Below are 71,674 nucleotides of genomic sequence, written 5' to 3' on the forward strand. Positions count from 1 at the left end.
TTTACATCTTGCTCAAATACCATGAGACTGCTAAAGAACTTCACTAATTTGACAAGACTTATCCTTGGTGAGTCCATACCTAGTTCTGATTGCATTGTCCTCTTTCTCAGAAACAAACCCCGGGAGCCACAAGCCCTTAAAATGTCTTCCACAGAGAAATGTCGCCCTTCTTATCACCAGAACCCATGTTGTGACCGTAAGTTTTAATCAGCCTGACATGTTCTAGAGTCATCTGCAGAAGGGGACCCTCAATTGAGAAAATGTCTCCATCAGACTGGCCCATAGGTAAGTCTGTCAGGGCTTTTATTTGATTAATGGCTGATATGGGTGGGACCCCTGGGCAGGTGGTCCTTGTTATATAACAAAACAGGCCAGGCAAGCAAAGAGGAGCAGGCCAGTAAACAGCATCAGCTATGGCCTCTGCTTCAATTCCTGCCTCCAGGTTCCTGCCCTGGGTGAGTTCCTGCCCTACTTCTCTGAGTAACATAATAGAACCTGGACATGTAAACCAAATAAACCCTTCCTTCCTCAGCTTGCTTTGAGTCATGGTGGTCACCACAGTAGCAGAAGCTCTAACTTGGACAATATTCTTCATCTCTGAGAGGGGACTAGCCCACATCCAGCCTATCTTCAGGGACGATCAGTACACCACCACCTCTCAAAGACAAGGACATGGGCTTAGCCATTCATCCCATTCAGTCTGCAGCTCAGAGGTCACTCTGGGCAACAGGGAAGCACAAGACACTCCCTTTCTCTTTCTTTCCTCCTTTTTTCTTTTTGTGCTGGTGCTCAAGCTCAGGGCTTTGTACAGACTAGACAAGAGCTTTATGTTTGAGACATACACCCGGGCCTTCATTGGTGGTCTGTATACAGAGAGTCTACCACAGAGCTCAGCCCCTCACTGGTAGAGTCTCAGCAAGCACTCTACTACTAACAGACACCTCCAACCCTAAGGCATTTCCTTCTCCTTCATGCCTCCCCTTCGTTCTCCTCCGTGGTGCTAGGGATCAAACCAAGGACACTGTACATGTTCAAAGTCACTCTATTTCTTCTTTGTCCATTTTCCCCTGCTGCCTTTCCACGCCTGTACTTCACTGATCCCAAAAGAAGGCACAGGAGTAAAAAGGAGATGAATAATTCTGTTCTGTCCGCCTAGAAGGTGTTCTGCAGTCTTCCACAAGTACTGTCGAATCTACATCTACAGATGAGTGGAGAAATGAGAAGCCAAGAGTACAGAACCTGCTCCATAATGGGCAGCAGAAAAGTTGAATTAAATGCACTAAATAGAACAGATAGTCGTTCGACATGTATAAAAGTTATGGCCAGTAATGAAGTCGTTGTCAGGGCCATGAACTTTAATGTGCCAGAGACAAGAGCACGGAATATATTAAGCACAGACTCTCAGATATGTGAGCAGCACTGGCAGAACTTCAAAGACAGTGGGAGACTCTATCCCACCGTCTTCATTCATGTAAGACCAAGAAAGCAAACTTCAATAAAAGTGATTCAAGTCTCATGACCAAAGGGTAGTTTAGAAGATACTGAACTCGTAGTTCCCAGACAACTAAGTCTTTATTTTGTTTAGCCTTGTTTTTGTTTTTGTGTTTGTTTGTTTGAGACAGAATCTCACTATGTAGCCCTGGCTGTCCTGAAGGACATGTAGACACAGTTGACCTACGACAGGCTGAGATCTGCTTACCTTCTCCTGCCCTCTTATACAATCCAGGACCATACACCCAAGGATGGCACCACTTCCAATGACCTGAACCCTCCTGCATCAATCACTAATTAAGAAAATGCCCTATAGGCCTACCTTCATTGAGGCATTTTCTCAGTTGAAGTTCCCTCCTCTCCAGGGACTCTAATTTGTGTCAAGATGACATAAAGCTAGCCAGCCAGCACAGGTGTTAACTTGACTTCACTCTCCTGGAAAATGGTGTCACTGGATTTACCCAGTGCCCTAACTCTACTGGCCTCTCTTCCAAAGGACCCAGGTTCAGTTCCCAAAACACCCATGGTAGTTCACAACCATCTGAGTTTAAATAGAGTTTTGATGATTAAAAAAAAAATAAAACAAGGAAGTGTCCCACAACTAGAACACATGAGTTTCTATCGAGGAGCTGCACAGACTGTGGCTGAAGTTAATGATTAAGAAAAACAACTGAATCCCAGTAGCCCAACTATCTTAAATTCTAATCTTAGGAGCCAGCAACCTGATCCAGAGTCAGCGTTCTCCACTGGAACAGGTACAGGGAAGTATCCACTGAGCGAGTGAGCCAGAGTCTGCTGAGGGTCCGAAAATGAATCTGGGACCTTCAAGGGAGTAGACCTAAGCCAGGACTCCTGTGGGTCTGGGTGTGAGTCTAGGACCTCCCAGGAACTAGGCCTGAGTCAGGACTTCTGCCAGTCTGGGCATGAATCGGAGACCACCAAAGGAGTAGGCAGGAACCAGAGATCTATGCAGGGCTTGGGACCTCAGAGGGAGTAGGCCTGAACTAGGACCTCTGTGGGTCTGGGCATTGGTCTGGGACATCAAAGGGAATAGGCAGGAACCTAGAACCTCTGCAGGTCCCAGCATGAGTCTGGGACCTCTGAGGGAGTAAGCTAAGCCAGGTCCTCTGCGGTTCTGGGCGCACCCGAGCCTGGGACCTCTGAGGCAGAAGACTGGAGCCAGAAACCTTTCCAGGTCCAACTCCAAGCCAGAGACTTCTGCAGGAGGGAATCCAGACCAGGATTTACAGATACATGTCAAAGCCGGTGACCTAGGCCAAAGTAGGCCTGAGACAACAAACTTCAAGGGAGCAGAGCAAAGCACAGGAGCACTGAGCTATCTCCAGGAACACAGAGTAACCAACAGGTTAAATAAAACTGTGACACTGACTGTACCACGAGGAACAACCATCTGAGCTTTGGATTCACTGGCACCTAGAAGATTATTCAACAGAATCTCAGACAACCCCAACCACATCTATTAGAGGAAAAGATGAGTAGAAAAGGTAAGAACACACACAACACCATAAAGAACAACACAACACCAGTAAAACCTAAAGACCCTACAACAACAAGACCTGAACAACCAAATATAGATGAAGCAGAAGAAAATGACCTAAAAAATAATTTCAAAAGAATGTTTGAAACTTTTAAAGAGGAAAATAGAAATTCCCTTAAAGAAATGGAGGAAAAGACAAACAAAAAATCTGAAGATATCAGCAAATCCCTCAAAAAAAAAAACAAGAAAAAGAAATCAAACATATGAAAGAAACTGTTCAAGACTTGAAAACTGAAATAGAGACAATAAAGAAAACACAAGCCGAGGGAATTATAGAAATATAAATCATGAGAAAACTATCAGGAACCACAAATGCAAGCATGAACAGCAGAATACAAGAGATGGAAGAGAGAATCTCAAGTGCTGAAGATACAATAGAGGAAATAGACTCATCAGTTAAAGAAACATTAAATCTAACAAAACCCAAAATATCCAGGAAATATGGGACACCATGAAAAGGCCAAATCTAAGAATAAGAGGTGTAGAAGAAGGAGAAGAAGTTCAACTCAAAAGCACAGAAAATATATTTAACAAAATCATAGAAGAAAGCTTTCTCAACCACAAGAAAGATATGCCTATGAAGATACAAGAAGCTTACAGAATACCAAATAGACTGGATCAAAAAAAAAAGTCCCTTTGCCACATAATAATCAAAACACTAAACATACAGAGTAAAGAAAGAATATTAAGAGCTGCAAAGGAAAAAGGCCAAGTAACATATAAAGGTAGACATATCAGAATTACACTTGACTTCTCATTGGACACAATGAAAGCCAGAAGGTTGTGGTCAAGCTTTATGCAGACATTAAGAGACCACGGACACCAGCCCAAACTTCTATACCCTGCAAAACTTTCAATCACCATAGAAGGACAAAACAAGATATTCCATGACAAAACTAGAATACACTAATACCTAGCCACAAACCCAGCCCTACACAAAATACTAGAAGGAAAACTCCAACCCAAGAAAGTTGGCTGCACCAACAAAAACACAGACAATTGATGATCTCATAGCAGCAAATCCCAAAGAAGGGAAAAATGCACAAATTAGCAACACCAACAATGAAAACTAAATTAATAGGAGATAGCAATCACTGGTCATTAATATCCCTTAATGTAAATGGACTCAACTCACCTATTGAAAGGCTCAGGCAAACAGACTGGATATGAAAACAGAATCCATCCTTCTTCTGCATACAAGAAACACATCTCAACTTCAAAGACAGACATCGTCTCAGAGTAAAGGGTTGGTGTAGGTACCCAGGTTTCTTCCCCTTTTGTTCGTGGCGCTATGCAGGGCCGTTTTACCTCTGGCTTCCTGGCTTCTCTGTTATTGCATCGGCCTGAGGGTTTAGTTTAGAAAGAACTTGGTCCTCTTTTGTTATGGTAATTCCACCTGCAAGCAAGGATCCCGCTGTAGCCCTATACGCCTGCCACCTGCAGCTGCTCCTGGCCTTGGGCGCCTGACACCTGACAACCTCTTCCACTGCTCCTGATGGGAGGGGGCTTTGCCCCTTTGCCCCCTACTATATATACCCGACTTGTGTTTAATAAAGTTGCCATTTACTCTTTGGTGAATGAGCATGGTCCTTTGTGTCTGTGTGTTTCAACCCTTAGGATATTCATCCATTCTTGTGGGCTCAATTCGGGAAAGCGCGCACCTGTTTCGGGTTTGGGAATTCACAGAAAAGTGCAGACAACAGGTTGGGAAAATCTATACCAATCAAATGGACCTAAGAAACAAGAAGGTGTAGCTTTGCTAATATCTAACAAAATAAACTTCAAACTAAAATCAGTCAAAAGAGACAAAGAAGGTCATTTCATATTAGTCACAGGAAAAATCCATCAAGAGAACATTTCAATACTGAAATTCGTGCCCCAAATACAAGTGCACCCTCATATGTGAAAGAAACACTTCTAAAGCTTAAATCATACATTAAGCCCCACACACTAGTAGTGAAAGACTTCAACACTCTCACCACTGGACAGGACAATCAGACAAAAAATGAACAGAGAAATAAGAAAACTAACAGATGTTATGACTTAAATGGACTTAACAGACATCTATAGAATATTCCATCCAAACAGAAAAGAATATGCCTTCTTCTCAGTACCTCATGGAACCTTCTCAAAAATTGACCACATATTCGGTAACAAAACAAATCTCAACAAATAAAAAAAAATTGGAATAACCCAGTGTACCTTAAAAGATCATCATGGTTTAAAACTAGAAGAAAACAGCAATACTAATTCCAGAAAACCCATAAATACATAGAAATTAAGCAATGCTCACCTGAATCATCAATAGATCAAGGAAGAAATAAAGGGAGAAATTAAAGACTTCCTAAAATTCAATGAAAATGACCACACAACATACCCAAATTTATGGGACACAATGAAAGTAGTATTAAGAGGAAAATTCAAAGCACTAAATGCCTACATAAACAAGCTTGGAAAATCCCACACTAGTGAATTAACAGAACATTTGAAATCTTTAGAACAAAAAGAAACAAACTCACCTAAGAGAACTAGACTGCAGGAAATAATCAACAAAATAGAAACACAAAAAAAAAACAATACAAAGAATCAATGAGACAAAGAGTTGGTTCTTTGAGAAAATCAACAAAATAGACAAACCTTTATCAAAACTAGCCAAAAGGCAGAGAGAGAATATCCAAATTAACAAAATCAGAAATGAAAAGGGGGACATAACAACAGACACGGAGGAAATACAGAGAATCATCAGGTCATATTTTGAAAACCTGTACTCCACAAAATTGGAAAACTTAAAGGAAATGGACAACTTTCTAGATAAATATCACTTATCAAAATTAAATCAAGACCAGATAAGCAAATTAAACAGACCTATAACTGCTGAAGAAATAGACACAGTCATCAAAAGTCTCCCAACCCAAAAAATCCCTGGACCAGATGACTTCAGCTCAGAATTCTACAAGACTTTCAAAGAAGAACTAATACCAATACTCCTCAAATTATTCCACACAATAGAAACAGAAAGAACAATGTCAAACTCTTTTTATGAGGCTACAATTACCCTAATACCTAAACCACAGAAAGACATTACTAAGAAGGAGAATTACAGACCAATCTCACTCATGAACATTGATGCAAAAATACTCAGTAAAATACTGCAAATCGATTCGAGATTTGCAAGAACACATCAGAACCATCATCCACCATGATAAAGATAGCTTCATCCCACAGATGCAGGGATGATTCAATATACAAAAATCTGTCAACATAATCCACCATATAAACAAGCTGAAAAATAATAAACACATGATCATCTCATTAGATGCCAAAAAAGCATTTGACAAAATACAACATTCCTTCATGATAAAGGTCTTGGAGAGAGCAGAGATACAAGGAACATACCTAAACATAATTAAGGCTCTATATACAGCAAGCCAACAGTCAATATCAAACTAAATGGAAACTCCCAGTGATCCCACTGAAATCAGGAACAAGAGAAGGTTGCCCACTCTCTCCATATCTATTCAATATAGTTCTTGAGGTCCTAGCTAGAGCAATAAGACACCAAAAGGAGATCAAGGGGATACAAATTGGAAAAGAAGTCAAACTTTAACTATTTGCTGATGATATGATAGTTAACATCAGCAATCGCAAAAATTCTAAGGAACTTCTACAACTCATAAACAGTTTCAGTAATGTAGCAGGATACAAGATTAACTCAAAAAAATCAGTAGCCCTCCTGTACACATATGATAAAAGGGTTGGGGAAGAAATTAGAGAAACAACAGCCTTCACAATAGCCACAAATAGCATAAAATGTCTTGGAGTAACTCTAACCAGACAAGTGGAAGACTTGTATGACAAGAACTTTAAATCTTTGAAGAAAGACATTGAAGAGACACCAGAAGGTGGAAAGATCTTCCATGTTCTTGGGTAGGCAGAATTAACATAGTAAAAATGGTAGTCTTACAGATTCAATGCAATGCCCATCAAAATACTAGCAAAATTTTCAAAGACCTCAAAAGAATGGAAAAGCAAAACATCCAGGATAACCAAAACAATCCTATACAAAAAAAAAAAAAAAAACTTCTTGAGGCTTCACAATCCCTGACTTGAAACTTGAAACTCTACTACAGAGCTACAGTACTGAAAACAGCCTGGTATTAGCATGAGAACAGACAGGAGGACCAATAAAACCGAAGAGAAGTCCCAGATATTAATCCACACACCTTCAAACACCTGATTCTTGACAAAGAAGCAAAAAAATATCAAATGGAAAAAGGAAAGCATATTTAACAAATGGTGTTGGCATAACTGGATATCAACATGTAGAAGAATGAAAATAGAACCTTATCTATCAACATGCACAAAACTCAAATCCAAATGGATCAAGGACCTCAACATAAAGCCAGCCACACTGGGCGTTATAGAAGAGAAAGTGGGAAGTACACTTGAACGCATTGGCACAGGAGACCACTTCCTAAATAGAACCCCAGCAGCACAGACACTGAGAGAAACAATTAATAAATGGGACCTCCTGAAACTGAGAAGCTTCTGTAAAGAAAAGGAGATGGTTAACAAGACAAAGCAACACCCACTAAATGGGAAAAGATCTTCACCAACCCCACATCAGACAGAGGGCTGATCTCCAAAATATACAAAGAACTCAAGAAATTGGTCATCAAAAGAACACATAATCCAATAAAAAAAAAATGGAATACAGACCTAAAGAGTTAACTTTCCACAGATGAATCTAAAATGGGGAAAGACACATAAGGAAATGTTCAATATCCTTAGCCATCAGAGAAGTGCAAATCAAAACAACTCTGAGATTCCATCTTACACCTGTAAGAATGGCCAAGATCAAAAACACTATTGACAACTCGTGCTGGAAAGGTTGTGGAGAAAAGGGAACACTCGTGCATTGCTGGTGGGAATGCAAGCTGGTACAGCCCCTTTGGATGTCAGTGTGGCAATTTCTCAGAAAATTAGGGAAAAAATCTTCCTCAAGACCCAGTAATGCCACTTTTGGGTATATATCCAAAGGATGCTCAATCGTGCCACAAGGACATGTGCTCAGCTATATTCATAGCTGCTTTGTTTGTCATAGTCAGAACCTGGAAACAACCCAAATGCCCCTTGACCTAAGAATGGATAAGGAAAATGTGGTACATTTACACAATGGAGTACTACACAGCAAAAAAAAAAAAAAAAGACATCTTGAATTTTGCAGGAAAACGGATGGAGCTACAAAACATTATTTTGAGTAAGGTAACCCAGACATAGAAAGACAATTATTACATGGACTCACTCATAGGTGGTTTTTAAACATAAAACAAAAAAAAAGTCAGCCTACAAACCCAATCCCCGAGAATTTAGACCACAATGAGCCCCCTAAAAGAGACTTACATAGATCTAATCTTCATTGGAAGTAGAAAAAGACAAGATCTCCTGAGTAAATTGGGAGCATGGGGACCTTTGGGGAGGGTTGAAGTGGGGAGGAGAGAGTCAGGGAGGGGAGCAGAAAAAATGTAGAGCTCAATAAAAATCAATAATAAAAGAAGAAAGAAAAATAAAAAAAATCTAATGTCAGTGTTGGGAGAGCAGCTCATAATAGCACTCAATCAAAGTACTTTGTTCCCTTCTCACAACATTAGCTCAAGAAGAATCAAGAGTTGGGGACACAGCTCAGTGGGAATATTATTTACTACACTGTAAAGACCTGTACTAGATCCCCAGTATCCACATGAAAAAGTCATAATCCTAGCACTGGGAAGGTAGAGTCAGGAGGATCCCTGGGGATTCTTGCCAGCCAGTCTAGCTGAACTGATGAGCTCCAGGTTTAGTGAGAGACCCTGTCTCCAAAAGCAAAGCAGGGAGTGACTGAGGAAGATAAACCTCTGGCCTTCACACCCACACACACTTGTGTGTTCACCTACATGCACATGAATACATACACATGCATGCACAAACACAGAGAAATAAGTAAATAATTGCACAGCCCATTTCTGTCAGTAACATGTTTTCCAGAACCTCCAGGTTGGGTATCCTGCTGGACTTGAACTTGGAAACCTATGAATTTTGGAATAGCTGCCAGCAGCTTGGCTGTGACAAAATGAATGTCCAGGGACTGGAAATATGGCACAGTGCTTAAAAGCACTGACTGTTCTTCTAGAGGAGCCAGGTTCAATTACCAACACACCCATGGTAGTTCACAACTACCTGAAATTCCAGTTCTAGGACATACAACACTCTTTCTGGCCTCTATAGGAACCAGGCAAACAAGAATTGCAGAGACACACAAGAACATAAAATACCCATACACACAAAATAAACTGATTTTAAGAAAGAGAGAGAGAGAGAGAGAGAGAGAGAGAGAGAGAGGAATGTCCATGTAAGAAAGGGACCCTCATGGCTTCTCACGATGCCATTTGAGCTCCTAATCCATTCTTTCAGTTTAATCCAGCTGGAATGAAGTTTGATTTTGCTTAAAGGAAATTTCTGGCCAGCTTCAAACTCTCCTTCTCTTTGAGCCTGCCCTTTCAGGCTCCGGGTCACGTAACACACTTCTCTTTTTGATTCCTTGTTCATTTGTTTAGGATTCCACGTCACAAATTTCTGGGATTTTCTTTCCTAGAACTTCCCAACCCTTTTATGAGCAATCTTGCCCTCTAGAGGGCTATACCATGAATCATTTGTATCATCATCTATTCATGGAAGCCCTTCTTTCTTTCAGGATGTTTAAAAATCTGTCCTTTAAAGCTTTCTACCTGTCAGTCAATTCATGTTGACTCTTTCATGAGCTTGTGTGTATGCACATGTGTGTGTGCATGCATGGGTGAGTGTATATGTGTGTACACATGTTTATGTGTGCACATGATGGGTACATGTGTACGTACCTGTATGTAGAGTCTAGAAAACAACTTTGGTGTTATTCCTAGGGAGCTGTCCATTCTGTTTTACTGAGACAGGGTTCCATTGGCCTAGAGTTTGATGGCCGGATTGGCTGGCCAGCCAGCCCCAGGGATCCACTTGACTCTGTCTCTTTAGCAATGGGGTACACATCATCATATCTAGCTCTATATTGTGGAGTTTGAACTTAAGTTATGAGCCATTTTCCTCGCACCCATGATGATGTTTTACAGTGGGAATCAGGGTACAAGAGGGAGGAGAGGGGTGGTAGTTGCCACACAGATGTTTATCAGCTTACAATGAGGCTGTATGATGCCTACTCTGTAGCTGAGGACAACGAAAAGTCCTCAGAGAAGAGAAGAGGTAGACCAGATGTCAAAAGTAAGCCCACGTGCCTGTAAAGCCATTCCCTTCTTTTTCCTCACTACAATGCCACCCTCTGGGCTGTTGTTTCTTCTGAAGGGGACCCTGAAGGTTTGAGAAGGTCATGTGACCATGTAGAAGCTTAGAGAAAGTGAACACAGTTGACTGTTTCCCCAGGAAGAAGCGAATAGAAGGCCCTCTGGGAACCTGACTATATGACAAGCTGCCCACCCTGAATGGATGCCACTCCCTAATCCCTGTCCACACCTAGGGAGTTGGAGCTAGCAACAGGACATCCATGGCCACAGGCTGGAGCATCTTCCAGTCATGGTCCCCAACCCAACTTTGCTGCTCTGCACGAACAGGGACTATAGTCTAGAGGTACCTGCTGCAGGGAAGACATGTTGCCTTGTTTAGAGACAGGGTTCTCTGGGTGTGTTTTGTGTTCCGAGTTGCTCACTACCTTCCTTCTACTCCTACTGGACATCTGGTATACCAGACCATGTATTACCCAATGTGAACAGCAGCTATGAGATAGGTGCTATTGTCCCATCATATAGATGAAGGAAAAAGGCTATGAAGAACAGACTGGATCCCCACCCTTTCCAGTCTTTCATCACTCCCAAAGAGAAGGCATGGTGTTGTATGCTCCTACCAGCTGGCCACAGGAATCACACTGCATTAGTTACTTGTCTGTTGCTGTAATAAACTACCATAACCTGAAACAACTTAGAGGAGAAAGGGGTTGATTTTGGCTTACAGTTCATCATGGCAGGAAAGGCTTGCCAAAAGAAGTCTCAAGCTGGTCTAGCAGTTGGGAAGCAGAGAGGTCATACAGAAAGTGGGGCCAAATTATATAAATATTCAAAGTCTACCCCTAATGACATACTTCTTCCAGCAAGACTCTACCTCCTAAAGGTTCCATAACTTCCTCAAACAGAACCACCAGCTGGAGACCAAATGTTCAAATACTTGAGACTGTGTAAACAGTTCTGATTCAAACCAACACACACACACTCAGTGGGTGGGGATGGCTCATGTTTTGGTAAATCCCTATGCTCACCAGCAACCCCTATCGCACCATTTGTTTACCCCACTGAATGGGTACATCTTTAAGTGCTTGGTCTGACCCCACAAATCCCTGCATGGTGTTTTCAGTACAGATCTAGGGACATGTGTATATGGTAACACATTATCCACTGGGAGCTTTTCGTGTGGGAAATCCCCTCTCACCACACTTTGCTGAAGCAGAGTCTTACTGTGTCACTCGGGCTTGCTTCAAGCTCCGGATCCTCCCTCCTCAGGCCTCTGAGTGCTAGAATTATGGGCATGTGCCACCACACTCAGTTCAGGAAGCCCCTTCCTAGCAGAGAGTTCTAAACTTGGTTCCCAGGCTTCCTTGCCCCTAGAATACAGGCACATGACTTGGGTCTGCCAATCACACCCTTCCCTGACAGTCACTGACGCAGAGCTGAGCCCATCCAGAAACAGACAGTCATCACAAGATCGACTTCCAAAGACAGAGTCACCCTAGCAGCAGGTCCCTGACATATAGCCCAGTGGCAAAAACCCTTTCCCTGTGGGGCCAACTATTTGGTGTGTGGCTCTGGTGTCTCTTCTGGAAGCCTCTCTCAGATCTGAGTCTCTGGTATCCCAAGGATTCTACTTGAGCTAGTTCTTGATTCTAGTTTCTACAGTTGACAAATAAACACTTACTTCTTGGAGCTAGAGATAAGGTTCAACTTCGAAGGATCTCTTGTCTTTGGCCCCCATGGGTATCCATACTCATGTATACATACCCCTATACACACACACACACACACACACACACACACACACACACAAGAGGAGACTCCAGCACAACAGCTCTAGCCTGCCCTTCCTTACTGACTCCTCACTGGGTCCCAAAGCCCATCAGCAGCCTCCATCTGCATAAGCAGGACACAACCCAAAACACTTTGGTCCCTGGCTCTCAACCAGGATCATGGTGGACCTAGGAAAACACAGATTCTCGACTGTTTCATCACACTGCTTTTTGCAATCCCCACCTTGGGCTAACAAGAAACTCAGTGCTGAAAGAACTTGCCACCAAGTCTGATGACCTGAGCTCAATCCCCAAGACCCACACGGTCAAGGGAGAGAACCTACTCCAGCATGTTGTAGCACATGTGCGCCCCTGCAATAAACAAACAAACAAACAAACAGAAACTGTTTTTAAGAGGGAGGGAGGGAGAAGGAGGGAGGGGGGAGGAGGGATGGAGGGAGGGGGAGGGAGGAAGAAAAAAAGAAAAGAAATTCCCACTGACTGAATTATTTTTGTGGCCCAGTCATTGAGCATACCAGTTACCGGCTTGCTCACGCTCAGTGTGTTTTGTAAGGCGGGTGATGCCACTATCAGCTTGCGGTGAGGAAACTGAGGCTTGTGGGCATGGCCATGAAGAAGCAGAGTCTGGCTGTTTGGTTTCTTCCAGAGCTGGTCAGTGGGGAGTGGGGCTGCTGGTTTAGGGCGCTCAGAACCACCCACCCCCAACACCTGGCTGACTAGAGAACCCAAGAGCCGTGAGTGGAGCAGGAGCCCCAGCTGCTCCGCTTCGAAGCAGGGAGACTTAAAGCTATTATTTTTTTTTCCTCTCAAAAATGCTCTCTGGACACCTGTGGCCATTGTCTAAGGCCACACAATGGCCTGGGCTTTTCCCACTGCTGGATGCTCTCAGGTCCATAACAATATAAACATTCACTGTTCCCATCCTGTTTGCTTGTTTGTTTGGTCTGGGTCTGCCATAGAACCTCACAATGTGGCCCAGGTTGGCCTTGAATTTAGGATCCTCTAACCTCTGCCTCCCAAGTGCTAAGATCACAGGAATGTGACCCTCTTTCAGCTTTTGGGCCTTAAGCCACCACTGCCCCTATTACAGACTGGATGTCTGTATATTTGCAAAATGCATAGGCTGAAAATGAATCCCCAGTGTGACACTATTTGGAGGCAGGTCTTTTGAGGTGTGATTGACTAGGTTGCAAAGGTGAATACCCCAGATGGGGATTGACACCTGATAAAATAAATTTTTTTTTTAAAAAAAAAGGCCCAGAGACCTCTCTTGACCTGTTTTTGCTTCACAAGGATACAATGAAGACGGCCTTCACACTGCATAAGGGCCCTCACCAAAGCCTAATTGTGCCACCATCCTGGCCTTGGACTGTCAACCTCCTGCACTGTAAGAAACAAGGTTCTGTGGCTTGGAAACCGTCTGATTTCGAGACATCTTGTTACAGTAGAAAAAACTAAGATGGTTTTCATCCCCAGGCGTTTACCCTGTCTTCCCTCAGCTTCTTCAGAATGCTTTAGGCTGCAGGGGCTGTCTTGGTGAACACAAGTAGGGAGCACCTCTGGCCCAGAGAATCTCAATCTGCTTCGCTAGTGGTTGGCTTGAAAGACTGGGAGAGGCATGAGAGGTTAAGGCAGCTGGGGGCTCGTGCCTTTCTCATTTGGCATAGAACTCAACTCGGGGCTCTGCTGAGGAACTGTGGGAGAAGTGACTGAACTTTGCTGGCGTCTTAGTCTGACACTGTCTCTGCCCTGGAGAAACACAAACAAGAAACTCAATATTAGGTGTACGCTAGCCCAAACCTCCATCTTGGAGTTTGTCAGTCGGAGACAGTGGGCCAAATCCATTCTCTGTGTTTAGCTTGGCAGCCACTGTTTAAGTGGTTTTCTTTGTTCTGTTTTTGAGATAGGGTCTTGTTGGTTCAAGCTGGCCTCCACACCCAGAGCTGGGATCACAGGTACGAGCCTCCACACCCAGAGTATGCAGTGCTGGAAATCGAACCCAGGACTTGGTGCACTCAAGGCAAGCGCTCCACCACCTGAACGACACTCCCAGTGCTATTTTTAGCAGCGACCATTTCCCAGCATCCTAGAACTGGGAGCGGTGGTGTACTATCGTGGTGTACTACAGACGTAGAGCGTGCAAGTATATTCCGTTGAATTAAGTACGTGTTATGTGTAACTTTACTGAAAATTCCCTTCAGAATACAGATTCTGGATCTTTACAGAAATTATGAGACGGGTGGGAAGAACAGAGGGGAGTGGCTTGGAAGCTTCTGGATCTTCACTGCCAGGGGAATGGGTAGACACAGGGATTAGATGCCACAGACTACAGATGAAGGCAGACCTGGCTAGTTCTATCTTTAGAAGCACAACCCAAAAGAAAGAAAAAGACTAGAATTAGACTTTCATCACCATGCCAGTTAGAGAGATTGGAGTACTGTGTGTGGCTGAGCTTGGTTGGTAAGGCCCACCGGAAGTTCTGGCACTTGGGAACTGAAGGCAGGGGTGAGGAGTTCAGGAACAACCTTGACTGCATAGGGAGTTTGAGAATAGCCCCGGCAGCATGAAATCCATTTCCAAAAAGACTCAGCAGTCAAGGCAATTCACCCCAGCACATTGGGTACAAAGAGAGGAGCCAGGAAGTAGAGTAGGGACCAAAGAAGAAAACCATTGGCTCATCCCTGCAGGGACCAATGAGGAGGAGGAAACGGAACCCCACATTCCTGCAGGGACCGATGATGTGAGGAGGAAGGGTCCGGCGGTGTAAGTAATGTTGAGTTTCCCAAAGCGGGACATAGAAAGATCTAAAGCTAGGAGAGGGGTCGAGGAGTAAGCAGGAGAGGTGTTCTATGGTGGGGCCCACCCTCCATGGGCCAGTCTGCCAGGGACTCTAAGGAAGTCTCACTCCTTCATTTACTTGCCTTGGTTTGCTACTCGATAAAAGAAAATTGGTCTTGTTAAGCTAGGGTGTCTATGCTAAACTTGGAGGGTTCATGAGTGTGCTTAGGAGTTACTATATTATCTAGAGCAAACATGAAAAGTTCCAGCCCTTGTTCCCTCCTTGATTTACCTTTCATGATAAATACTTTCCCAGGATAGGCTTGGTGCTTCTGCTGGAAGTTCTCCTTTGGTGCTCACAACCAGGGCAGCACATCTCCTTACCAACTGGAGAGGTGGGCGGGAGGCTCTGGCAGACCAGTGAAAGCTGCAGACACCCCCTGGAGGTAGTCCGAACTGCCAACAAACTAGCACCCCAACTCGACTTTCCATCTCCCCTGCTTCCTCATCCTACCCCATCACCCTTCTTTGATGAGTACCTCTAACTTCCTGGAAAACCCAGCTCCAAATGTGATTACACATGAGAAGCTTAGCTCAGAAAAGAGCAAAAACAGAACCACAGTGGCATTTGTGATCAGCAAGTTGTTCCTTGATAGTCTACTCTCGAGTTTACAGACTTCTAAGCGGTCGTACTCCAGGCCCTTCCAGACACACTTGTGAGTAGTGGTCAGACAGTCAATCCTCAATCACGCTGACCGCCAGAACTGTTCCAAACCCTGAGTCGAGCACCTGCAGTCTGGGCTAGTATCTACGTGTCTGTGCCATTTTTGTCTAGGCGTAGAACAGAACAGTCTCTCTGGGGTACTTCCTGCTCGTTTCTTCTATTAATTACTCTCCCAAGAATCACAATTGCTGGTCTATTTGCTCAGCATTCCAGGGTTTTTTTCCCTCTGTCTTCCGGCATTATTTCTTAGGGAGTCAGATGTGTGTGTGTGTGTGTGTGTGTGTGTGTGTGTGTGTGTGTGGAGTGCTCACATCTGTGTGTACATGTGAAAGTCAGAGGTCAACTCTGAGCATCTTACTCCACTGTTCCCCACTTTTTTTGAGGCCGGGTCTCTCCCTGAACCTGAAGCTTGTCATCATCAGCTAGACTGTCCGACTCTCAAGCCGGTGAGATCTGCCTGTCTCCACCCTCCCACCAGCACTGGGTTACATGTGCGTGGACCGTCACTCCTGGCTTTTTACAAGCGTCCTGGGGGTCACAGGTTTTCATGGGGCTTTTTGTTTGGTTGGTTGGTTGGTTGTTGGTTTGTTTGGTTTGGCTTGGGGTTTGTTTGTTTGTTTGCTTGCTTGTTTGTTTGTTTTTCTGTGTTTTTAGCTTTTCAAGACAGAATTCTCTGTGTTACAGTCCTAGCTGTACTGGAACTATGGAACTAGCTCTTGTAGACCAGGCTGGCCTCGAACTCACAGAGATCTGCCTGCCTCTGCCTCCCGAGTGCTGAGAAGAAGGGCATGCGCCACCACTGCCTGGCAGGTCTTCATGTTTTAACAACAAACACTGCACCCACTGAGCCATCTCCCAGGCCCAGAGTCAGGTTTTCATAAAGAACTAAACTGATCCCTAGCCACCCAGATCCCAGAAAGCATTTGGTTGTGAAAATTTTAAAGAAATAAAATAAAAAGAACAGCTCAAGATGAAGGAACTGTAATAAAGTCAATCCTCATTAATAGCAGTGGTACCCACAAACTTGTGGGGTACTGGCCTAGGAACCTGACAGGTGCTGACTGACAGGTGACATCATATGTGACCTAGACCAGCGTAAATGACTCTCTAAAGAGGCAGAGAGGAGAACTTCAGTCTGTATGCGCTGACCCCAGAGATCAAGCACAAACCTCATGCCACCAACCTGCAAGCTGTACTGTAAATCCTGGAGGCACAAGCCAGGTGGGGACCACTGATAGTGTAAGGGGAGCGCAGGATCCTGAGGCTGTATGTGATGCCTAGGTGCCAGCTGTCCAGGGGACCCCAGCCAGGGCATCTCAGGGAGACCGGTCCTGCCCAGGAGTGCTCTGCCGCACAATCCCTCCTCTCCTGTAGTTGACCTAGAAACCAGTAGCTTCCCCTGTGGGCCCATAGGTAAGTCAGGGCAGCCTGCTCCTCCCCACCTGTAGTTTCCATAGCAACAATTTTAGGTGGCTGAGATTTTCACTGAAGAAGAGATCCCTCTCAGAGAAAAAAGGAGATGAGGGCAGGGTGTTGGTGACTTGAGCGCAGGGAGATCTCCATTGGTTCAGAGAAGTGGGGCGCTCAGTAGGGCAGAGCAAGACATCTCAGGGACCTGCTGCTGTGCCACACAGGGCAAAGGACAGTATCAGTGCAGTAAGCGGGAATGAGCTGGAGGCGGTGCGCGAGCAGCTACAGGGAGCCAGGGGAAAGCATTGTCTTTCTACAATTCTAAGAAAAATAGCTAAGAAATAGGGCAAATGCTAAATATGGACAAACCTTTCCAGTGAAATCTCTTCAAAGAATTTAGTGAGGAGCCTGAAGAGCAGCCCAGGGACATGTGCAAGCAGACAGGTCAGGGCCTCTGTGTAAACTCCCTCTGTTTGTCTGGTGTCGTTTGGTCTTTCGAGACAGGGTTTCTCTGTGTAGCCCTGGCTGTCATGGAACTTGTTCTGAGATCAGGCTGGCCTTGAACTCAGAGATCCACCTGGCTCTGCCTCCTGGGTGCTGGGATTAAAGGCGAACGCCCCATGACCACCAGCACCTGCACCATGCTTAATCGAGACTTTATAACAATGACAAAGTCTCTTCAAATTCTTGAGAGTCACCATTGTCAAAATATTTTCAGGCATACATGATAAAAAATGTAAAACCACTTCATAACCGTTCAAAAATGTCTATTCCTTGAATGATATTAAAGGAGCCTACCCGCCTCCCTTCTCTGCCCTTGGTGAATATACTGTTGAAGTGATGTGAGCTAACATGGATGGATTACCATTTTATAACAGAATCTCAAAATAAGGATGAAGTTTTAATTTCCAGGATATATTGAAGATCTCTCCCTGTAGCTATCATGGATGTCACCAAAAGGGCACACGGTCTACAGTGACCTTTGACTGCCACTGTATGCAAAGACAGGGAAGCTGGACCTGGAGGTATGTAGGCCTGTCATTTGATTGCTGGGGAGATTGAGGCAAGAAGATGCAAGTTCAAGGTATAACTGGTGAGAGCCTGTATCAAAGTAATAACAATCAAAGTAATTCATTTTTACCCTAAAAAGTGTGGTGCTCAGGACATGGCTCAGCGGGTAAGTTGTTTGACATGAAATCATGAAGACCTAAGTTTGGATCCCCAGTACCCATGTAAAAGCCAGGCACTGTGGCACAGCACACAACTGCAACCCCGGTGCTGGAAGAGGGCAGAACGATGGGTTCCTAAGCTCTCTAGACAGCCAATCTCGTCAAATCAGTGAACTCAGGCTCAACAAAAGGCTGTCTCAAAGTATAAGGTGTGGAGCACCTGAGAAAAAGACCCAGTGTCAACCTCTAGTCTCACACAGTAGCGAGTCTGAAGATGTAGCTAGTGGTAGGGTACTTACCTGCCATGTGCAAGGCCCTAGCTTCAACACCTAGATTTAAGAAAGAAAGAAAGAAAGAAAGAAAGAAAGAAAGAAAGAGAGAGAGAGAGAGAGAGAGAGAGAGAGAGAGAAAGAGAGAAAGAGAGAAAGAGAGAAAGAGAGAGAAAGAGAGAGAGAGAGAAAGAAGGAAGGAAGGGGAAGGGAGGGGGAGGGAGGGGGAAGGAAGGAAGGAAGGAAGGAAGGAAGGAAGGAAGGAAGGAAGGAAGGAAGGAAGGAAGGAAGGAAGGAAGGAAGAGAAAGGAAAGAAAGAGAGGGAGGAAGAGAGGGAGGGATGGTGAGAGGGACAGAGGGAGGCAGGGATGGAGGGAGGGAGGGAGGGAGGGAGGGAGGGAGACAGAGGGAGAGAGGGAGGGATTTAAACCCTGGTTCTGGAGCCACACTGGCAAGAGGTCCCATCCCATTTCCTGTCACTCTCAGATGTGCGCCTGCCCACCACAGATGAACACCATACTTCATGAACCGCTGTGGCAGCTGCAGGGACCTTGTGGCCAGCTGCTAGACAGATGTTGCTACGGTTTGAACATTCTCACTAAAACTTGTGTTGAGTATATCCATGGTTGAGTTAAAGTTGGGGTCTAAAGAGACCTTTAAGAGGTACGTGGGTTCTGAGATCTCTCCTCTCCTGGTGGGTTGGTCCATTCATGAATTGTGGGTTTGCTTGAGCCCCGTCTTTTGTATGGCACCCCTCTTATCCCATGATGTCCTTATTAACCCTGCACAGTCCCCAGCAGATGTGACCTCCCAGCCTTCAGAAACATGCGCCAAATCACCCTTCATTCTTCCTGCATTACCCAGACTTGTGTATTTTATGGAAGTCACAAAAACTGGGCTAAAACAGGTACTCAAGTGCTAAACTCTTCAGATGTGACTCCTCCTCGCAAAGCCCCCTGAGATCACAGGATGTGCTCCACTTCCCAGAAAGAGCAGGAAGCTCGGGACCCCTCTGGAAAGGGGACAACCATTCCATCCTGGGGTTTGGAGGTTTCCAGAAATGTGGTCCTTCCAGGGCAACCCAAATGAGTGGGCCACCCTATGTGGCCACCTGAGGGCTGCCAGAATCACGTCCTCACAGCTCTCCTGTAAGTCTTTACTGCACACTTAGCTCCTCCTGGCACACACTGCTGAACACTCTGGAAAGGAGGAGTCCCTAGGACCTTCCTGATCACACCTGGGAATCTCATTAAAATGAAGGGGTTCGCAAATGGCTACTGAGTTTCCTTTAGTGGAGAAAGAGGTTCCAGGGTACAGCCACACAAGAGGATGTCCACGCAGAAATCATATCATCAGGAGAGAACAGTGCTGTCAAAGTTTGGCCACGCAGAACTGCTTTTGCCTGTTTAAAGGTTATCCAGTGAGTGCCTGGCTCAATACATCACGTGGCACCTTGCATATGTGTGGGGGTTTTTTTTGTTTTTTTTTGTTTTTTTTTTTTTGGGTTATTTAAGACAGGGTTTCTCTGTGTAACAGCCCTGGGTCTCCTAGAACTAGCTCTGTAGACCAGACTGGCCTTGAAATCACAGAGATTTGCCTACCTCTGCCTTCCAAGTGCTAGGATCAAAGACATGGGCCACCACCACCTGATCAATTTTGTATTCTTACCTATTGGTTAAAAATAAATTCAATTTTTAGAAAGAAAGGTTCTAAAGTTGGGTTGTGGAGAGTTGTTGTTTTCATGTTGTTTTGTTTGGGGTCAGGGTCTCATGTATCCCAGGCTAGTCTTAAGCTCGATGTGTAACTAAGGGTGACTTTGAATTTTCCACCCGTCCATGTGCACCACTATGTCAAGTTTGTGCGGTGCTGAGGGTTAAAGCCAGGGCTTTATGCATGCTAAGCAGGTGCTCAACCAGAAGAGCTATGGCCCCTGCTTTTCTTTACTCTAACAGTACTAGGGTGGAGCCCAGGGCCTCTCACACGCAAGGCAGGTCCTGAACCTCTGAGTGACATCCCAGCCCTGAATCCATAAGATTTTCAGGTGGGGCAACTCCACTAGTAAGTGCCTGGTCCATCTGTGCTTCCATGCTGGCGAGCATCCCTGCATCCCACACTGAGCACAAGCATGTACTCTCGTATTTGCACATTTATTTGCTGATATCCAAGAACCTGTTGGGTAATGGGGAAAAACTTGGTGTGGCCTCTGTCCTCAAATATTGTTAATATACTGTATGTGAAATAGCCCTTATTGGAAAATAACTGAAAAGTCAGGGGAGAATAGTAAAAATCTTCATGAGGGTAAAATGAGCCTTCCAGAAGGTAACTAACATACAAGTCAAAACCTGGGGTAAGAGTGGGATCCAGGAAGGGAAAGGGAAGCAGTGGCGCCCAGCCAGAGCTGGTCATTCACCCCCGAGGGCAGAGCTCTGGCTTCCCTGCTGTCTTGGGGCAGAGGCAAGAGCTCACAAAGTATGTCTGCCTCCCACCAAAGGGCTAAAAAGTCCAAGAGTTTCGTGGTAAGGCCAAGGACTAATGGAAACACCTGAAGCCCTCCGCTGGGGAAAGCGATTGACTCCGAATGAAGTGCTAAGTTGAAAATGGAAAAAGTGACTGCTGAAACTCTGTAGCCATCAGCCTCATTACACAGTACTTAGCCGGAGCTCACACCTCCTGTGTGGCGCAAATGCTCCCCAACCCAAAGCTTCAAGTTCTCACTGCCAGTTAGTGCTCCCCAGACACCTGGCAGAAGCAAGAGTGTGTGTGCACGCGTGTGTGTGTGCACATGCACTTACATCTGTCTGTATCTGTGTGTGTGTGTGTCTGTATTCTGTCTGTCTGTGTAGGTGTATATGTGTATGTGTCTTTAGGTGCCTTACTTATCTATGTGTATCTATGTGTGCACGTGTCTGTCTGTCTGTCTGTGCATGTATGTATACACTTGGGAAGGACCCTTAGCAGCCTTAGCTCTTTTAAATTTAGGAATCTAGGGAAAGCAGTCTACTCCTGCTACAAAGCAACCAAACCCGCAAGGAAATAAGGCCTCCAGGCACCAGAGCAGAGAGGAAGCAGAGACAACTGACAAGAAATAGATCAACAAGAATTCCAAGGGCATTAGTTTACCAAATACGTTGCAAGGTAAGTATGTCCGCTACGTTAAAGAAGAAAGTCTGAAAACACCTGCAGGGAATAAGAGACAGCAGAGAACGGCTAAGCAGATGTGAAAATAAGGAAACTTCAAGAAATGAAGAACTGAGCACTGAGTAGATGCTTAATAACAGGTTAGACACAGCCAAAAGGACGTGGGTGAAACTGGAGGGCAGCTGAAGCTAAGTTCTCAGCACAAGGGGACACAGGACTGCCTCTGCATAGAGAGGAGACAGACAGAGCCCATAGGCAAAGGGCAGTTTATAAAGGGAAAAGGACACGCACGCACGCACGCACGCACACACAGACACACACACGTGCACACACACGGCGCTACAATGAGGGGGTTAGTTTTGGTTGAGCACATTAGTTAGGGCAGCCAAAAGAGAGCTTCTAATTGCTGGATTTCAATGCTTTGGTAGCTGGACCTTGGTGGTCAGCCTCAGGAGGAGGAAGTGACCAGATAAGGTGGTGGCTAGCTTTAGGAATGTAATCTAACAGGCTAGCAAGGGAAAGGAAATGGGGGGAGGACAAGGCCTGCCAGAGCCATGTTTGCCATGCTCAGGCCTGCTAGAGCCCTTCAATAGTTGTGAAGAAATTATCCAGAACTGAGCAGAAAGAGCAAGGAGACAGGGAAAGTTAAAGGAATTTTTCCATGGGCAGAGGGCCCTGACGACATAAGGAGAGAAAGCAGACCGCGCTCTGGCATGCAGCTGTGTCTTAGTTACTGCGCTATTGCTCTTTCATTGCTTTTCTTGACACTATGATCAGGACAACTTAAATAAGAAAATATTAATAAATTAATAAAATAAAAATAAAATAAAGTAAAAAAATAAAATAAATTAGGGGCTTGCTTACAACTTCCAAGGGCGAGCCTATGGCCATCGAGGCAGGCAGGCGTGGCACTGGGGCAGTAGCTGGGGCAGTAGCTTACATACTGAGGCAACCACACCCATGAGGCAGAGAAGGAGATAACCGGGAACGGTGTGATGTCACCCCAGTAACACGCCTCATCCAACAGGCCACAACAATTCTACCAACTAGCGACCCAACACTCAAATATATGAACCTATAGGGAGCCATCTCATTCAAACTACCACCATCTATCACTCAGCTTTTCAACTGTGAATGTGATATGACCATAATCCTTTTGTGTCCCTCTGGTTTTGCCATTTAGTTTAAAGATTCATTGATTTCATCTTATGTGTACAAGTGTATGGAGGTTTGAAAGAAAATGGCCTATAGGCTCATAGGGAATGGCACTATTAGGAGGCCTTGTTGGAATAGGTGTGGCATTGTTGGAGGAAGTGTGTCACTGGGATGCAGGCTTTGAGGTCTCAGATGCTCAAGTCAAGCCCAGTGACTCCCTCCCTCTCTCTCTCTCTCTCTCTCTCTCTCTCTCTCTCTCTCTCTCTCTCTCTCTTTCTCTCCTGCTTGCTGATCCAGATATAGAACTCTCATCTTAGCTCCTTCTCCAGCACCATGTCTACCTTCCCACTGCCATGCATCCCACCATGATGATAATGGACTAAACCTCTAAAACTGTAAGTGAGCTACCCCCAATTAAATGTTGTCCTTTCTAAGAGATGCTATGCTCATTCATGGTGTCTCTTCACAACAATAGAAACCCTAACTAAGACAAAGTTGTGTGTGTGTGTGTGTGTGTGTGTGTGTGTGTGTGTGTGTGTGTGTGTGTGTGCAAGGTCCGTGGAAGCCTGAGAAGAGCATTGGATCCCTGGAACTAGGTGGTTATGAGCCACCGTGTGGATGGTGGGACCTGAGTCCTCTACAAGAGAAATAGTATTTTTAACCACTGAGTCACCTCCCCAGTCCTGTCTTTGGCTGCGGTGTGTTTATTTTTATTCTATTTGGAATTCACTAAATGGTCTGCATGTGTGGGTTTATCATTTTCATTTGGAGAAGTGTTGAGCACCTCATCTCATCTCTTCCCTACCATGATGGACCACACCTTGAACTGTGAGCAGAAACAAACACTTACTTACTTAATAAGTTTCTTTCAGGGTGTTTTTCCTCCAGGAATAAGAAAAAAACCAAGAACATGGTGTAGTGCTTGCCTGGCATGTGCAGGGTCTTAGATTAAATTTACTGTGTCACTGGAAAAACAAAACCAAACGCACAAGACAGTGGAGCAGAAATCTGAAAAGCATTGAAAAAATAACTATCCACTTGAATTCTTAGTGTCTTAGGTAGGGTTTCTATTGCTGTGAAGAGACACCGTGACCGTGACAATATTTAATTGGGGGACTTGCTTACAATTTCAGGTGGCGCTCAGTGTGGTAGCAGCAGTCGGATGCTGGAGCAGTAGCTGAGAGCTTTACATTCTGATCCACAGACAACAGAAGAGGCAGTGACAGTGGGCCTGGCATAAGCTTTCGAAGCTCCAAAGCCACCCCAATCCCTGTGGCACACCTACTCCAACAAGGCCACACCTCCTAATCCTTCTGGGAAACAAGTATTCAAATATATGAGCCTATGGGAACATTTTCATTCAAACTACCATATTCCAATCTCAGGCCCCTAAAGGCTTGTAGCCATATCACACTGCAAAATGGACTTATTCTAACTTCAAAAATCTGCATAGTCTATAACAGTCTCAACAATGTGTAAAAGTCCAAAGTCTCTTCTGAGATTCATGGTAATCTCTTAACTGTCATCCCTGTAAAAATCAAAATCAAAAAGCAGATCAGCTACTTCCAACATAAAATGGCACAGAATACACAATACTGTTCCTAAAGGGAAGAGAGCATAGTGAGAAACTACGGGACCAAAGCAAGACCAAAAACCGGCAGGGCAAACTCTGCATTCTGGGTATTGATTCCTGATGGCTGGTCCAGTAAAACAGCTTTTAGAAAATGAAGGAAATAATAGACCCTGGGACATACAGAACCTGAGAGCAGTTATAAGGTGACCTGTACATCAAGAAATACTAAATAACAGAATGGGACAAGATCTTCACCAACCCACATCAGACAGAGGGCTGATCTCCAAAATATACAAAGAACTCAAGAAATTGGTCATCAAAAGAACAACAAATACTCCAATTTAAAAAGTGGAGTACAGACCTAAACAGAGAATTCTCAACAGAGGAATCTAAAATGGCTGAAAGACACTTAAGGCTCAACATCCTTAGCCATCAGAGAAATGCAAATCAAAACAACACTGAGATTCCATCTTACACCTGTAAGAATGGCCAAGATCAAAAACACTGATGACAACTTATGCTGGAGAGGTTGTGGGGTAAAGGGAACACTTATGCATTGCTGGTGGGAGTGCAAGCTGGTACAACCCCTTTGGATGTCAGTGTGGCAATTTCTCAGAAAATTAGGAAAAAAACCTTCCTCAAGACCCAGTAATACCACTTTTGGGTATATACCCAAAGGATGATCAATTGTGCCACAAGGACATGTGCTCAACTATGCTTATAGCAGCTTTGTCATAGCCAGAACCTGAAAACAACCTAAATGAACCTTGACTGAAGAATGGGTAAGGAAAATGTGATACACTTACACAATGGAGTACTACACAGCAGAAAAAAAATAATGACATCTTGAATTTTGCAGGAAAATGGATGGAGCTAGAAAACATTATTTTGAGTAAGGTAACCCAGACACAAAAAGACAATTATCACATGTACTCACTCATAAGTGGTTTTTAAACATAAAGCAAAAAAAGCCAGCCTAGGAATCACAATCCCAGAGAACCAAGACAACAATGAGGCCCCTAAGAGAGCCATACATAGATCTAATCTACATGGGAAGTAGAAAAGGACAAGATCTCCTGAGTAAATTGGGAGCATGGGGACCCTGGGAGAGGGTTTATGGGGAGGGAAGAGAGAGGGAGGGGAGCAGAAAAAAGTGTAGAGCTCAGTAAAAAACAATAAAAAAAAGGAAATGCTAAATAATGTCCATCGGACAGGAGGAAAATGGCACAAGGGGCATCTGTGTGGACACAAAAGATGAAGAGTGCTGCATACAAAGAGCCCACAGACAGTCATCATGATGGGCTCAAGTCTCCAGAGTTTCATCCATACAAAAGTCTGAAGAGATTTTTAGTGATGACAGAGAGTGGGGACCATATGTGACTGGTTGGTAGAGGAAGAGGGTTGGCCACCATGTGTGGTGATTCAAGCCTAAAACTCCAGCACTGAAAGTTCGAAGCGGAGGGGCTCAGGTCAAAGTCATCCTCTGCTATGCAGAGTCTGACACCTGCCTGGGCTGCAGAAGACCCTGTCTCGCAAATGTAAACAGCAGAAACAGTGATCCAGTGGGTGCCACGGGCCTGAGGATGGGAAAGATCTACAGACTTTTATTTTAAGACAGGAGAGATATTTAGGGGATGTGGCCAGCCGGCTTCATGCTCGCCTGTCATCCTGCCTTCCTGCAGAGCACGTTCTCCTTAGAGGTCATGTGTCTGTGTGTATGTGTCCATGTGTTTGCGGGGTGTGTGTGTGAGATTCTGTGCAGATATCAGAGGTCCACCTCAGATATCTTCCTCAGTTTCTCTCTACCCTGATGTTTGAGATTGGGTCTCAGTTTTACCTGTCTCTTCCAGGGGTGGAAGTACACACACGGCACAGCGCCCAGCTATTATACATAGATGTGGGAGATCAACCTGATGTCGTCATGCTTGCAAAACAAGCACTTTATCAACTGGGCCATTTCCCTGGTCCAGAAAGCATACTGTTTGCCCTCCTTGTCCCCAGACTACCACTGGGACATAGATGTCTTATAAGATCCCTCATTTCTCCAGTCATATGCAATAGGACAAGATCTCAGTTTGAGATTCCTGCCACCTAACCCACAGATTATTCTCTCTAACAAGGTCTAAATGCCTTCTGCAGCCCCAGCAGTACGTCGGCTCTGCCTCTGAAGTTACACCCAGCCCAAAGTCAGCCTCTGAGTGACTGAAGGCTGATATAGGCCAGCAGAGAAGAAGGCAGGAGGGCATGTAGGTGAACCGTGGCTACATCCAGTGTCCTGGAATGTAACAGAAGGAAGTCCCAGCAGGGCCGTGTGTGACTGACTGGCTAGATTTTTCCAAGGAGAAGCAGACTTCAGGAAACTCTGCCACCTTCCTCAGTGGAAGTAATAGACCCCGGTCTCCCCTAGATCTTGGGGAAGAGAGTCTTGGCTGGTCACAAGTTGTGATGATTGGTTTTGTGTCTTCTGAGAAGAAAGATCCACAGTTGAGAACATACCTCACCTTTATCTGTAGGCGAGTCTGTTGGAGATTTTTCTTGATTAATAACTGATGTGAGAGAGTTCAGACTGCTGCAGACAGTACGACCACTGGGAAAGTGGTCCTGGGTTGTGTGAAATAGCAGACTGGAAGCCGGGCAGTGGTGGTGTATGCCTTTAATTCCAGCACTTGGAAGGCAGAGGCAGGCAGATCTCTGTGAGTTTGAGGCCAGCCTGGTCTATAAGAGCTAGTTCCAGGACAGGTTCCAAAGCTACAAAGAAACCCTATCTTGAAAAACCAAAAAAAAAAAAAAAGGAAGGAAGGAAAGAAGGAAGGAAGGAAAGAAAGGAAGGAAGGAAGGAAGGAAGGAAGGAAGGAAGGAAGGAAGGAAGGAAGGAAGGAAGGAAGAGAGAAAAAGCAGCAACCCAATAAGTAGCACTCCTCCCTGGCTTCTGCTGCAGTTCCTGCCTCCAGGTTCCTACCTTAGTTTCTGCCCTGATGTCCCTTCATGATGCACTGTGATGAAAAGTGTGAGCCTAATAAACCCTTCCTTTATCAAATTGTTTTTGGTCAGTGTTTTTTGACAGCAACAGGGGGCCTAACTTGGGCGTTGCTGGGAGAGCAGCATGGACCCAGCGATCTTGCAGGGACAGAAATCTGCCAGCTAGCTTAGGACTCTCAGACACCATTTCAGTCAGAATCCAGACAGCCTCGGGAACACAGGGGAAGGAAGGTTTATTCAGTGTGATCGGTAGTGTTGTCAACTTGACACAACCTAAAATAAGACCTGGAATCTCAATGAAGGGTTGTCTAGATCAGGCTAGCCTGAGAGCATGTCTGTGGGCGACTGTCTCGGTTGCTGTAAGTGATTCTAGAAGATCCAGCCTCAAAGGCACTTACATTGCTGACTTTTTGGTCCTAGATCAGGTAAGGGAAGAGAAGGCTGAGCACTCGTGTGTGTGTGTGTGTGTGTGTGTGTGTGCGCGCGCGCACGCGCGCGCGCGCACGCGCACACATTTCCCCTGCTCTTGACACTGCGAATAAACAAGGCCATCTCTTGACTAACTGCTCAGTCCTGCCACCCTGACTTCCCTGTAGTAAGGGGCCGCAGCCTGGAACAGTAAGCTAAAATAAACCCTTTCTCCCCTCGATGGTTTTCTGTCGCGGTGTATTATCACAGCAACAAGAACGAAGTTAAAACTAGGCCAGCATCTATCCTCTGCTGAAGCCTGGAGTCTCTGAGCATCACACTGTGAGTGAGCCAGATTGTCCCTGTGCATGGCCACCATTCTGTGGGAACCACAAACTTACCCCATTTCCTTTCTCTGGCATCAGCTGTCATCACTGGCCATCTTAGAGAGGTGTAGCATTGGCCACTAATAACAATTCACATGAGAAAACCCCCAAATGGACTTTTTCAGCAAAATTTCACTGAATGACTGTCATGTTCCAGGCATCTGAGGCAATTTTCCAACCAGGAGAGGTATTCTGGCCTAGAGAGATCCTTCCCCAGACAGAAGTTTCTCTGAGGAGGGGATTATCAGGAAGTTGGGCAATACTCTGTTCACTTGTAGGAAGAGGGGTCTCCAGTGGGCTCCCCAGGATTCCATGCAATGTGTTTGTGACTGACAGGGAGAGGGGCCAGGTGAGCAGGTGGGAACACACAAACAGGAAGTGTTTGCTGCAAGAAAATACAGGATGCAGGCAGTGTTAGCCCCACAGTGTGAGACCAGCCCGGAGTCTGGGAACAAGACCAGGAAGTGACTCCTACATGCCTCAGGATCTAAGTTTTCTGGAATAATACACAGACGTGGGTTCAGGGCCAGTCCTGCGTCGTGGCACTGTGAACACCATTTCCTGGCTAGAAAGAGGAACCTCCATGGTCAGCAGGAAACCACTGCTAGAAAGGGTTGACTGACAGGAGAGGAAGATTTGCAAACTGTAATCCAGGCTGTGTGGAGCTCACTGTTACTCAGAGTGACATCCCAGCAAATGATAATGAGTATCAAGGCCGGTGCTGCCATCACAGGGGAACTGGAACACTGATTTTGGTGTGCAGACTCGGGATGTCAGGGAAGGATGTGGAACAAAACCTAGCTCGGCCTCCTAGAATAAGCCAGCATCCTTCCGGCAGGGCACGAGTTGTTCAGTCCCTTGAGCCTCGGGAAGCTTTGCCTGCTCTGTGAAGGCCCTGGACAGGCAAGCCCTTCTATCAGCTGGGGGACACCTGTTTCATTCATTCTTGTTTATTGGACACCTATTGTACGCCGGGCCCTGCAGTAAAGGTGTGGTTACAGCTGCAGTAAACACTACAAAAGAGATGTACACGGTGCTGTAAGGGCCAACAGCTGGGATCTGTGCGATAGAGAAGCAGCTATGTAAGGACCTGTGATCAAGATAAATGAACTGGGAAAATTTAGAAAGTGCTGATAATTAAGTTGGGATTGAAAGAATGAACAAACTTTAACTAAAGAAAGGAACAGGAACAGAGGTTCAGGCACAATGAGCGATCTGTAAAGACTCCGGCAGGGACAACAAAGAGTCTGTGTATCTGTCAGAATTGGCCGTGTAGTAAGTTGTTCTGAAATTCAGTATCTTCAAACAACAGACATGCTTTTAATCCCCACTGCCAAGTCAGAAATCCGGCTAGACTCAGCCAGGTGACCATAACTATCCAGACCAGACTGTGGGTGCCATTAACTAGGGCCCCTGTATTTCCCAGCTTGTGCCCTTAAACCCTCTGCAAGTCAGCCTGGACCTACCTCATACAATAGATGAGGCAGCCTCTCTCCTACCCCTGCAATTGCTCTCCTTCTGTTGACTGAAGCAAGTCACTTGGCTAAGCCCAAAGTGGGTGTAAGCAGACATAGCTCACCCCCAGGTTACAGGGAGACATGAGTAAATGAGGGGCCGTGGCTGTAGAAGTCTACCCCGGTGTGTTCAAGGTCTGAGATAAACTGATGGAGACCAGAGGGTGGAGGGCAAGGAGGGCAGAGTCTGCAGAGAGCCGAGTGAGAACCCGGATCTGTCCTAGAAGCAAGGACGTTCTCATTTTCGTGTCACGTGATCATCTGAAGGGAATCTGTGGGGCTGAGTTAGTAGTGTGCTTGCCTAACAGGCTTGAAGTTGGAGTCTCAGCACCTGTAATACCAAGTGTGGTAGCACGTGCCCATAATCCTACTACCCAGGAGGTGGAAGATCAGAAATCAATGTCATCCTTGGCAACCTACTGACTTTGAGGTCATCCTGGGCCACATGAGATTGGGGCAATTGGAAGCTCCCTCTTAGGTTAAACACCCCTAGAGGCATGGCAAAGTTTGCTAGTTTGAGAAGATGAGGGTTGGGGCTAGTCCAGCCCACACATCACTGGTGCAGCCTCTCCCAGCACAACACCTTAGGCATCCACACTGTGGCACATAATTCTCCCAGGTTGGGAGCAGCCTTCTCTTTCTTGAAAGGCCAATTCCTCCCTCCCTAAGACCCAATTCAGATGCCACCCCTAAAGTGACCCTGACTTGTCTAATCTCCAAGAGTGTGAGGAATGAGATCCTAAGGTCAAAGGGCAAGCCTATGGTCATCACAAATGACATTTCTAACATCAAGAGGATGTGTGGCCCAGCTCTGTCTGTGGTTCGACCTATGGGTTGCATTTACTGCAGCCATGTTTCCACTCGCTCACCTTCACTAGGCAGTTTTTCTTGAAAGAATGCCCCACTCATAGAGCCTGCACGTAAAAGAATCAAAATGCATGAATATATTGAATACATGTATAAGTGAATGGTCCCATCAGCAAAGAGCTTTCTCCCAAAGACCCCAGGCGTAGGGGTGGCAGTGATTCCTTCCAACTGAAGGAATCTCTGGTGTCTCCCAATTCAAACAGAAAGTCACTCCCTAAAGGAGAGGGAACACTGGCTCAGGTTGGTCATAGGGGAGCTGCCTGAGGGGCTAGGAAAATGTGTGGGTCTATAAGATGTTTGCTGTGCAACCACAAGGACTGAACTCAACTCCCAGAACTCTCATTTTAAAAAGCCAGGCAGACTGGTGTGAACTTGCAATCCCAGCACTGGAGCTTACTGGCCAGCCAGCCTAGTCTAAGTAAGCCCCAGATCCCAGTAAGAGACCCTGTATCGGAAAACAAGATGGACAGCTCCTGAGGAAGCAGTGGGCTCCACACACAAGTGCACACGGCGCACACGTAACACGTGCAGCTAGTCTACTTTGTCGGAAGGACCACCTAGCCGAGGTCGTGGCTAAAGTCCGCCTTCTCTGATGTTACAGGGGCCAAGCAGCGACCACAAATGATGTCATGCCATGAAGTCAATTGGCCTCTTGACACCTTTCCCACAGCCTGGGTGTAACTCCTACAAGCCAGAAAGCAGTGACAAGCCCCGCCCCGCCCACCACTCTTGGCAGGCTTTTCAGACCAGCTTTTGGTTCTGATAGTGTTGCCTCCTCTTCTACAGGAGAGGACCCTGAATCTCAGGGAGATCCACCTGAGTCCTTCAGCTACCTTCACAGCACAGGCCACTGAGATGAAAGCCCCAGGTCCTCTTGCGCCTGTCTATGTCACGTGATCAGGAATGGAAGGGAGGCCTGTAACTTTGGGACCGCACTCATGCAAGCAGAGGCATGTCTCTACCTTCCTTTCCCATTCTCTCCCCTTCTCGCAGCTTGTGAAGTCATCATACAATCAAGGGCACCACCTTAGGAAGATGGAACTTGGCAACAAAGTTAGAGCCAGAGCCTGTGCTATCTGGGCACATGACCTGAGACACCACTCAGACCTCCCTGGTGAGTGAGACTGGAAGAAAATAGGCTAGCTCATCACACAAATATTAGGGATGAGGAAAGGAGAAGTTGAAAAGGATGCGGGGTGGTGGAAACCCTGTGTGGTACAGCAATATGAAGCAGCACAGAGGCTGGAGAGAGGGCTCAGTTGGTCAAATGTCTGCTATGCAAGCATGAGGACCTGAGTTCAAATCCCATGTAACAAGTCAGGTGCAGCTGCAGATGCAGCTCCAACCCCAGTGCTGTGAGCAGAGGAGAGTGAAGGCTTGATGTGGCTTTCTGACTCCTGTCTCAAAGAAATAGGACGGAGTGACGGAGGACCCCTGGTGCCTTCCTTTGGCCACCTTGCACACCTGCACAAAGGTACACAACCCACACACAGAAATTCATGCACACCCCAAAAAATGATAATAAAACAGCCTAACCACTAGAGAAAACAGAGCAGGTCTAACAAAAACTAGAAATAATTGCCAGAGGGTCCAGCAATTACACTTCCGAGTATACTCTCTGTTCACAGCTGTTGAAACATGGGTGAGACCCAAGGCCCATTGAAGGATTGATAGATAAACAAACTGTGGGCTATGCTGGCCCTGAAAAGGAAGGATAAGCTGATGTAGTATACAAGGTGATGAACTGTAAGGACATTGTGCTCAGGGAAATAAACCAGGCACCAAAAGACAAATGTTGCATAATTCCATTTAGATGTGGTACTCACAGTAGTGAGAAACACACAGACAGAAAGTGGGATGGTTGCTAGGAGCTGTGGGAGAGAAAGGGACAAGTTGTTTTGAAGGAACAGACTTTGAGTTTTACAAGATGAAAAGTTATGGAGGAGGATGGTGCTAAAGCTTGCATACTATAGAAGTATTTAATGAGATGTGCACTTAAAAACAGTGAGGACGGAGGCTGGAGAGATGGCTCAGCGGTTAAAAGCACTGGTTTTTCTTCCAGAGGACTGAAGTTTAACTCCCAGCATGCACATGCTCATAACCAACCATAACTCTAGTTCTAGGGCATCCAATGACCTCGTCTGTTTTCCACAGGTACCAGGCACGCACACAGTGCACAGACAGTGGATGCAACCAGAACCTCACACACACAAAATAATGAAGATGGTGGTGATTACTGAAGCTCCAGATTTATTTTTTTATGGTAAATTCCATGTTATGTAGTTGGGGGCTTAGAGAGAAGGGATTAGAGAGAGTTGGGGGCTTGGGAGAAGGGATTCTTCTGCTGGGAGAAGGGATTCGCTCCTGGGCTACCTGATCTAACCAGTTAGACGAATGGGCCAGCTGCTTTTTGGCTCTTAAATCATGGTAAAGCATACCATTTCTATTTTCTATTAAATGTAATGTTATGTATGTTTCTTGAAGTGAGGACTGGGGAGCTTCTTAGAAGAGCCTGCTAGATTGCCCAGGAAAGACGGGGCGTGAGCACAGCGGATCCCCAGCTGGCCTGCACACCAGGAAACTCCTCCCCAGCTTCCTTAGCCCCGATCTCCTAACTAAAGGAGGGACGTCTGGTACAGGATAGGCATTTCAAGACTCATTCTTACCTCATGCACTCTGAATCCCAACCTGTTAAATACTTTGGGCATCCTGGTTAGAAGATGCTGCCCATCTCGGTTGACAAGAAGGTAATAAGATTGAAAGTCCCAGGCCAGCATGGAGGGTGGTAAGAGATCTGAAAGGTGGAGTGAAGTGGAAGGGGGGATGGAGGTTCATATGATCATGATAGGTTGTTTGTATGTATGTAATCGTTAAAGAATTTAAAAGGAATACTCTAGTTCTTTAAAAAAAAAATTTAAAGTTCCGAATGACAGGTTTGTCATTTAATTCTCACTTTTCTCCCTCCATCCCATCTCCAAAGACAGGGCTATTCAGAGCCCATTGATTAACACTCATAAGGCCCCCAAATCACACTCAGACAGTACTGCACACTTTTATTTACAGAAAACACAAATAAAGCATTTCAATTTTCATTTAGCAAACTGATCCACATTTTTTGTCTTTTTTCTTTTTGGCACAAAGAAATATCACAGAGAGACCCCAAGATCAATCAGAAACTTCTAAGATTCATTAGCCATTACTGGCCCAGGGGTAGCCACAAGACTCAGACAGACAAGCTCATCACAAACCAGATAGAAAGGAAGTAGTCCCGGTTCACCTCACAGTAAAACCCTGCTCTCCACCAGGCAAAGGTGTGCAGGAGGGGCAGGTGCCCCATGAGAGGGAGTAGGAATCTGGGGCAGGAAGCAGAGATGGGGGAGGGGTGGTCGCTTTTCCTAAACTGGGAGAGCTGGTCCCTTTGTATCCATCCCTTCCATTGAGAAGACAGCTGCAGAAGGTGGAAGTTGTGTTCTGGGGCGCCTCCCCTTGTATGCCTGTGCCTACATGTGACTGTGTGAGTGGGTGCCTGTAAACACCGTCCCCATCCACAGAGAAATTCAACATCCTCTGCCCCAGTGAGTCCCCTCTAAGACATAGTGCAAATTTCAGGGTCAAAGAGGCAGGAGGGAGGAGAGTGGGCAGAGGTGGGAAGGACACACAGACAGGATGGGAAAGGCTGGAGGGAGGAGAGTGGACAGAGGTGGGAAGGACACACAGACAGGGTGAGAAAGGCTGGAGGGAGGGGAGTGGGCAGAGGTGGGAAGGACACAAAGACAGGGTGGGAGAGGGAGGAGGGAGATAAGGCAACAGTTTAAAAAGCCGTCCATAGCAGGTCCACATCAGCAAAACCAGAGCCACCTGCCTCCCACTCCCACCACACTCGGGTCACAAGAATGGTCGGAAATCACGCTCCTCCACTAAGCTGATGGCCGGGTTCTTCAGCTCCTCCTCCGAATTGGCCATTTTGTAGCCCAGCTGGGCCAGCACCTGCTGGCAGGCATTCTGGGCGAAGGCCACAATGTCATAGGAGAGGCGGAAGCGCCACTTCTCAGCCGTGGCCGCAGAGTTGCGCACTGTGCCATACTTGTGCTTGCCCAAAGTGGGGTCGCCCCGTGTATTGTTCTGGATCCAGCGCGCCACGTGACCGTCCAGCGGGATACCCAGGAATTCGTAAATCTCCTCTGTCTTCTTCATGGGGTTTCTGGCCAGGTCCTCATAGCGCACTAGCATGTACTTGCCCTTGAGCCAGGAGGGCCGCATCAGGCCGGTGGACACAGAGCTGGAGAAATCCTCGCACACCGTGGTGAGCTGTGTCACATCCAGGTTGTAGGGTTTCCTTCCCGTGCCGTACCAAAGCCGCCAGAGTCGGTAGGTGTCCCGGAAGGTCTCACTCCGGGAAGCTAAGATGCCACGAGGGTCTCGTACCAGCTGGATGACCTTGAGGTTCAGCCTGGGGTCTTCCACCAGGGCTCGAAGGTCATTCACCTCAGGCACCCGTACAGTCTTGATGGCCACATGGCTGCGCTCACGACAAGCTTCAGCTGCCAAGGTCAAGTTCAGCAGGCCGCACTTGCGCACACAATCCCCCTCTTCCAAAACCAGATCAGGGGACCCTGGAGGGTCACACACTGGACGGGAGCAAAGGACCCTGCTGGCTCCTCGGCGGAACACCCTGTCGGTGGTGTGATTTACCGGAGGTGGCTTGATGTAATTCTCTAGAAAATAGAGATCACAGTCATAAAGGCTCCTCAGCAGGTCCCGGCTGGCCCCAAGCATGACCCTACGATCTGCAGGGCTCTTGCCCTGGGTGAAGCGGGGAATGAGAGTGTTCTGGACGTGATAGAGAGGTTCAAACAGGTAGAAGACATCCATGTGCTGGTTGAAGAGCTGGCCCACAAAGGATGAGCCACTGCGTGTGGTGGCCAGGATGAGGACGTGAGTCTTCCTGGAGAGGTTATAGGAGAAGGTGGGGCCCTCCTCACACAGCCGCTCTGCCAATCCAGTCTCTGTCAGTCCAGGGCAGGTGTGGAAAGACTTGGCAGTGAACGTGCGGATGGCTGTGTATTGGATGGCAATGGAGGCCAGGGCAAGGAGGAGGACAGCCTTCCAGGAACATTGCATGGCTGGGCACCGTCATGGGGCTGCTGCTCCAAGGCACAGGGTCTGTGAACAGAGGACAGCCAAGGGTTAATTGTCTCATACAGTCAAGAGTCTTTATGGGATCCAGGAAAACACCCAGCCCCTGCCCAGTGCTCACGTATCCCTTAGGACCTACAAAGCCTGCACTGGATCGTCATTTCTTGGTGTCTTCTGGGAGCTTCTGAGAGCTAAACAGATAGAGTCCCTGTGCCCCAAGAGCTAAGTAAATTGTGACTGCAGAAGCCTCCTAGAGTGAGCTCTGGTTTCCCTATGCCAACCCACTTACTGTGCCAAAGTTCAGCTCCTCCAACTCCTGCATTTAGGGGGTGTCTCATGCCACACCCTGCCCCTGCCTGTGACTTCTGCCAGCATCTCCTGGATCATGAAGATCATCTTCTACTCACACAGGCTGATACTCACCTCCCAGAACTGCTCCTTCTACCCATCCTCTATCTACCCTTAGAGGAAGGATATACGCCCAATTCCTCCCCCAAGACACAAGTCCCAGAGAGCAAGGACTTATGCCCCATTAATTCTAAGTTGACAGCAAAAGCTAGTAGGGCCAGAAAGTGCCCACATTGGGTCACAACCCTTCTTCCTTGCAAATGAGGGAGCCCAGCTACCTCCAAATGGGTAGCTTCAAGGCACCTTTAGTGTTATAAGTCAACTGGCCTGGAGGAGGGGCAGGTCCCAGAGGTTGCTGGGATGTGTCTCTGTGCAGAACCCAAGGCTTGTTTCTGACTGTGAGGCAGGGATGCTCGCTGCCCAGAGAAACTGCTCCTTCACCCTCTGGTCCACAAGAGAGAGGCTAGCAAGGAGCCATAGGAAGGTAGAAAGGGAAGTGCATGCCATGGGCTCACAACATGGCCCAAGCAATCTTGCAAGGTGGCCCAAGGGATGCTGACTCAGTCACCAGGTCCCAAGAGATGCCAGGGCTGCCCCAGATCCAGGGCCACGGACCTCAACACTTACCAAAAAAGGATTGCTGCCCAGTGGAGTCTCGGCTGCCAGTGTCTCAAATCCAAGCTGTCCAGGAAGTGCAGTGATCTGCACCTCAGGCCTGTGGCCAGCAGCTGCAGGAACAGTGGGCAGGGTGTGCTTGGGCTCCATTCTCCCTCTCTTTACCCCACAGTCTGCTCCCAAGGCACAAAACGTGACTTGCCTGCTCCCCTGCATTGACTCAAGGCTCCAGTTGATCCACTTCCACCCATGAGCCATGAAGGCCCAACTTTCAAGCTACAACCCCTGCCTACCCCCAACAAGCCATGATTCTTCTTCTGGCTAGCATGCATGCCCAAGTGCCTGAGGTGGCAGGCCCAAATGGGCTCTGTATTGGAAATGAATGGAAACAATCCTGACCTTTCAGAATTCAACTGGTCCTGCAATGGAGGCGGGTCACCCAGGCCTTCAGGTGGAGAAGGTAGCTCCAAAGGGACAGCTGGGGACAAGGGTCTTCTTTCAACCATGTGCAGCACGCACAACAGCTACCTGAAAGCCAAAGGCATACTTCACCAAGCCCAAGTAAAACACCAAAGCCAACACAACACGTCTTTAGACGGCACCTACTAAGCACTCACACAGGGCTAAGCTGTTTACCCAAATGAGCAGATTCACTCTATAAGCAGGTATGGGCCCACAGCACAGGCAGCAGTACCTGCTGTGACCCAGGGCTTTAACCCCCATCTGGAAGCTGTATACTTCCTCCCCAAGACACAAGTCTTCAAACATGCACCAGATTCACTGTTCCAGCCCACCCATGAGCCAGCATGCGAGGAACCAGAACACAAGGGGATGAGCTCTGAGACTCGGGGTGCATGTTCTCCTTTGCCATTATGCCTGTTATTGGTTGGCTCGTGGCTGGTAGGTAAACTCCATCTCCCGAGCAAGCAGAGACACCATTTTGGATATTCTGTTCTTCCTTACAAACTGCTCTGGTAGACCATGGGCCAACTCCACTGCTCAGGTGGAGAATTCAAAGATGGCTCACAACTGGGAACCAGCAGGGACCCGAGTCCCTCTGCAACAGTCTGGCCAGCACTCTAATCCCTTCACCATTGGCTCAGTGTCCCAAAGAAGAAGGCAGAGCCTGCTTGCCTGGGGAGAAGCACAGGGCCTGGGGCAGGATAGTAATGAAATAGAGGCTTGAGATCTGGGAATCCCATTTAAAATGTGAAACTCCACTACCATGTGTAGAAATCAGTACTGCATCACCACCGAGGGGCAGTTAATAGGGGAAGAGGCACAGTCCGGATTCTTGGGAACCTCTGAGTATGATCAACGTCATGGTCTGGACCACACTCAACATAGCCCCTGTGGCAGAGGACGCTGCCCCATGGAGGGAAGGCTGAGGATAGTGGGAAGCCCTCGTTACTTTAATCTCAGGTCCCTGCCAGGTGCCCCAAGAGAAACCCAGCACTCTTCCAGCCAGGGAATGCCAGCAACAACAGAGCCCCCTTTCTTCAGCTGTGACTCCACCAAACTCAGTCATGTTTCTTCACAGGCATCTACCAGTAATCTAGACCTGAAGATCTGACCGAAGGCCAGAGAAAGTCAGCACTCCTGAGGGCTCCCTGTCTTCCTGTGTTAGTGCTCCACCCCTGCCCCACCTCAGGGCTGAGATCAGCACCTCACAACCCTTTTAGCAGAAAAAAAGAAGTTGAGGCTCCTCGGGTTACAAAAGCTTTTTCAGGTTCATGCCCCAAACTCATGTTCAAATCCATTTGCTGAATCTGCTCCAGTACCACCTCTATTTCATTCCCTTTTATCTGCATCAAGACAGGTTTCTTTGGCACTAGCACCCCACCCTGCAATTCCTGCTCTAAAGATAAAATACCCACAGATCTCTTCAGAGGATAGCCATGCTTCTTGCCTAGGAGAAGAGGAACAGTTTGAGCTCTTTCCCAAGTTTCCCTTCCCACACCACTTGGAGGAACTCAAAGGCAGGTCTAAGAGTTGAGGTTGTTCTCAGAGATGTGGTCCCCTAAGGTGAGGAGACTCCCCTCAAGGTACAGCATGGGCACTGTGGGCACAGCTGAGGGCCATGTGCCTGTCTTCGAGGAGGGCAAAGACAGAGCATGAGAACAGGAAGGAGGATGCTAGGATCCACTGAGAGTGCTCTGCTCTCCTGCCAGCCTGGCACAGCCAAGCCCAGAGCTAGCCAAGAGTCCTTGGTATGCCAGAGGCATTTGTCCTGGAAACCAGAGGCCCAGGGGCCAGGTCTGGCTGTTCCCAGGCAATTCTTGGCTTCTGCAAGAGATTTCTCAATGCCCTAGTCCTCCAAGACAGACTTGGGGGGTCATACCCCTTCCTGGGTTTCCAGTAGTTTTTGGTATGGCCTCCCTCATTGGTGGGTCAAACCTTAGGCACAAGAATCCAGAATCCCACCTCCTTGTGAGAAGCCTAGTGCCCACCCAGGAGAAGGTTCCGACTGCAGCGTCACAGTCAGGAGTGGAGGATGCTGCACAGAGAAGCTCTGATTTGCAGCTAAGAACTTTAGCCACCATCACACTAGCCTGCCAATCAGAGGGCACACACATCGGCTAAGCACCAGCTGGGTCCGAATTCACTTGTGCAATCTCTAAAGGTGGCCTAACCAGAGCAGGGGCTGTAACTGACATGAAATATTTATTCATACCCAGCATTATGACAAGACCTTGCCTTGCCATTGACAAGTGACCTCTGGCCCCAGCTCCACGGACCCCAGCAAATCTCTCCTAATTTTTGATTCGCTTTTTGCCTTAGGGAAGCACCTCAGAAATAATTACCTGCACCCCTAGAGTCTGCTCTAATAGAGGCAGACCTCTGTAGGACTTTGCCCACCACTCCTTCCCAAACCACTTACCCTACCAGAATTTTCTGCTCTAGACTGCTATGGTGGTATTTCTGCCTCTCTCTAGTGGCCAGAACTGGTAGTGCAGCCTCTTAGCTTTGTTGTGTTCGGAATAGAGGCCTAATGGGAAGGCCAAAGGTCCTGTGGTGGGTGGGAGGTGTGGTGTTGCAGATTGCAGGAAACTGTGATGATGGCACCTCCATCCAAGTTCTGACTTCCGATCCACAAAGAGGCAAGCAGCAACAGGCAGTCTGGCTCTACTCCTGACCTCCCCACTGCCTGCCCCACAGGGCCCAGGCTAGAGAAGCAGTGTTGAACAGAACGCCACCAGCAGAAATGCCCTACATCTTCTGCCTGTCCCTAGATTAGTGACACTGGCTCACACCTCTTTATACCTACAGTTTCTTCAGATCTCTTTCTTCAGATCTTCGACTCTCTACCGTAAGGACCCACCCCATATTCAGGGTCACTGAGGCATGTTCACATGGGACAGAGTGCATACCCCGGGGACAGTGGGAAAACTCAAGTCACTCTCCAGGAGAAAGCAGTGTTCAGTGCCTGCCCTCCCCCAGCAGCCACCAGCTCAGTCTCCCCATCCCGTCTCATTCTCCTCCCAGGGGAGGAGCTAAGAGGCTGTGGAGGGATGGGCACTGCTTACAGTGAGCTTTGAGTTTATTATGTTTGGGAATAGTTGTGGGGAGTGACCTCATCCCCAGGGAAGAGCTGGAGAGGTGTCTGAAGACAAGGTTGGGTACTGAAAACCATCCCTGACACATCCCCCATCTTAGCGCTCCCTTCTTTACCCTGGTAACACCACCAATCAGCCTTCTCCTCCCCAACTTTCAACACACCTGGTCAAGGTTCCATTGCCCAACAGACAAGCACTACCTCGGGCAGGTAGACCTGAGGGACAATGTTGGCTGGAGGCTGCTGAGGCCACACAGGACTTGCAATAAGCAGGACCTTAGAGAGACCGAAGCCTGCAGGGAGTGGTTGAGGCTATTCTTGGACAAGTGACTTCTTTCCCCAAAATGTTTTACTGACAGCCTGGGGAGCAGGGCGCAGAGAGTAAGAGAAATGAGTCTGAGCGTCGGCCACCTGAACAAAGCCTCGGCACAGGGACTTGCGACTCCGAGGGCAGGGCACTTGGACAGGGAGGAGCTTAGCTGGAAGACAACTTCAGGAAACTGCATGTCTAAATCAACTGTCAGCTCTGACCCACCATAGATGTTTGTTTGGTTAAGGTTTAAAAGGAAAACAGCCAGGGGATTTCTTTTCTCCCAAGGAAAATGAGGTGATGAAAACAGGACAAAGAGAAAAGAAGAGCCGGGAAGTCTGAAGACGGCTCCGGCTCGGCTCCAAATGCCAAGTAACTTGTGGGTTTATGGGGTAGAGCTTCCTGGTAGCCAATGAGAAAAGGAAAATAACTCAGTTCCATGCTTTACAGGATCCATAAGATAAAAATTAAAATACATGATTACAAGATATCTGGTGAATACAGGTTGGGGTCATGAGATCTCTCAAGAGGTCTCCGAAGTCACACCCCACCAAAAAAAAACCAACAAAACCCAACAAGTTCCCTAGGGCTGTGTGCTGGAGCATCCTTCAGAATTAGCAGTATGCAGACACAGAGAGACCTTGCAGGGGTGATGACCAGCCCGTGGAACAATGGAAACAAAGTGCTCCTCTTTAGTGCCACGCCTGTCTCCACTTTAACCTCAGTAAGGTCTGTAGGTCTTTCCTGCAGGATGTGCATGACAGAGCAAGGTGTTTTGTATCCACCCTCTGGAGTCCTTCAGCCAAACCAGACACTCTTTTGAGCATCCTCAGCAAGAACAAGTCTTACTGTCAGGGTTCTCAAGGTCGACCAGCTGTACAAAGGGTTACTAGTCCTTTTTCATTTCGCCATAGGCACACTACGATCTCCAGGCAGGTCGTTCTAGTATCCATGAGCGCAGGTGCTGAGGACACAGGACACCCCTGGCCATCTCAAGCTTCTTCATAAAGTTGTCATCAGCCCTGAAGGAAAGACCTGCATGGGGAGGTTGGGTGGGAACCTCCTTCCAGCTGTTTGGCGGCTCAGAACCTTTGAATCAAATGTTCAACCCCTGCTGCCCTCTATTGCTCTGAGGTGTGAAATGAGAGAAACAGAGCAATCACAGACAGAAGCAGGAAGCAGGATAGGAACAGCTCAACATAGTGGGATACAGACAAGACTCATGAAGGGGTGTCCTCGGGTGTGAGTTCAGGGGCTAGCCTGGACCACCACAATCCTGGCTTGGAAATGTCCACCGGTGTGGTGAGTACCACCTGTAGGGACCTCAGCTTTAGGGAAAGGAGGTTACTTCTGTTCTATGTTTGGTGGCCTGGGAGCTAAGTCCTCCCTGACGGGGTGAGTGATTGCCCTCCTGTGCTTACACAAGGGCCTAGTGTACAGGAACCCGAGAAGAAAGATGAGTCAGAAAACTGGTCCCTGTCTCAGCCAGGCCAGCCTGTGAGAGGCGGAACTACTGCCCCAGCACTAGACGGAAAGGCCCCGGTTTCCTGTCCCCCCTCAGCACAGCCACGCCAGCTGGAATAGTACTAAGGCCCCACCCACTGGGCTTCAGTCATCCTCCCAACTTCAAGGATGAGGAAACATCAACAGAAGCCTGGGCACCACAGCTGCTGCCCTGCCGGCAGCCGACAGAGTGACCTCCTGTTTCTACATCCTCGGATCCCTGTCTCTGGGCACCTGCATGAGGCCCGCCTGCCCTGTGCGCACAAGAGCTAGAGACTGAGAGTGAGAGGGGGCAGGGCACCAAGGTTCACCTAAACCATGAGGTTGAGGAGGGATGGAGCCAACCCAAAGAGATGACTATGGACCTGGATCCTACAAAGGGTTGATCCCGCAAAAATAGCTAGTTGACAGCAGGGCCAGGATGCCCATTCAACTGCAATGACCCAAGCCCTGATTGCAAGCACAGAGCTTAGGCCCCAGGCCATATAAGAACACCAGTCAGCATTAGGACACAAGGAGCAGATGCAGGGGAGTGCCAGAACCAAGGGGGCCACCCCAGATAAGCTCCTGACAATCGTGACCTCACCATCCCCCCCCCTCTGGTGGTGTCCCTGCTGTTCTTCCTGAGGGCCCCCTGCCGTGTGAATGGATCTAGCTATTTCACCCTTTCATGTTGAATGACAAGAACAAAAATGATAGCAACTGGATGTGGCTGTTACCGTCTGCACCCCACCTCAGGACTCTGGGGGAGCTATAACCTACAAGCTACAACCCAGGAATGTCACAATCCTCTGCAGCCAGAAAACATCAGAGCATGAATTTATGACTGAAATTGCCTGAACTAGATAAAGGCCATAGGCTCAAGGCTCAGAGAGGCAGCCTTTCTCTCTTCACCTAGACTGTGCCACCCAATCTGGTACCAAGCACATGCCTGTGTGTCTCCATCATTTCTCTCAAGTAACAAGCAGAATGATAATCTCTGGGTGCTATAGACAAAGGCCTCTAGAATAAAGGGTCATGTAGGTATTCCCCAAAGTTCAGAAGCATGGTGTGGCTGCCACACATTACCCCAAGGGACCTCCTACAAGCTCAGGGAAAAGACACGGCTGTGTCCACTTCACATGTAAGACTCAGAAAGGTTAGATAATGGGCCAGAGAGATGTCTCATCAAATAAAGGTGACTGCCACCAAGCCTGCTGATCAGTTTGATTCCCAGGACCCACGTAGTAAAAGGAGAACCGCCCACAAATTATCCTCGGACCGCTTCACAGACGTGGTGGCATGCACACATCCACATACGTACACACACAAGAAAACTTCTTAAAGAAAGCACATTTAGGTGGCTGGATCACACAAGTCAGATGTGGCAGTGTGGTGTGGAAGGCCCTACTCTCTGAACTTGGCTATAAGCTTTCCACAGGCCATGCCACAGAGTGAAAGCCAGACCCACAACCTCAGGCAGCCTGACCCTTTCTGAGCCTGGCACATAGAAGGGGAAGAGCACACCCAATTCACAGGACTCAAACAAATCAAGTACAGTGAGTCCTCAGCACAGGGATGGGTCTGCAGCCATCACTCAATTAGTGCTGTCTTCAGAATGTCAGCAACACAGAGCCATCTGTCATTTCCTCTAGCCTGCAGAATCCTTGAAGGATAGCTCCAGGAATCCCCGCCGTCAGTGTGGAGTTTGGGGCACCTTCCTACTCAAACGTCCCAACAGACTCTCTGGCATCCCAGAGACTCCAGAGAAGAGTGAAGGCGACCATGCTACCGGCAGTCCCCAGCTCCAATCAAGGAACAAACACAAAGCAAGAATCTCTAAACATTTAGAAATCGCGGGAACCCTGTGCCCCTACACAGCACCACAGGGATTTATAAAGAACAAATCATGCCTGACAAACTTGATAGCTTTCCTGATAGAATTACAAGACTGGTGGATGAAGGAAACGCGGGCAGGGTAATATATCTTGATTTTTAGCAAAGCATTTGATACAGCGCCTCGAGTAATCTTACAAAATTAATTCAAACACACTTGGGCCTCAGCTCTTGTCATGGAGCCTAAAGGCAGGAGGGGGCATGTCCCAGGAGTCCTGAGTGGAGGAGGCAAGGCCAAGGGCAAGGCCTGGAAGGCAAAGAGTCTAGGAGTGGGGGCAGGGCTGCCTGGCCTGTGCCAGGCCACATCTTATCTAACATCTTCATTAATGATCCTGAGAGAGGGAGCAAACAGTCCGTTAATGAAATTTGCAGAGGATATTAAATTGTAAGGTGTTGTGAACACCAATGAGGACAGCAAAGTGGTCCAGAGAGACCCAAGGCAAGACTCAGATAGTTGGCAGAGATGGGGTGGGGGTGGGGGGAGAAGGCGGTTGCCAAGCTTCTTGAAGAGCTAAAGCGAAGGAGCAGAACGGTCCCCCAGGCTGCTGTGCAGCTGGGAGAGGTCACAGCTTGGGTTCTGGCCTGACCGAGCAGACAAACCCCAGGAATCTTATTTTTGGCATCTGTAGAATAGAAGAGCCAGCAGCTAACTCCCTTGCAGCTGAGATAGCTGGTAGGAGTGGGCGGAGGGAGTTCGGGGAGACAGATTTCCACCTTATAAGAGAGGGCCCTGCAAGCCATGGGTATGCTACAATGAGAAAGGGTCTGGGGAGGAAATTCTGCTGTGTGTCACTGGCAGGCTGAATTTTCCTAGGCCATGCTCCCCAATACTGCTGGTGCTGGAACTGTTAGAATAAACCTCTCCCAGCCCTACCAGCTCCAACCTAAGGACTGTGCTCCTAAGTCCTGATTGTCATAACCTCATGGACCAGCTGCTCCAGGATCGGGGATGGGGATTGAGCCCTTTTCTCTGCCATAAGGTCCCTTTCTACCTATACCTCCTTTGTCCTAGCCCCAAGGGACTCAGCAAGCAACCCTTTCCTAGGATGCTGAAGCAAAGCCATCTAGCCTTGGACGGTTTCTTCTCACAGGTTTCTGGCCAGGTAGAGTCTCAAAAAGAGCCAGGCTATAGAGTACCAGGCTGAAAAAGCCTAAATAAATCTCTATTAGAATAAATGAATGGCTGACCCCCAGGAGGGGTGCCAGGGCTCTTCTCAAGCAGGTCATCCCAGAGAGGTGTCAGAGCACTGACTGGGACACAGGGGAAGGAGCCAGGGAGCCCTTCACATTAGATAAGTAACCACCACACTCTCCCCACACACTGTGGTGCTGTTGAGTGTTCCCAGTTGAGGAACCTGACCTTCAGGAGCCTATTAGGCAGGTGTTGCTACAGCCCTCGGTTTGCAGAGAAAGAAACTGAGGCATTGAGTCACCAGAAGCTTGGAAGCTGAACCGGGAGATCATGGAAGTGGTCTCCAAGGGAGAATCTTATCAGGTGGAGAGAGGCAGCCTGTCCTCTGGGGAGGCCAGGGCCTTGTTTACCCATCTATCTTCCCCAGCAAAGAGAGTTGGTCCAGCTGTACCACACTTGTGGAGCCTGATTTTACTATATGTTTCCCTTCCTTCCCCCAATGCCTCGCTACACCGAGTCCTCTGAACAAGTCTGTTTCCATGGAAACCATACAGTGACTCAGGGCTTCGGGACCTTCTCAGAACCAGATTATGACTATCAAATGCTCCCTCCTCACAACACCTTCAGACTCCCAATGTGCAAGGATGGGGCACAGCAGATGGGCAAGAGGAACCTGGGGGGCACAAGCCAGACCTCACTGAGAACCTGACGTCCAAGGCTACGGCACACTCAGTGGAACAAAGGTAGATCCCTCCTTCAGGGCAGCCTAGCTTACTCCTATATTAGCACCCTCAACACAACCCTTCCTATGGAGCTAAGGCCCTTGGGAGAGGGCACAGAGATCTACATCCTCCTCTGAGCAGAACTGACATGGGGGCCAGGGTAGAGGGAAGCAAGGTAATGTAGGGTGCTCAAATGCAAAGAGTCCAAAGCTCCACAAGTACTCAGCAAAGAGGATGTGGAGTCTGGGTGGGGGAGGGGAGGGGTCTGCATGGTGCTGGGGAAGGGGAAGGGAGATGTGACCTCGAAGCCCCAGCAGTACTGGGTGGACAATCAGCAGTGGCCTCTCACTTGCACAGCCCACAGACACTGTGGTCTGAGCTGGTCTGGAGCCACTCACCCACCAAGACAAGGGACAACAACAGCAAGCAATGAAAGTTTAAGCGGCCAGGCTCCTGCAGGGGTCCAAGACCCAAGGGCATATCCACCCCCTCCTCTCTCCCGCAGCTCCCTAAAACCCCAAGAGGGCAGGGAATAGAATAGATTGGAAGCTTGATCTCTCCCTGGTGAATCCAGCGTGTGAGTCATGACGGCAGAAACACTTTGAAAAAGAAACAGGGTCATCATGATGCCTAGAAGTGTGGCAGCTACTGGGGACTGGAGCCTGGGAACTGCCTGCCAGCTTAGGTGTCTTTGTGAGACAGCCCAGCCCCACCTAAGGGACTGAGGAACCAGGGAAACCAGTCTAGCTCCCTGGTCTATGAGCTCCCTGTCTACTTGCCCCTTACACCTACTGATATCTTTGGCTTTCCAAAGCTGGGCTTTCCTGCCCAGCCAGGATACCTGCCTCCTGCCGCCATCCTCAGTCCCTACTGTTCCTAAGTTTCACAAGATACTGGGCTGAATTCCTGTCCCTGAGAGGACATGCACCTTCCCTGTCCCAGCCTCAACCTCTCAGGCATCAGCTATAACATCCCTGGCACCTGGATGCCTGGATCCCTTGGTGCCCAGGAGCCTCTTGTTTAAACAGTTGTTAAGTCCATCAGGAAGTCAGAACTAAGATTGTAATCCTGAAAAAGGGCAGGCCTGGAGTAAGGGGAGGTGACATAGTGAGGCCCCTGAAATCAGGCCAAGGTGCCCCCCTAGCAGGACCATGAGATCTTACCTTCCTCAGATAGCTTAGCCTTTTAACCCATGGGTCCCAGATAGGGTCACAGTTGGATGTTACTGTAAAGTCAAACAGTGTGTCCCTCCTCTCTGGAGCCTGAGAGGAACTGACCAAACACACACACACACACACACACACACACACACACACACACACACACACACACACTCGGTTCTACTCAGAGAGGAGCTAGGGCTACTTATGCGGCGGCGGGGAGGAGGGGGGTAGGGGATTCTGCACCGTCAGGCAGACCTAGCCTCCTAAAGGCCCATACCATCACAGCATAGTGAGAGCGGATGCAAGACCGAGGCTAGAAGAAAGAAGCCTCAGGGTGTAAACCTGGTTTGGAAAGTTAGAGAGGGCACCCGAACCTCAGGGTTTCTGGCAGCCTTGACAGCCCAGAGTCGGGTTATGAGATGATGAACCCGGAGCAGACGCCCGAGAGCGTTCCGCAAGAGAAAGGGAGCCCCGGGCTTATCCCAAGTTTGCTGCCCTCGCCAGATGGGGGCAAGAAGGGGCTGGGGCGATCGCTGCGCTCCGGGGCTACCAGTCCAGCCATGCTCTCTCAGCATCTATCACTCTGCGGCCCCACACCACCGCCTCCGCGCACCGCTCAGAGACACCGGCCCCGAGCTAGGGGCGTCTCCCGCCGCGCCCGCGCCCCTCCCGGCTGCTGCGGCGCAGTCCACTCCTGCCTGCCCCGGGGACCGCGGGACCCGGTCGTACCTGGTGGCGGGCACGCTGGGAGCCCCTGCAGCGCCCAGCGCAGGCTCCATCCTTGGTCTAGAGTCAGGCTCATTGAGAGCCCGCGGGTGGCGGCGGCGGCGGCGGCGGCATCCTCCTCCTCCTCCTCCTCCTCCTCCTCCTCCTCCTCCTCCTCCTCCTCCTCCTCCTCCTCCCGCGCCCTGCTCCTCGGCCCCCCTCCTCCCGAGCCTCTTCCTCCGCCTCCGCGCGTCCCCTCACGGGCCCCTCTCCATGGTCCGGGGCGGGGGTGGGGGCTCTAGCCTGGGGTGGCTGGTGCAGCACAGTGTCTTCTCCCGGGCGGAGAAAGAGCGATCTCTGGCCAGAGGGGCGCAGGATCAGGAACCCGGACCCTGAACACTGCAGCCCCAGGCTCCAGCGGAGAGTAGCAGCCCGGAGGCCGGAGCCTCGCAAAGCACCCTCCTCGCGTCCCCGAGCCTAAATCGCCGGCCGCAGCTTCAACCCAGAGCTAGCGGGCGGTAGGCGCTGCGGTCCCGGCTCCACCCCCAGCGCCGCCCGCCCCCCCCCCTCCGCCCGACCCCGTCAGCGCGCGCCCTCCCGCCCCCAGCGCAGCCCAGGCCTCCAGCGCTGGGACACCCCCTGTAGCAGGGCTCCGGGACCAACCCACCGGCGGGCCGGCAGCCACGCCCACCCCGAGTTAAGGATGTCAAGCGGCAGGAGCACCGGTACCTCTTCGCCTGCCCTCTCTCCTGCGCCCCCACGAGGGAAAGCACATGCTCTATTTATGCGGCCAAAATCTCTGTATCTCCAAATCTGTCTACAGCCCCATCCTAACCCTGTGTCCCAATTGTTATCCTTTCTTCCGCCAGTGCAACCAGAGCAGACTCTAGAACCCAAAACTGGAGTCCATATTCCAGCACATACCCCTGCCCGCCTTGGTCGTGCTTCTGCCGCCCCCAAGTAGAAAAATGCTTCACTTGCCCCAGCGCCTGTCTTCCCTTCCCAGTCCTGCTCCCGAGGAACTGGAGGTTTTGTGAGACACTAGAGTTCCTTTGCTGGAGAAAGCCTTCCACCTTGCTCAGTCCCTTCCTATGAGGTTACATCTGGCCTCCCTGATGGAATCAGACAACAAGCTGTCCTTGTGGAACCAGGGCAGCAACAGAACTCTGCCATCACCGTGGTCCTCCATTCTCCACACAAATACCGGCTGAGCATCTCCCGCTTGTCATAAGCACCAAGCACTAGCTGGTGACAAAACAAATAGACCCCTTGAACTCTCAGCGTGGCCTGAAGGAAAATCAAGGTAAACTGGCAGAGGAATGCCTGTGGCCCCTGAGCTGGCGAGCAAGGGAAATCCGCTTCTGCTCATCCACCACCAAGCTTCCCCACATACACAACCAAGGCTCCACCTCCGCCTGATTTCCCCGCTGAAGATGGGATAGATAATTTGGAGGGCTCTGGCCAGGACATTGTCCCAAGGCAACGGCAGAGCTGTGAATTTCCATCTCCACCATGGCTGAATTCTCTTGGAATCTCTCATTTCCACAGTCTGTCCATCTGTCACCCCTGACATGAGTACAGAGAACAGGGGTTTTGCAAAGGAGGCTGTGCACCTGGAGCTTCCCAGAGCAGAGCCTTTGTGGGATTGCTGTGTGACTACATGATGTAGCCTCTTGAGCCTCAGTTTCCTCATGGGGAAAATAGAGAAACCAGTTTTTAATCTCCTAGAGCTACTGTGAATACCACATAGTAAAACAGATGTAAAACATACAGTGCTTAACCACATTAGTCATTGGTTGTGAAATAGATATTTACTTGTTTATAAAAATATCTTGGATTCTCTGGGAGACCCCAACAAGCATATCTTCAGAAAAGTCTCCACATGGAACCAGATGACATGAAGGCCCTTGCCCCCAAGGGTCTCAGTAAGCCAAATGACCATTTGTCTTGGTTACAGTTGCCAGTTCCTAATTATAAACTCCTGTTCCCCACAACCTCCTTAGAGAAAGCAGCAAACATCACCCTTCCAATGCCATGCCCTGAAGCAGCAGTGCCAGCGACATCTGTGCCCAGGAGCACTGTTGGGCTCCCCGCACTGCAGCCAGGGCTCAGCCCCAACATCAAGGTGGCCACAGGGGCTCAGTCACCTGCTCACCACACAGGTAGGTGAGCTCTGAAATGTCCGAGGGGAGGGAGTTGAGCTTCGGGAGTGCTCCAGGAGTGCTCCAGACTGCAGACCTCCTGCTTCTTCATAGAAAGCCTGGCTTCCAACACCCTGGATGAATCAGAACCGTCTATTCCACCCAGGTTAATCCCTGCCTGTCTCATCTAGACAGAAATAGCCAGGGCTTAGAGCCTCCTCTATCTCCCGCTCTCAGATCCCAGCAACCCGTTTTTCAAACTCTGCTGTATTTCAGGTGGAGAGGAGGGTGTGGCTGAAATGTAAAGATGGAGAGGAATTGGGGAAAATATATTCAAACCCTAAAAACAGAATCATGAGCCCCAGGATTCTGCTTCCAGTCACCCAGAATCTCCCCGGAGAATGAAAATCAATGTTTCTTAGGTGCATACGGTGTGCAAGGAGCTGCAGAAGGCATCATCAAGAAAGGGGTGTGGAGAAACAGAAACAAAGGCTTCGTGCTCAGGAACTTGACTCCTACACAGTGAAACAGCAAATAGTCACTGGGGGGGGGGGGCTGGAGAAATGGCTCAGCCATTAAGAGCGTACTGTTCTTGCAGAGGACTCTTCAGATCTCAACACCCATGTCAGGCAGTTCACAACTGCCTGTGGCTCCAGCTCCAGGGGGATCTGATGCCTTCTGCTGGGCTCCATTGCACAACTACACTCATGTGCGAGACACATACACATACTTTAAAACAAATGTTTTATTTAAAAAAAAAAAACTTTAGAGAGAATGATCACTGAAAATGTGATTTTATTTTTCGAGACAGGGTTTCTCTGTAGCTTTGGAGCCTGTCCTGGAACTAGCTCTTGTAGCTCAGGCTGGCCTTGAACTCACAGAGATTCGCCTACCTCTGCCTCCCAAATGCTGGGATTAAAAAGGTGTGATTTTTTTTTTTTAAAAAAAAGTGACTTTGAAAGTCAGTGGAAGATAAAAGACTGGGAGGCTCATTCTGGAAGGGCTTCCTGGAGGAGGAGGAAATTCCAGGAACTAGACTTTGTGAGATGGACAGGGCATACAAGACAAAGAAGGGAACAGCAGCCAGCCTGGCTCTGACAGCGGGGAAGGAAGCTGTTGGTAATGGATCCTCAAAGGCAGCCTGTGATTGATAGCAATCTCCATTCCCACTTTACAGAGGAACAAACTGGAAGCCCAAGGAGTCATGTGACTTGCCCAGGTTCCAGAACTGGTTAGATACACAGTAAGTCAGGGTCTCCCACTGGGGGCCTCACCGGGCCAGCCTGGCTTAAGGAAAGTATCTATGGAAGGGACAGGAGGCCAGGTGGGCTGAGGGTGGAACTTTCAGCAGCTCCCAGACATAGGTATTTCCTTGAATAGAGAGCCCCTAGGTCTCCCAAGAGTTCAAAGTAAGTCATTTCCTCCTATGCACCAGCATTTGGGTCTCAGAGGCAATTGGAAATTTGTTAAGGATTTGGGGCTTGGGATCCTGGCATTCTAATCTCTTTCAAGCGTCCATGTGGTGGCAGTCTGCGCCACCCACCTTGTTATTTCGGTCTGCTCTGGGAGATTGATGGCCCAGGCTTTGATTTAAGATGTGCAGCAGAGCTCCTCCGTGCCCTGTGTCTCCCTGGGACGTTGACAAGGTGTCAAGCTTGCACGAACTCCCAGCTGCCCCTGGACTCCAAGAGCTTCAGCGCCTGTAGAGAAAGTTCCAACCAGAACACCCCAGGCGGGGTAGGTAGGCCCAGCAAGTAGGGCTACCCCACTTCTGCTTCTGAAGAAGGCTGCTCAGTGAGAGCCCTGATGTACAATCTGGGGGTTCAAAAGTGGCCAGTGGATCACCCACACAGGAGATGCGTTAGCCTCCACTCAAGCCTACAGCCTCCTGAGAGAAAGGTCTCGTTTCTTAATTGCTCAATAAAGATGACTGGTGTTCTTACAAATATCTGGTTGGTGCTCCCTTATGCTGCCTCTACTTGAACTCTTCAGTTCTTACCCCCCCCCTCTCTCTCTCTCACACACACACACACAAACTTTTTTTTTGTTTATTCAAGTATCCGAAAACACTCTTTTAATTTTTAATGTCAGAAGACCCATTATCCACAACAACAGTTTGTAAAGTAGCCCATGTCTAGAGTAGTATAACACACCAAGAAAAAAATACTGTGTGTTTTGTTTATTTATTTATGGGTAAGTTTAAGGTTAGGCATTCAGTTGTCTCCGGAGATCTCTGTACTAAGAAAGGGAATTCTTCATGTTGATTTCTTTGATTTCCCTATTTGCTTTTGTTCCTGCTAGAAAAACACCACGTTCTCCAAGCAGTGCTAACTGAAGTCTGCCAATCAGGCTGAACCTAAATCTGAACTGGTCTCTGTTACCACAGAGGCAACATAGTTATAGGTGCTGGTGGCTCAGAACCCAATGAAAACCCAAATTTTGCCTTTCTTTTTCAGATGATGGACATAAGAAAGCTCGAAATGCTTATCTCAACAATTCCAACTATGAAGAAGGAGACGAGTATTTTGATAAAAATCTGGCACTCTTTGAGGTAATATTTTAATTATGTATGTGTCTGTGGGGGAGTAGAAGAGGGCATCATATTTCCCTGGAAATGGAGTTACAGGTAGTTGTGAGCCTCCCAATATAGATGCTGGGAACTGAACTTTGGTTAAGGGAGGAAGGATGGATATGGGAGCAGGGAAGTTTATATCTCAACTAAGGGAGCCATTTTAAGGTTTGCAGTGGAGGAGCTCCTGGTAAACCCTGGGTCCCAAGAGCCCAGATACCCCCAGCGAGGCCCCTGAGTCTCCACTGTGACCCGAGCCAGCAGAGTGGGTTGGGAAAGGCTTCTTCCTTAGAAGGAAGTGGACATTTGACCTTCTTGGACCTCTCCTTCCTTTTGGGAACTTAGGGGATTTGAATACCACTTACCTTGGCAAGTGTTTGCTAGACTATGTGAGGTCAAAGGAAGGAAGATAGAACCTGGAGGATAGAGAGCCTGAAGCCTCCCCCCCCCAACCCCGTCCCAATCTCCAGTGTGAATCACTCTGCCTCGATGTCCCTATCAGGCCTAGGGAGGCCAAGAGCTCCTGTGGTGGGGTGGTGTTGGGAGCTGCTGAGTAACAAGTGTGTCACAAGATGGCAGTGAAGTCTGGTCTGGCTCCTGACCAGAGCAAACCCTTTAACTTCTCTGTTCCCTTCCTTCCAGGATTTGGTGGCTTCCTCTCTTCTCCCTGGGGGACTTGATTTAGTAACTGGGAAGAAGGGGACTTTCTGTTGGAGTGGCTTTAAGGAGCAAGATAAACAGGAGGGAGAAGGACTTTTGTCCAGGCTCCTCAGCCTGGATTTGAGGCCAGAGTTTAGAGGTCACAGCTGCCAGAGGGACTGTTTGGGGGAGGTTCCTAGAGACTAACGTAGCCTAGTTGTTTTGGGGCAGGGAAAACTGGGGAAGATGGTGCTCTTCCTGAACTTTGGGGGAAAGGAGACCCTTGAAGCCTCCTCTGCAGGAGCAAAGAACACAACAGATAGCTAGTGGTGATGGCTGGCAATCGGCTGGTCTGGGGCAACAGTGTCCCTGGGCATGCACAGCTCTGTGCACACAGCAGGGAGGCCTCAGCTGGAGGAGCTGCAGGGCCAGGAAAGGGGAAAGGGTTTTCTTTTTCAACAGTATGACCTGTTGAATTTATAAGCTCACTGGGTCTGGCAGCCTCTGGTCCCAGACAAGCATAGGGGACGACAGCTTACTATAATTCTGAGGGTCTAGCATGTGTCCAGTCACAGGTAAGGTTTCAAATACTTGTTTCATGTCAACTATGGAGATATTGCTGACATTTTTTTTTTTTAGAAAAGGAGCTCATCTGAAGCAAGGAAGAAGCAGAAGTACATGAGCATTATCCTCATGATGCCCTGTGATTCAGTTCCATTGTAACACCAAACACATTCTTGTCATTGCCAGGGCCTTGTGCCAGCCAGGCAAGCACTCTACCACTGAGTCACAGCTTGTGTCCACAAGCCACATTTTAAAGAACACAGGTGATAGTGACTTCCACACAGTCATCTTGACTAGGAGCAAAGAGGGTCTTTCTGAAGCCGCACTCTTAAGGGTTCCGGTCCCACGGGTGTGCATGTCTGCAGAGGTCCACTGTGCGGCCCATTGAAGAACTGTGCAATAGAAAATGGTGTGAGCTGCAGCCATGGGACAGACCTTTCCCTGCTGCAAAGCGCAATCTCCAACAAGGAAGTGCTTTGGCTACGCACACAGGCTTCCCAAAATAGTCCATTACAAAGAAATATGCAGATAAATTCTAAAATTCCATCTATACATGTCAGCTTGTGTGTGTAGATCATCTCCAGAGAGGCCCACAGAAACCACAGCTGGTTCTGGGGACAGCAGCCATGTGGTCTGAGACAGAGACAGGAGGAAACGCTTCCACAATACAGTCTTTGCTTCACCTGTGGGAGCAAATCACTATTCAGAAATGAAGGGAAATTAAAACAAACGATCAGAGATCCTGAGTTGCAGGTTCCCAGCTATTATCCCAATGGATTTTGTGCATTTGAAACCAATAAACATCTTCACACGAGCTTTCTGGCCATGGCTGCCCACCCCCACCTGTGCCCTGCACCCGTGCAAAGGTCAGGGCTATCCAGAACCCACTTGTGGCCAGGAGATGGACCCAGGGTCAAGCACCAAGGCAGCTACAGACCCCACAAAGATAAGCAAGCCCTCAACCCCTAGTGGGGTGTGTGCTGTAGGATGTTCCAGCCCTAAGGGTTCCTCAGGCTATCATATGCCCCAGCGGCTCAAAGCTCATATCTCTGCCTCAGTCCTAGTATCTGCAGACAAATCACAGCCAACAGGGTCTGGGCCGAGGGCCATGGAATCCAGAAATCCAGGCTGAGAGACGTACAGGAAGCTGCCGCCCTACGCTAAGGGAAGGGGCGTGAGTGCACGGCTCCTTGAGGAGATCAGGTGCGACCTGCTGTCTCATGTTCAGATTCCACTCTGCCGCTGTGCTGGCCTTCAGGCCCTAGGAAAGCATAGCCATTTCTTTGCACCTGTTCTTTCATTTCAATAAAAAATGATGGCACCTACTATTTGAATGGTAGTAAGGAAAACTGAATGTTGTGCCTTCCCCACCTTTGTGGGCTATCTCCCTGCTCCCAACAGCACGACACACTTTCCCCGCCATTGTGGACTTCTAGCTCTCTGAAACCATAAGCCAAAATAAATTTCATCTAATTAGAAAAACATAGAAATAAATCTCAGGAAGAAGTGCTAGAGCTGGAGCTTCATTCATTAGACTGCTAAGAGCTTTGCTAAGCAAGGACTGGGCTGGGTCAGGCCAGACGCCTTGATAAGAGCAGCAACTGTTTTAAGTTCACAAACGCTATACCTTCTCCTGAAGGGGTCGTTGGGCATCTCCTGGGTTTCCTCCCTACATGAGAGTTGTCAGGAAAGTGAAAGTCATAGAGCTGAGGCCCCAGGTCAAAAGTCTATCTGCAGGTATCTAAGAGGAGCCCAGCGAGGGGACATGGGCAGTGCAGGGCGAAGGAGACACGCTGCGCCCTGCAGCAGTGGTCATCCTGATCGCCTACTCCACCCCATGGCTTTCCTTCTGACAGGGGTCTGCCACTGACCACTGAGCAGAGGCCCGCAGATGTGGGCCAGACTGGCCTAGAAGCCAAGTTCTGAACCTCCGAGCTTCACAGAGATGAGCTGCTATCTGAGTCTGGGTTCTCTGAAGCCTGAGCATTGCTGCCAGTGGACAGCAATTCTTCTTCCTTACCCAGCCCCCACCGGTCTTCCTAAGACCTAGTCCGCTGCACTGAGTGCTCACTCAGCCAACAAAAAGGACCATCAATTTAAGCTCAGAGTCTTGAGTAGGCACAGAGGAGGTCAGAATGAACCAGTAGTAGTCCCCACCCTCAAAGAGCTGAATGCCAGTGTGGTAGGTGTGGGATGTGCTGGGCTGGGAGTAGATACAGAATATCAGGGACCAGGAAGATGATGGCAAGTACTAGATCTAAGGGGGAGCCGAAGACCACGGAGTGCACAGGGACAGATCTGTCCTGCCCGGAAGAGCTTCTCCTGCAGACTTTATCCCGCACCCCAACACCACATCAACACTCTTGTCACCTTAGTCGAACAACCTGAAATACATTTTACAATTGAGCACACCGAAGTCCCAACAGGCAATCAACTCAGAGCTAGGTGGAGACCCAGGACAGGCTGGCAGAAGGTGCCTCCCCAACCCTGTCTGTGGCTGACCTCGCCAGGTCCAATCTCCCTCGTGAAGCTGAGAAACTTCCCCCTTGTTATTCATCAGTAGATGCAGAGAAGCAGACAGTCAAGAGCCAGTTCCATCTCTCTACACCCTCCTCCAAAAGGCCCCTGGTTGGGTTCAACCATTGACCCAGTATTACTGAGTGCCTCACTTCTGCCAACTCTAAATTCCATCCCCCTCCCAAGTGTGAAGACAAAATGGGGGATTTAGGAGATTGTCTCACAGGGTTACTTTGGCAACCTGTCTAAACAGTCCAGAGTGACTTATTTTTACCCCTCTCCTAAGTGGCTCAACTCCTGCCAGTCAGCTGTTTTCCAAGTAACAGACCTAGAACACAGCCATGCTGGGAGTGCCCCCTCACTTGATACTAACCCCTTACTCTCTAAAGGAAAGACATCACTTAAGAGGGCAACCCCTTCCAACAGCAACTTGCCAACAGGTGGCAAGGCAGGCTGTGGGAACAGTAAGACAACACATTCCAAGACAGCCAGGTATCCAACGCCTCCCAAACTCTCCTCAGGATCCCTAGAAAAGGCTTTTGGCAGTGTAAACATCTTTCTTAACCCACAGAGAGATATATCCTAAGTCAACAACTTGGAAGCAAGAGGGGTGCAGCCCTGTGCTCTCATTGCACAGCAATGAGAGGGGAGCAGGCAGGGCTGACACCACCTCTTATCCAGGGATGTGTTATGAGCAGTCCACAGGAACAACCTCCTGTCCTGAACCGGAACGGGGAACCAAGAGCCTACCAAAGAAGCAGCTTTTATCCAGAACCCTCCGTCTCATCCAAACTTCTCTCTCAACAGGCATGGTTTGACCACCAAGGCCACCTCTGCCTCCCTGACCTTTCTGAGTCCCTCTCCTTGAAGATGAAGGTTTCCTGACAAGAGTACAGTGAAGCAGTAAGCTCTTCTCATCCACTCTCGGCCTCCATCTTAGATGGAGGTATCAACAGTGCACACCTCCTCAGGTTGTTGAGAGAAGCCAAGGAAGAAAGAGCTGAAGCATTTAACAGTAGGCAGGAAGCCTAGTAGATATTCCATGGAAGGCGTAAGATACTGCCCGAAAAGGGTCCCTCTGGTGGCTCCTATGCCTTTCCCAACAACACATGTGCTCAACCTTGTAAAACAGTAAGGAGAGGAAACGGGACTCCCTGGAGGGAACTTTGCCTGCTTTTGGATCTAGAGGTGGTGAGTGGGCATGCGGGGCAGAGGGAGGGGGACATACAGGGAGTTGTGAGAGCACAAAGAGTTAAGCACACCATCACTGACCAGGGAATGCCCTAAACCTCTGCGTGGGGCCAGAGCACGAGAGAGGCATGCAGGCAGAAGCCGTAGCTGGCTGGAGGCTCACTCCCCTTGCCAGTCCCTTCAATGAGCACATGGCTTGCTGCAGAGCATAAGGTGAGCTCACTGGTCAGGGCAAGACTACTTCCAAGCTCTGCTTCACTCTGTTCCCATCCTGTGGGCTAGCACGATGACTTCAGGGGCTGTCAATGGGTCGCCAGTTCTACAGGAGACCATATCCAGACAAAGTCCCATTTAATATACCACATAGCCTAGGGGTGGGAAGAGGGCATCTGCAAGCTCCACCTCCCTTTCTTTTGTTAACACTGTCCATGCCCCTGGCTTTCAAAGGGGACTATGGCCTGTTTTGATCCTGGACTACCTCCCTTGATTGCCCTACCTTTGGCATCCAGGCCACCTCTATCATAGCTGATAATCACTAAATTACCAAGTAAATGAATCATGGAAGTGCTCACACAAAGCGAGGTCAATGCAACCAACAAGTGAAATCAACAAAGACCTTAAAAGCAGGGTACCAGGAACTCAGGCCCTGGGTCGTACTAGCCAATCCTTTCACACAGCCTCCTCCCTTTGTATAGAGACCCCCCTCAACCCAGGGTTGAGCCTTGGATGGGAAAGAGATTCCTCTGTTCCAAGGATAAATCCCTGAATGCAGAGCTATCAGTAAGCTAGTTTGGTTACTCGGCTTGTGTCCTCTACCCTCTTTTCCCTTCAAGAAGAAAGGAAAGATCTGCATCCGAATGCCAGCAAGGATGTCACCAGCATGCTCAGGCTCCAGCTAACCTCACAGGAAAATCTAGAGCTACACTTTGCTGCACAGTGGTCAACTGCCCCCACTGTGTGCTCAGTCCCAGGGCCCGGAAAGTCTGCAGAGGGTCCAACTGCCCCCACTGTGTGCTCAGTCCCAGACCCCAGAAAGTCTGCAGAGGGTCCAACTGACCCAGGCTCACTCAGAGTACACATGCATAAGGGGACATTATGTCCCCCACAGGCTCAAGTATTTGAACGTTAGGCCCCCAGTTGGTGGCACTGTTTATGAGGTATGACATGTGAAGGAAGTATGTCTTTGGAGGTGGCCTTTGAGGGTACAAACCCTCACTCACTTCCGATTCCTTCCCTGCTTTATGCTTGGGTTCAAAGCTGTGAACTCTCAGCTCACTGCAGGTGCTGTGGTGCCTGACACTTGCTGTCATGCTTCAGCAGTACAATCTAACTCTCTAGAACCATAAGCCAAAAGAAGTTCCTTCTCGTGAAGTTCTATCGAAGCAGTAGGTTTTATGATTTTTTTAAAAAATGCTGCAAGATCCCCAGCGGCAGTAGGCAGCAGAAATGCTGTAGGTCCCAAACGGTGATGGCAAGCCATGTGGTGGCAGACAGCGGGCCCTGGGTGCAGTCAGTCCAAGGCAGAGACAACTGCCGGTCCCAGAGCGGTGGCTGGTCCCAGGCAGGGAGACACATGGCGGGTGGGCAGGAGAGAGAGAGAGAGAGAGAGAGAGAGAGAGAGAGAGAGAGAGAGAGAAGAGGAGAAAGAGACAGAGACAGAGAAGGGGGGAAGCGGAGAAGTGGGGAGAGTGGCAGAAGCGAAGCTGCCTCTCTGAGAGGAAGACAGAAAAGAAGAGTGAGCTCCGGCCAGAAGCTGAAGATCAGCCTGCCTCAGTGGATGGGGGAGGGAGTGGGCGTGGTTTGTCTCTTAAAGAGACAGAACAACCATTGCAATAGGGAGCCCACAGAAGGGTCCAGAAAGCACAATCTGGTGGTATTGCTGGAGCAAGTCCAAGTGACTCAGCCGTCCCTTGCAGCCCACAGATCTTTTTTTTTTTTTTTGAGCCCACAGATCTTTTGATAGCTTCTCCGAGAAGTCAACTGAGACCCCGGGGAGTCTCCAAATGACAATCTGAAAAGGATCCCATGTCCAGGAAGACAGCAGACTTTTTTCCAGATGGATCATTCATTCATTCAACACACAGGAAGTACACCACTTGGGGCTCAACTGAATCTTACTTAGGTTATTCTGTAGACACCCTGGCAGGAATAAGGATGTCCTGTCCTCTGTTTCCACTATGGGTTCCAAGAACTAAACTCAGGTCATCAGACTCAGGAGGAAGGTACTCCAGCCCTCTGATATTCTGAAAGGACAATGTTGCTCATTTGGGTTATCAGACTATTGAAACAATAAACCCCAAGGAATTGGAATTTCCCCAGGAAAAATAAATGGCCAGGAGCTCAGGAAGAGATCTCACGCAGTTCTGACAAATTTGTCTGACCACCTTGCACAGTTTGGAGCCTAGACAATAGTGATGGGTGGGACCAGAGCTGCTCAGTTATGTATACCTCTTGCTCTCTATTTAAACATAAACTTTATGTTATAGCCCCTGAAGAGAGACTTGGGAAGGGAGGTATGGGCCTTTTATCCTCTTCCCAGTGTGGTCACATTGAATAATCTCCTTTTTCTGCTTTTTGTTATTACTTGCATCATAGGCCAGTTGAAGGGAGATGGAGCCTGGTTTGTTAGAGACTTCCGGGCCTCAGGGTCTGACCCTTACAACTCTGGTAACAATTATTCAAGGACCCAGCACATACACTATGTGACATAACAACTCAGCCCCAGCAAAGGGTCCTGGAATGGGGGCTAAAAAGACTAGAGTCACAGGTTGGCGATCAGAGCCAGGGTCCTGGCAGCAGAAGCCTTGGAAAGCTCTCTTTGCCAAACACCTGTGGTTGAACTGAGAACTCTCAGTGCATCTGCATGGAAACCTTGAGGGCAGCTACTCCATCCTCAATTGGAAGATTGACAAGTGGCTTAGTTTGCTCAAGTTGACAGACATCTTCATATAGATTCCATTTAGGTTTCTGTGCAGAAGGCACTTAGTTCCCTTATTTGTGGCTAGGTAAACTGAGTTCAGCACTGTGGAGTCTAAGGCATCTGACCTCACATCCAGAACACTTGTACATCGAGTGACAAGACAGGTAGGTTGCTGGACCAATATAAGTCATCAGAAGTAAAGGGCACCATCGCTTGCAGAAAAAGTCAACCATGAGCCCAGGGAAGGGACCCGAGCATACACACCTTCAAGAGGCCTTTGGAGCCCTCAAGGGCCATAAGAATGGAAGACTCAGCAGAAAAGCTACAGGAGTGTGGGAAAAGGCAGAGAGGCACCTTGCCCTCCTCTCTAGAGGCATGGCATCACGAGAAGGGCTTCACTGCAAGGCCAGGCATCTTGTGGAGGCCTTACCTAGTGGCAAGCTCTAAGAAGCCTACAATGAACTGAGCTTAGAGGAAGAGAAAGGCCACTGACGGTGGCAGGGACCACAGAAAGTCTGTGGTCCCCCAAGCCAGTGTCCAGGTAAAACAATAAATGAAAGTTGTAATTCAGTGAGGAAGTAAGGGAGAGGGATTCTGGAAAGAACCACGGGTAATATGGATGAACGAGGAGTGGAGGACACATCAGGTAGGGGGCAACAGTGATAACAGGGACCCCCACAGACAGGCTCTAAGGCTATAGCCACATCCACACTCTCTCTCTACTGGTCCTGCAAGTTCTAGGATCATTTGTGGGTGGCCTCCCAACTGACTCCCTCCCCAGGGCTCTTCCCAGCCGTTCTCTTGGCCCTGCGATGAACCTTCCCCTGCTCTTACTCCTCTACTTAAGGAGTCAGACAAACCAAACGTGTGTCCTATGGCCTTGAGGGCTGGAGGTAGAAAACCTGGGAAGCCCAAAGAAGAGACAATAAGAAAAAGAAAAAAAAAAGGAGAAGTATGGTGGTTACCCTCCCCTGAACCCAGAAGGGAAAAATCCAGATTAACACAGACACTAAACTAGACTGCTGTTTCCCATTGCATGTCCTTGTGTCCACTGAATGGTGGTATCTCCAGGAATGAGAGATCTCCAGTCACTTCTCTGGTCAAGTGACTTTGGAGAAAAGGAGGATCTATCAGGGTTTCCCTGGCCAAGTCTTCCCAGAAAATTTAATGTATGCGTGAAAGGGAAGCTGGCAGGCAGTACGTGCCACCCTTGATGGAGGAGCTCTTACATCGCCAAGGGTTTCTCAGGGCCAGCTTTCTACAGAACATGCCTTGGACAACACATATCTAGTCCTAAGCGATGGTTTCCAGGTAAGTATTATTGTTAAGTATGCTGACATGGAATTCAGCAACCAGGTATGCAGGTGGGCAGAACTTTCCACCAAAAGGCTGAAGAGCTAGCCTCCCTTTCGTGTGCCTCATCATTATTACCTGAACAGTGGAGCAAAGCACCCCACAGCCTACCCCACTGACTCCCCAGAGCTCTTCAGGGATCAAAGGAAATGTGTGGAGCCCCTTTATAAGTAACAGCACTACCAACAATTGGGCCCCTAAAGCAACATCCTTTGGGAAAAGGCACACAACCATTATGAGTTAACATGGCAAAGGACATAAATGTTATAAAAAACAAGATAACTCGGGCAAGAGAAAATGTGGCCGTGAGGAAAAGCAGAGGCAAAGCTAGCGGCAGGAAGAGAAAGCCAAACCACAACTAGGAGTGCCAGGTCTAGCTGCCACCTGCCCTTCCCCACTGTGGGGTCCTGGTCACATCCCTCCTTTTGTTGTGCACACAAGGACTTGGGGTAATCTCTGACATGCCTCCTAAAGTCAGAATAGAGACCAAACCTTTGATTCGCCTCCAAAGCAAATGGATGTCTATAGCAGCATTGTCAACAGGAAAAGAACCAAGCTGGGCTAAGTGGGAGGCTCAAGAGGGCTTACCAGGGAGCCGCATCCATAGTCAGCTATGCACTTGGAGGCACGCTCCCAAGTCAGAAACCAGCTAAGGTACAAAGTCACAAAGCTTAGCACTGAGAGTCAGGCTGGAGGATTGTCAAAGTTGCAGAAGACTAGGAGATCACGTGACTTGCTGGGGGCAAACCCTGAGAGGAAAATGGACCCCTCAGAGCACAAGGTGTCACAAAGTTTGTAATGATCTATGAGGGAGCAAATAAGGGTTTCGAGAATTCTGTGGGTTTGGAGGAGCATCACCAACCCACTTACACCAAGGCGTGGTCTTTCTAGCCCTACTCTCTTAGTTTTTCCTACTTTTCCCAAGAAGGTTTGTCTTCCACTTGCTAAAGAGACTTCAGGAGACTGGGCAGAGCCATGGAAATGCCCATACCTGTACAATAAAAGGGTGGTATCACTTGAGCCCTGCACAAACTGAGCCCAAAGCTCAGGTGAGGTCAAGAGACAATGCGAGTGTCCAGCATCTAGGGCCTATGCCTGTCCACACCGGGTGCAAGCAGTGTTCAACCTATCCACACTGGGTGCCAACAGTGTTCAACCTATCCACACTGGGTGCCAACAGTGTTCAACCTATCCACACTGGGTGCCAACAGTGTTCAACCTGTCCACACCGGGTGCCAACAGGGTTTATTATTCTGCAAGTACGCAGACTACAAAGGACCGAGTGTGTTGTGGTGTGCAGGGGGTACTTGTCAACAGCAGTGAGTATGAACAAGAGACCAAAGAATCAGCATACGGTCCAGGAAGCACATTTGTCCCCACTGGCCTCTGAGACAGGAGGGATGTTGGACTGGAGTGAATCCATATCTACAGGATTCCTAAAGGCCTTTTGAATCAATAACTCACAAAAAAGTGAAGTGCATGTGTGTGGCACACAATCGGATGTATTGGTGACGTAGCCTTTGGTATTGACTCCAGCTATGGACGAACTCCGTCAAGGACAGTCGCTATATTGCTCACCCTCCTGGGGATCTCAGTCTCCTCAGCTATGTACAGAAGATTTCTGCAGCCTGATCTGCTGCAGAGGAAAACAAGGCGGAATGTCTGCCACAGGCAAAGACCTTCACCCCACCCCTTCCTGAGCCCAGCATGGCCTCCTTCCCAGTCAGGCCCTGGTTGAGGACCTCAGTGAGAGCACACAGAGGGCCAGGGAGGATAATTCTCAGTCACTGCCCTTGATTGGCTATGAAGCTGCATGTCAAGAAACTACTACATCTATTCTGGAATTTCAGAGAGTAATCCCGGCCTGATTCTGAAGTCAGTGACTAGACCCTAGCAGTGTTCTGTACTATAGGCTGCTGCCCAGCTGAAAAGCATTAATCTGTAGCCAGCTAGAAAAACTAACCTGGCTTCCAGGACCTACAAAGTCCCTAGACAGCAGACTAGGGACCACAGACAGAAGGCCAGAGGAGTCTTCAAACTGAAACTGAAGGGTCCCCAGACCTAAGGTCAAGGTCGTGATGAAGAGCTAGTGATAACACTGGGCCTTTCCTTTAAAACCAGCTGTCGCTCTCTCTCTCTTTGGCCAAAAAGTATTTAATTGAGTGTCCTTGGGGACATGCAGTTCCATCTAATTCAGCTCTTAATTAACCCAGCACACTCCAAAGAGGGTACAGAACTACTCTTAAATTAAATATGAAAAGCATTATTTATCTAGGAACAGCCTTTTAAAGGCTGGGAGTCTGACGTTTATGGTTACTAATGAAGATGGATTTGGAATGAGAGAAATTGGAGAAAGACACTTCGTGGAAAAAGATGGAGCCCTCAGGCCTCAAACAAACATGTTTCCAGAGCCTGGAAAGGGTCAGCTCAGTCCAGGAACTGTGTTCCTTGGTTCAAAGTGCGCAGAGGTGACTTGGACTAGCCTCTGGGATCCTGCTGAGAACCAGTCATGACCCTCACACTACCCACTAGACCCTTCCCCATGCCCCATCTGCCATGTCCTCGTGCTGACCAAACACATGGCCACTTCCTTCCCTATTCCTGTTGCCGTCCTTTCCCTTCTGGTTAGAGTGAGGAAGAAAAACCATGAAGAGGAGCAATTGAAAGCTCCTCACCGTAACTGGCCATTCCTGGGCTTTACTTGCTTCTCCAGGCCTTCTGCCTGCCTTCGTGACCCTCCTCCAGGCCCCGTGCAGCTCCCAGAAGCCTGAAGGTTTGGGGTCAGATGGATGATCATGGACTCCATGGAGACCTGAAGGTCATTAGCAAACACTGCTAACAACTAACCCAGTAGAAAAGACCATGGAACTACCCATAGTGATGGTGCCTTCCTGAAGCAGAGGTCCTGGGTGGTTGGCCAGCCATCCTCAGGCAATCTCAAACTAAGAAGTTTTATAAGTTCTTAAGGAATAAATAAGCACAAAGAAGCAACATAGACCCAGGATGACAAGGATGGCACTCACTTCACAAGTGGGGGACTCCCGCCAAGGTCCATGATGTTTCTGCTACACATTACTCTTAGCATTGTAATTACACCCTCAACTCCCTAAAAGATTTAACACAACTACCCCTTATCTTAACCCTATGGATTTTTATTCACCTAACACCCACCCCAAGGCCTTCTGTTCTTAATGAATAAAGTAATTGCCCTGTGTTGTGCCAGCCCACAGTTAAAGCAGGAGTAATTTACGTGGTAACAAATATTTACCTTCTTTTAAATCTATCAGAAGCTAGTTTTCTATCTAAGTGTTTGGATACGTCAGTTTATCAGCTATAATTAACTCCAAGAATTTTTTTTTATTAGACTTTAACCCCATTACAGAAAGATGTTTCTGTTTGGGTCATTACAACTCTACCAGCAAAGCACGACCCACCATGAACGGAAACTGGTCTTGAGATGGTTCTTGTTGTAATAGTGGGTCCCTTTTGGAGATTCTCCATCGTGCTTCTACCCTGCTCAAAGGAAGCTTCCCACTTAGTGAATGGAAATTTTAAAACTTTAAAAGCCTGTCTCACCCTTGTTGGAATCAGTGGCATTCAAAGGTCAAAGGGTGTAGGAGAGTGTAGATGGCATCTGGACACGGGTCGACTATTCCTGCTTCCCTCGTGGGAAGACTTGTGCACACCATTACCTTCCTCGTCCTCTGTCTTCAGGCTGAGTTTTAGAGACTTTGTAAGTTTAAAAATTGCCAACATTTAGAGAATGACACTCCCCTGAGAGGAATTTCCAGAAAGTTTCAAAAAGATGGACATGAGATGACTGAGTGTGCTCACAGGGAGTCACTAACTCTGTGTGCCTCCTATGCACACTACAGCTCACATGACGGAGACCATCCTGAATGCCTCAGATCCCCCCCCCGGTCCTATTGGACCCCAATAACTTACACACTGCTGGCTCTAAAAACCAATTCAGCCAGTTCACACGGAAGTGTGCAGGCTGAACTTTGTGGCCCTCTGTTCATAAGATCTCACAGCACTCAATGTCCCACTTAGTCCAGGAGGACCAAGTGAGTTCTTCCTCAAACTCACATAGAAAAACCAACTGAGTGTCTAGGAAAATGTCACTTGGGTTAGAGGCATGGTTTCCTGGCCTGGAGTTATATACCCAAGCCTTGTCTTCAGAGTCTGTTCTTAGAACTATTAACAGAATCTGCTTCTGTGTTGCTGATGTCTTCTGTTCAGTCTTCCTAAACTTGGTGCAGCCCTGTTTCATCAGATTTCAAAACCTAATCTTCCCAAAAGGCATAAAAGAATTCTTATCCAATTACAGAAACCTCCAAATGGGGAAATGTTGACCCACATGCCACAGACTCGTGTGTACAAGCTGACTCTGACCTTGGTCAAAGACAAGGACCAGGAAAAGGCAGGCAGCTCCTGCCCAGATAATGCCCTGATCTGTCTCCTTCATTCCCCTTCTGAGTGGAGAAAAAGCAGTGTGAGAGGACCTAACCCAAGGAGAACCCAGTCAAATCCCCCAAATCATAACCATTAAAATATAGAGACTTTAGTGCCCTCTGAATCACAGAAAAATGACTAGACAACCACCTGGTCTAGCAAACCAGGGAGATGGTTGCTTTTTTGCCAATTGTGGTAGGGGGCTCCTTCATTCCTCAAGATTTCCTTTGGATGAATGGACTGTGAAGAGCTGGAGAGACAGTTCAGTGGTTAAAGTGCTCACTGCTGTGCAATCGTGAAGACTCAAATCTGCATCCCTAGTAAGCATATAAACAAAAAAACAAACTCTGGGCATGGCAAATGCACAAGCGCCATCGCTGGAAGAGGGGTGGAAACAGGAGGAATCCTGGAGCCCATTGACCAGTCTATCCAGTCCATGAGCTCTAGGTTAGTGAGCGACTCTTTCTCACAAAGCAGGGTGGAGAGAAATTGAGAAAGACACCTGACTTAGATCTCTGGCCTACATACACTCGTGCATGTGCACCTGCAGCCGCACCCGCACCTGCTCATGTACACACAAGTATGTACTGCACACACCACTACTGCACACAACACCTGCATCTGCACCTGCTCATGTACACACGTGTATACACTGCACACACCACTACCGCACACATCAAAAACGTATGAAGATGCTCTTTCAGAATAAATGCCGCTCACCCATCCCCACCACATCTGTGACCACTGTAGCCTTGGCCCTGACTGTGCCTGGAAAAGTGAGTTTCTGGGTTCCTAACTGGAGGGTCCTGCTCTCTAGACCCTACCCCCCAGAGGCACATCCCATACCCCACCCCCACCCAGTGAAGCCCCAGAGACCTGGGAGCAGCCTCCCCACATCTGCAATCAACCCCCACTGCATCTACGACCACCGGAGCTTTGGCCCCACCTGCACTCTTCCATTGGAGGAAGAGATGGGTAGATGACTGTGTAAGAATACATTCAGCAACACAAAGAGCAATACGGCACCTCCAGAAACTAGTGATTCTACATCAGCATGACCTGAACATCCCAACGCAGATGAAGCAGAAGAAAACAACCTTAAAAATAACTTTACAAAGATGATGGAGGCCCTTAAAGAGGAAATGAAAAATTCCCTTAAAGGAGTGGAGGAAAAGACAGACAAAAAATTGGAAGAAATCAACAAAATCCTTAAGAAAAGCAAAAAAAGCCTAGAATGAATGCCTTTACCTGTCAGTACCCAGTCCAGAGTACTTGAGTGCCCAGATCACTTAAGACAAGCCCAAATTCTTAAGTCCATTCTAACATTCTTACCCAATTTCCCCAAGATCCCATGAGTAGTCTGTATATTTCTTTCGTTGCAATGGGCCAACAAAAAGCCTTGTCTCAAAGGTGTGTTTCTGGTGGCTTTTAACTAAAGGGCATGGACACATCTAGAAGCAACAGGACAAAGAGCAGTTGGTTAGTGCCAAGACACAACATCAGTCAAGGGGGAAATTATGTGACTGCCTTCCAAAATTGTTGGCTAGTTACTGAAAGTGAAAAAGATGGATTATAAGCATTCCTGGATATAACCAATCATGATAAAATGTTATCCCGCCTTTTCTACCTTTCCTTTTTAGAACTATGAGACTAGGCTGAACTAAGTCAGGAATATCTGTCTTCATCAACAAGATAATCAGGGATCCATGTGAAGAAGAGGGGAGACATCGCCAGGACTGACAGAGACCCACAATGAAAGAAACCAGAGCCTGCCTCAGGACTGTGAAGGGTTTTGTGCAGAGAACAGAGACTGGGGCCCTGTAAAGAAGGGTTTGAAACATAAATGCAGAAAACCAGAAGGCCAGGAATCAGGGTTGTGTCTGTTGCCCCTTCGATGTCCCTTCTCTTAATGAGACCCATCAGCTGACATGTCTTGCAAATGACCATGGTCAGCTGCAGCCTGCCAGGCTATGAGGCTGGAAGGATGGACCCTCAGGGCATTGATAAGGTACCACTCAAAACTGCATAGGAGCACAGGACAGGGCAACACTGGTCCCATGTCAGCAAACAAATGTTTGATACATGAGAGGAATAATGCCTATTACAGCATCGAGGGAGCAAGTCAAAATCAATCAAGGCAAAAAGCCTTCTTCTTCTTGGCAAGAGAAAAGTACAGTTCAACAAGCCCGCAATGCTCCAAAGGAACTTCAACCAATTGAGATGATTTACTCACAATCCCTCATCCAGTGTTTCTTGTGAATCCTCTCCTCTACCTTACCTCACACCCAATAGAAATGCCATAGCCAAGCAGAGTTTTTGCAGAAGAAGCAATTGACTTGGACATTTATGAATTATCATTTTTTAAATTGAGACAAGAGTCTTTATATAACTCACTATGTAGCCCAGGCTGACCTCAAATTCCCAGTCCTTCTGCTTCAGCTTCTCAAGTATGTGTGGGGATTTCATGTATATGCTGCCACACAAGGCTACAAATGTCTGATTTTACGAAGAGAAAACTGAGGTTAGTGTGCTGGCCGGAGATGTTCCACCTGAGTTTTGTTTGAACAACATCAACACAAAGTTTGCAACTAAAATATGCATTATCACACATAAGAAAAATTATCTTTGCTCAGTGACATAACTGTGCAGAAACACCTGGGGGAACATTAAAACCAAAGTAAGCAGGCTACAGCAGATCCAAGTCCTTTGTTATTTAAAATAATAATAATAAAAAGTTCTGAGGCTGCACAAGCTCCTAGGATATTACAGCTTAGGGCCTGCTTAGTTTTTTTTTCCCTTGCCTATAGCATGTATTATAGAGACATAATTACAGTAATCAGAAAACTAAACCATTGGGTGGGCCCGAACCCTTCCTTCCCCAGGGTATCCGGGAGCTAGAATCCCTCCTGTTTTACAGCACTTAAAACCTTCCCAGACCACATGCTAACCTGGATCTCTCTCTTTTCACAGACCAAGTACTATTTCAGATACTTTCCATGGTCACTGGCCAGGTCTTAGTTCCCAGAATTGTCCCTCCAGATAGGACAGGTGGTGCCGATGCTAGGGCGGCCATGGAACTTCTCCACTCTTAGAGTTGTGGTGCCTGGAGAACTGCATACTACTTCCCAATGATTTATCAGGAAGCTTCCAGCAACTTAGTTTGCATGTCTAGGTGGTAGTTTTAGAAGCCCAAGCTCCTGTCTTTTATTATACAGAGTCAACAGTCCTAATGGTAGGCAGGCATGCCTCACCTGGTAAAAACTACCTTCAAAACAGCATTCTGGTCTTCTTAGGAGGGCATCAACATGGTGCTTTCACAGTAGCTTGGATTACACTGACCAGTCCTAGTCGCACAGAGCTTGATGCTCCTCTAAGCCACCTTGAGGGTTAGGATGCTCACTCTTTTTTGAGAAGCAGGGAGAGGTAGCCTGAGTTTGTCACCTCCAGATTCCCCTGTACCTGACCAGGCCCCATGCATCTCCAGAAGACTGGACATGCCAGTCTGGTCCCACTGCTGGGTCCCAGCTTTCCCCGTCTAGTGGAAAGGAAGCTAGACCCTGTGACCTCTGGGTCTCTCACGTTTGATTCTATTGTGAACTGGATATGTGAGATAAAAAGCACTAAGCAGCCAGAAATCCATTTTATCAAACAGACTTGCCTTGCGTGGTTGGCCCCTCCCTACCCCCTCTTCAGTCCTGGACAGGTTTCTGCAATGGTCTTCTCAGGTGCTTGAACCGTATGAACCTCTGTCAGCCTCTCCAACCACTGTAGCAACCCCAAGCCCTGTACCACCCATGGAAACCACCCCCTGCCCCCCTGGAAGAGCTTTAGAGACCCCTTATTTTTCAGAATATGAATTCTCAGAAAAGGGAGATATGCCCCCAGAAGGCCTCGCTTCTCCCCGACCCCTGTGGGTTCCCATAGAGAGAACTCACTTCAGATACTATCTCTTTCTTCCCTGTTCTCTCTTTCCTTCTTTCTCTCTCCTGTTCTTTCCTTCTCCCCACCCTCACCACTCCCATTCACCCCAGGCTTTGACTATACTTCCCTTAATCAGCATGCATCCCTGGCTGCTTCTCCTAACCGTGAATTAAAAGGAGCCTTCTCCCAAGGCTCTCACACCCATCGCTTCTCTGCCTTTTAGCTAAGATCAAGTGTGAAGCTCTCACAACTCCACCCTAAGAACAAGCACAGGCCCTTGCACAGGGCATGCATTGGCCCCTCCACGTCTGCTCACGTGCCCCCCCCCCCTTCCCCCAGATGAGATACACTCCTGTAGAACAAGAACATATGCGCTTCTGACACTCAGTCCCGACTCCAGTGAATGAGACAAGCTTCCAGTGTGACTCAGGAGTTCAGAAACCTTTTCTAGGTTACAGGATAAGAAAGTGTCGGAACCACAGACAGTGTTTCTGAAGTTCAAAGTCAGGCATTATAGACCAAAAGATTGTTCTGCTTTGACAAAGAATTGGAAATGTTGGGACTATACAGGTAGATTAAGGGAGGTAGGGGGTCGTGATAAAAAAAAAATAGCATTTTGAGATGAATCTGGAAATAGCACCTAGAGTGGATTTGAAGAGAATTGGAAAAAGTTAGAAAATAATCCCCTGCCTGTGCTCACAGGACACCCCACTCCTGACTCCTCACTGCACCCCAGCAGACCTTGTCCTCCTATGTTGCTGCTATCTCAACTTGCTGGCACCAAAGCTCCAGAGGTTAGAGGACAGAGAGGGTGGGACTTGAGCCCCTGGCCAGTCCTTCACTTGGGGTAATGTGTTGGGAGGGAAGTTCACAAGCTAGCAGTCCAGACTGCGGAAGGACACTTTCTCTGTCCTTCTGACTGCACTTTAGCCTCCCCTCCTTCCCTGTTGCACTTGGGAAAAGGCCCAGGCTCTCCAGAATGGTCAAAGACCTTTGCGTTCCCCCTCGCTGTCACCACGCTGAAGTGTTCTGTTTCCAGTGGAAGAAACGAAGCCCTTAAAGGTGAAGGAATTTGTCCCAGGCCCACAGCCAGTGGGAGCCAAACCCAGACTCCAGATCAGGCCTTCTCTTAGGGATCTTTCTCTGACTAGGGTTGAAGTGGAGGGGTAGCTTTTCCCCAGGTTCCTGGCTGGATAGATTTCCACAGGTCCATAGGAAGTGTACATGCTTCAGGGACCTTAATATGACAGACTGACAGACAGCAAGCCTTTGTCGCCCGATCTCTACATACAGCACCCCTGTCTAGGGCAGAGGCGTTCTTCCTCTCTGCTACCCTGCTTTCCTCTAAGGCTGTAGATTCTTCCAAGGTTACAGAAAAACACCCATTTCTTACACTTCTCAGGAAATCAGAAAATATGAACAGGGTTGGGGAAGAGGCAGGCCTGGAAGCAACTCTCTCTGCCCACCCTGGGTCTCACTTGTCCTAGGCGGCTTGTTTTCCATACCACCAATAAGTAAGAAAACCAGCAAATCTGCCAGATTCTACTAAGAAAGACATTTAGTTGAGCTCTGGTAGGGGCTCACTCCACCAGGACATGGAGATTCTTGGAACTCTGATACCTCTGATGTCCTCTACTTCCTTTCCCTATGCCATTGCAAGGGTACAACAGGCAGACTGTCAGGAGAGTCTTTCTGTGACCTTCCCACCCCACCATAGCAATGGCTCCAAATACTGCTCACACCTGGGTCATCTTACACATGCGGGAGGTGGCCAAAGCACATTTGATTATATCATACACTTGGACTGGGTTCCTTTGAGTGAGCCT

General features: G+C 48.2%; 1 protein-coding gene across 3 annotated transcripts; it reads right to left on the reverse strand.

Moving 5' to 3' along the window:
* Window positions 1-33,540: 33,540 nt before the first annotated feature.
* On the reverse strand, window positions 33,541-47,720 carry Chst1 (carbohydrate sulfotransferase 1). Of its 3 annotated transcripts, none has more exons than XM_048428383.3 (4): window positions 47,603-47,720; window positions 37,012-37,140; window positions 36,625-36,725; window positions 33,541-35,676 (listed from the first exon to the last, which is right to left on the reverse strand). In XM_048428383.3, the coding sequence occupies exon 4, from the start codon at window positions 35,632-35,634 to the stop codon at window positions 34,399-34,401; it is 1,236 nt and encodes a 411-aa protein (XP_048284340.1). In that variant the 5' UTR covers window positions 35,635-35,676; window positions 36,625-36,725; window positions 37,012-37,140; window positions 47,603-47,720; the 3' UTR covers window positions 33,541-34,398. The 3 variants fall into 3 exon arrangements, with proteins under 3 accessions (XP_048284340.1, XP_048284341.1, XP_048284342.1); XM_048428384.3 differs by having other exon boundaries at window positions 36,625-36,785; XM_048428385.3 differs by having other exon boundaries at window positions 37,012-37,090; window positions 47,603-47,718.
* Between the last annotated feature and the right edge of the window lie 23,954 nt (window positions 47,721-71,674).

The sequence above is a fragment of the Myodes glareolus genome, chromosome 10 (assembly GCF_982192425.1).
Source record: "Myodes glareolus chromosome 10, mMyoGla1.1, whole genome shotgun sequence".
Taxonomy (NCBI): domain Eukaryota; kingdom Metazoa; phylum Chordata; class Mammalia; order Rodentia; family Cricetidae; genus Myodes; species Myodes glareolus.

Excerpts from the sequence above, each read along its gene's own strand:
- Chst1 (XM_048428383.3), bottom strand. The coding sequence starts at position 35,634 with ATGCAATGTTCCTGGAAGGCTGTCCTCCTCCTTGCCCTGGCCTCCATT.